The following is a 71,900-nucleotide window of genomic DNA, read 5'->3' as shown; positions in this document are numbered from 1 at the left end:
TAGTAAAATGGTTTAATAAATTATAAAATAGAATATTAAGGTACAATACACTCTAAATGAAGGAATTTTATATAGTCATTATGATCTTAGAGAGTCTCATTATGAAATGAGGTTTTAAAGAATACTTAATGTCATAAAATATATAATCTGAATTTTGTTTTAAAAAAGTTAAAACGTACAAATAGACAAGAAGGTAGACTGAATACTAAACATGTTAACGATGGATTTGTTTTCATTTTACCTTTCTACATTTCCCAAAATCTCTCTCTCTTTTATAGTTAAGTTGAGGAAATGGCAATAAAAACTCTTTTAACATATCCTTGGGTGTTTTTGCTGATCATAAGCCCAGGATTAGTCAACAGTGAGACAGACACATCTGCCAAAAAAAAACTAACACAACTCTCAGCCATGTGAAGAGAGCAGAGTGTCCTGAAAATAGGAGGTGACAACTTTTGGTCTACAGATGGCTCATCCTCATATGGAGCCTTGGGTCCAGTTTGGGAAATCACATTTTTTAAGAACATTGGAACACCGGGGGATGTCCAAAGAAGAACGACCAAGGTCATGAGGAAGATTTATACCATGCATATTTATTCATTTATGAGTTCATCAATTCAACCTACAAATACCTCCTAGGCACTGCAAATGAAAGGGAAGAATTGTATCAAAAGATGGTTGATGTACCTAAGGAACCATATGGGGGACCACAATGGCTGTCTACAATATTTAAAGGCCTGTTGTGTAGAAAAAGGACCTGGGGATATAAAGGTTCAAGCCATCCCAGGAAGGCATAAATAGTCAAACGATTTTCTACAAGGGTGCCAAGACCATTCAATGGGGAAAGGGCAGTCTTTTCTATACATGTTGGTAAAACTGGATATCCCCATGCAAAATAATTGAAGTTTGGCCCTAATTTTACTTTAAAAACTGACTAGAAATGGACCAAAGAGGGACACCTGGGTGGCTCAGTCGGTTGAGCTTCTGACTTCGGCTCAGTTCATGATCTCACAGTTCGTGGGTTTTTAGCCCTGTGTCTGGCTCTGTGCTGACAGCTCAGAGCCTGGAGCCTGCTTCAGATTCTGTGTCTCCTTCTCTCTCTGGCCCTCCCCTGCTCATGCTCTGTCTCTCAAAAATAAATGTTTAAAGAAAAATTTTTTTAACAAAACAAAAAAAAAATGGACCAAAGAACTAAAACCATAAAATTCTTAGAAGAAAAGATGGGGGAAAGCTTCATGACATTGTCTTTGACAATAAGTTTTTGGATATGACAGCAAAAGCACAAGCAACAAAAGACCAAAGACTGGAATTCATCAAAATTAAAAATATTTGTGCACCAAAGGACTCTATCAACCAGAGTTGAAAGGCAACCTATGGAATGGAAGAAAATATTTGCAAATCCTATATCTGATCTTTATGAAGATGATGATAGATAATATAGGTACTTGTACCTCCAAATTTTTCCTGACCAATTTTAAAAGTTAATATCTAGAATATATGTAACTCCAATAACTCAACAACAACAAAAAACACACAACCCAATTTTAAAGAGGGCAAAGGATTTGGAGGGCCTGGGTGGCTCAGTCGGTTAAGTGTCCAACTCTTGATTTCAGCTCAGCTCATGATCTCATGGTCGTGGGATTGAGCCCCATGCTGAACATGGAGCCTGCTAGAGATTCTCTCTCCCTCTCTCACTGCCCCTTTCCCCCACTCGGGCGTGTGCACTTTCTCCTTGTCTCTCTCAAATAAATTAATATTAAAAAAAATAAATGAATAACAAAAGGGCAAAGGACTTGAATTTACATTTCCCCAAAGAAGATATACAATGGCCAATAAGGAAATGAAAAGATGCTCAATATCACTAATCATTAGAGAAATGCAAATCAAAACAACAAAGAAATACCACTCACATCCATTAGGATGATGACTATTAAAAAACAAACAAACAGAAAATAATAAGTGTTGGTGAGGATGTGGAGAAATTAGCACCCTTGTGTATTGCTGGTGGGAATGTAAAATGGTGCAGCCACTGTGGAAGAGAGTACGGCAATGTCTCAAAAAGTTAACATCAATTTTCATATGATCCAGCAACTTGACTTCTGGGTATATACCCAAGAGAATTGAAAGCACAGAGTCTTAAACTTATTCCCAAGTACAGATGAATGGATAAACAAAATGTGGTGTATACTTATAATGGAATATTATTCAGTCTTTAAAAGAAAGGAAATTCTGACTCATGCTTACAACATGGATGAAACTTGAAGACATTAAGCTACGTGAAATAAGCCAGTTGCAAAAGGACAAATATTGTAGGATTTCACTTATATGGGGGTATCTAGAGTAGTCAAATTCATAGGGACAAACAGTAGAATAGTGGTTGCTAGGGCCAAGGGGAGGAGGGAAATGGGGGTTACTGTTTAATGGGCACAGAATTTCAGTTTGGGAAAATGAAAAGTTCTGAAGATACATGTCCGTGATGGTTGCGCAACAATGTGTATGTACTTAATGCAACTGACATGTACACTCACTCATGGTTAAAATGATAAATGATAAATTTTGTTATGTTATGTTACCACAATTCAAAAGCAAAATTTAAATTAAAAAAAATTTGTAGATGGGAATGCAAACAGGTGCAGTCACTCTGGAAAACAGTATGGCAGTTCCTTAAAAAATTAAAAATAGAACTACCCTACGACCCAGCAATTGCACTACTAGGCATTTATCCACAGGATACAGGTGTGCTGTTTCAAAAGGACACATGCACCCCCAAGTTTATAGCAGCACCATCAACAATAGCCAAAGTATGGAGAGAGCCCAAATGTCCATCAACAGATGAATGGATAAAGAAGACGTGGTGTGTGTGTGTGTGTGTGTGTGTGTGTGTGTGTATACTCCATTATAAAATGGAGTATTACTCACCAATCAAAAAGAATGAAATCTTGCCATTTGCAACTACGTGGATGGAACTGGAATGTATTATGCTAAGCAAAATAAGTCAGAGAAAGACAAATATATGATTTCGCTCATTTGTGGCATTTAAGATGCAAAACAGACAAACATAAGGGGAGGGAAGCAAAAATAATATAAAAACAGGGAGGGGGACAAAACATGAGACTCTTAAATACAGAACACAAACTGAGGGTTACTGGAGGGTTGTTGTGTGGGGGGGAATGGAAAAAAACGGGCAATGGGCATTAAGGAGGGCACTTGTTGGGATGAGCAGTGGGTGTTATAAGTAAGTGATGAGTCACAATTCTATTCCTGAAATCGTCATTACACCATATGTTAACTAACTTGGATTTAAATTTTAAAAACTCATAGAGACAGAAAGTAGAATAGTGATTGTTAGGAGCAAGGAGCAGAGAGGAATGGGGAGTTATTATTTAGTGGGGACTGAATTTCAGTTTGGGATGATGAAAAAGTTCTAGAGAGGGTTAGTGGTGATGGTTACACGACAATAAAATGTACTTCATGCCACTGAATTGTACACTTAAAAATGGTTAAAATGGTACATTTTATGTTCTGTACATTTTATCACAATAAAAGTTTATCTCTCTTTTTTTAAAAGTAGGCTCCATGTCCAGCTCAGAGCCCAACGTGGGTCTTGAACTCATGTCCCTGAGATCAAGACTTGAGCTGAGATCAAGAGTCAGACATTTAACCAAGTGAACAAACCAGGTGCCCCCACAATAAAAAATGTTTAATGTGATACTATTTTTAATCTGTCACATGGGCAGTTATTTACTTAAAATATATTACGGAACCCATTGTAAGTGACAACAGAAAAGTGACATTGTCACACACCACTTGTGGGTATATAGTCACATAGGTCTCTTGGAGAGCAATATGGTGGTATGTATCAAATGCCTTAAAAACGACCATACACTTAGAGCTAACTTGAAGCTACTCTTGCTGGCCAAAGATGGGACAGTTTGAACATCAAAAAGAACAACTCCAGTGAATTGAAAACCTTTCGATATTTTTTATAAATCCCTAAGTGGATAATGATATTTAAATAAAAATCATTCATTATCTTGGAGGTTGAAGCAACAACAATAATGAGCAAAAACCCAGTATTCTGACAGTTGATAATCAGGCAGTTATCTTGCCTTTTTGGTAGGAAATGTCTACAAGACAAGCAAATAATTGATAAGGAAGAATACCAATAATCAGAGATAACAAATGCAAAGGAATGTTATAATAAGAAAGTTATCATTTTGCAACGCCAATGAAATGATGGATCTAAGCAATAATCATCAATCTCCATTAAAATCATCAAGTGGGGGAGCCTAGGTGGCTCAGTCAGTTAAGCACCCGACTCCTGATTTCTGCTCAGGTCATGATCTCACCATTTGTGGGAATGAGCTCAGTGCAGAGCCTGCTTGGGATTCTCTCTCTCTCTCGCTCTGCCCTTCCCCCACTCATATGCACAAGCTCTCTCTTTCTCAAAATAAATAAATATTTTAAAAATAATAAAATAAGGAGGAGCCAAGATGGTGGAACAGCATGGAGGTTTTTTGTGTGTCTCACGTCCATGAAATACAGCCAGACCAACACCAAACCATCCTACACACCTAGAAAACTGACTGGACGATTAACACAACAATCTGCACAACCTGAACCACAGAATTCAGCAGGTACGCAGCGCGGAGAAGTAAACTTGGGGAGCAAGAAGGTGCAGGAAGGGAGGTGCTTTTGCGAGTGGAGAGAGGACGGAGACTGGGTGGGGGCAGGGAGAAAACGGGAAAAGCACCCCTTCCCAAAAGCAGCTGGAGAGAAAGTGGAAAATTGGAAACAGCTGTAGGGACTAAACTAAAAAGGGAGAAAGAAGGAAAAAGAGGGTTTAAGTTCCATTAAGACTGTAAACAAGGGGAGCGCAAAGTCTGCAACTCTGCAGCTCGATACCTGGCGGTGCTCTGGTGGGAAGGGCGAATCCCCAGGAACAGGGTGGGGTCCAGGAGGTTCTCAGGCCACATGGGGAAAAGCGGTTCCACTGCTGGAAGGACATTTGGTAGAGACTGTTGAAGCCACCTGGTCCCAGCAGACCCCAGGAAACGGCCACATTCGCTGGTGTTGGAACAAGGTCATTAAGGGTGAAGTCCGGTGCCAGCTGTGTGTTGTGATTTTCCAGAATCCCTGAAAAGCTGCTGCTACACTATCTCGCGAACATTTTCTGGGCGGGCTGGCACCTGGCCACGGTCTCGGGGCACCAGCAGCAGCAGGGTCCAGCGGACGTTCCTGGGTGTAGCCGACATTCGGCCATTGCCCATTCGGCCATTGCTCCGTGAGACCCTCCCGCAGAGGGGCGGAACGGGTCAAAGCCGCAGTCCTTTGGAAGTAAGGGGCCGGGAAAACAGCTGCATCTGAGACAAAACTCAGGAGAGAGGTACTGCCTGGGGCCTGGTCACGGAGAGTGAAAAGGCGGGGAGTGGACGAGAGCCGAAGACAGAGAACCGGTGCGCGATTGCTGATCCGGGAGAACAGACTGGGTGGCTGGGGGCGCCATTTTTTGCCGCTCCCGCGCATGCGCATACGCACCTACGAGCACTGCAACACTCCACCCCAATGGGCTAGCAGCGCCATGTAGTGGAGAGCAGAGGTGTTACACTGAGCCCCGCCCAACTGGGCCAATTTCGCTTTTCAAGAACACAAGTCTCACTGCTGGCTTAGTTTATGGTCTATAAAGAGCTACATAGACTGACTGCTAGGGGAAAATGAAGTAATTTCAGTCCTGCTTCAATCTGGTAGCAGGTCCATCTACTCAATTTTCTTTCTTTTTTTTTTCTTTTACCCTTCTTTTTCTCGAATACAGAAGGAAAAAATTCCTTTTTATTTTCAATTTTTATTAAAAATATTTTTTAGTTTTTATTACTATATTTTTTACTTTCGTGTAAATTTTTTCAAATTCTATTTTACTTCCATCATTTTATTTTAGTCCACTTCAGTGTTTTCACCTTTTCAAATTTTCAAACGATTTCTTTTTTTGTCTTTTTTTTCTCTTTTTTGTTTCTTTTTTCTTGAATGCAGAAAAACTTCATTTTTACTTTCAATTTCTATTAAAAATATTTTTCTCTAAATTTTTTTCCTATATCTTTTGCTTTTACGTAAATTTTTTCAAATTCTATTTTACTTCCATCATTTTATTTTAGTCTACTTCACTGTATTCACCTTGTCAAATTCAAACGATTTCCTTTTTTTCTTTTTCATTTCTTTTCTGTTTCTTGAATGCAAAAAGAGAAAAACTGCATTTTTACTTTCAATTTCTATTTAAAATATTTTTCTTTAAAATTTTTTCCTATATTTTTTGCTTTTATGTAAATTTTTTCAAATTCTATTTTACTTCCATCATTTTATTTTAGTCTACTACAGTGTATTCACTTTTTCAAATTTTCAAACAATTTCCTTTTTCTTCTTTTTTTAATCTTTTTTTCTCTTTTTGAATTCTTTTTTCTTGAATACAGAAAAAGAAAACATTCATATTTATTTTTAATTTTTATTAAAAATATTTTTCTTTAATTTTTTTCTACCATATTCTTTACTTTTGCGTATATTTTTTCAAATCCTATTTTACTCCCATCATCTCATTTTAGTCTACTTCAGTGTATTCATTTTTTCAAATTCTCAAACGATTTCCTTCCCTTCCCCCCTTTTTTTCTCTAATCTGTCAAACCATTTTCAACACCCAGACCAAAACACACCTAAGATCTAGCATCATTTATTTGATTTGTGTGTGTGTGTGTGTGTTTAATTTTTTAATTTTAGTATTTTTTATTTTAATTTATTTTAATTTTAATTTTTCTACCTCATTAATTCCTTTTCTCCCTTCAAAATGACAAAACGAAGGAATTCACCCCAAAAGAAAGAGCATGAAGTTACGACAGCCAGGGATTTAACCAACACAGATACAAGCAAGATGTCTGAACCAGAATTTAGAATCACGACAATAAGAATACTAGCTGGAGTTGAAAATAGATTAGAATCCCTTTTGCAGAGATAAAAGAAGTAAAAAATAGCCAGAATGAATTTAAAAATGTTGTAACTGAGCTGCAATCACAGATGGATGCAGCGGCAGCAACGATGGATGAGGCAGAACAGAGAATCAGTGGTATAGAGGACAAACTTATAGAGAATAATGAAGCAGAAAAAAAAGAGGGAGATGAAGGCAAAAGAGCACGATTTAAGAATTAGAGAAATCAGTGACTCTTTAAAAAGGAACAACATCAGAATCATAGGGGTCCCAGAAGAGGAAGAGAGAGAGAAATAGGGGTAGAAGGGTTATGTGAGCCAATCATAGCAGAAAACTTTCCTAACCTGGGGAAAGACACAGACCTCAAAATCCAGGAAGCACAGAAGACCCCCAGTAGATTCAACAAAAACCAACCTTCAACAAGGCATATCATACTCAAATTCACAAAATACTCAGGCAAGGAGAGAATCATGAAAGCAGCAAGGGTAAAAAAGTCCCTAACCTACAAGGGAAGACAGATCAGGTTTGCAGCAGACCTATCCACAGAAACTTGGCAGGCCAGAAAGGAGTGGCAGGATATATTCAGTGTGCTGAATTAGAAAAATATGCAGCCAAGAATTCTTTATCTAGCAAGGCTGTCATTCAAAATAGAAGGAAAGAGAAAAAGTTTCCCAGACAAACAAAAATTAAAGGAGTTTGTGACCACTAAACCAGCCCTGCAAGAAATTTTAAGAGGGACTCTCTGAGGGGAGAAAAGATGAAAAAAAAAAAATATATATATATATATATAAATAAATACCAAAAGCAACAAAGATTAGAAAGGACCAGAGAATACCACCAGAAACTCCAACTCTACAAGTATCACAATGGCAATAAATTCATATCTTTCAGTGCTCACTCTAAATGTCAATGGACTCAATGCTCTAATCAAAAGACATAGGGTAACAGAATGGATAAGAAAACAAGATCCATCTACATGCTGTTTACAGGAGACCCACTTTAGACCTAAAGACACCTTCAGATTGAAAATAAGGGGATGGAGAATCATCTATCATGCTAATGGTCAACAAAAGAAAGCCGGAGTAGCCATACTTATATCAGACAATCTAGACTTTAAAGTAAAGACTGTATTAAGAGATGCAGAAGGGCATTAATCATAATCAAGAGGTCTATCCTCCAAGAAGACCTAACAATTGTAAACATTCATGCACCAAATGTGAAAGCACCCAAATATATAAATCAATTAATCACAAACATAAAGAAACTCATTGGTAGTAATCCCATAATAGTAGGAGACTTCAACACCCCACTCACAGCAATGGACAGATCATCTAATCAAAAAATCAACAAGGAAACAATGGCTTTGAATGACACACTGGACCAGATGGACTTAACAGATATATTCACAACATTTCATCCTAAAGCAGCAGAATATACATTCTTCTCCAGTGCACATGGAATGTTCTCCAGCATAGACCATATACCAAGACACAAATCAGCCCTAAGTAAGTACAAAAAGATCGAGATCATACCATGCGTATTTTCAGACCACAAAGCTATGAAACTCGAAATCAACCACAAGAAAACATTTGGAAAGGTAACAAATACTTGGAGACTGAAGAACATTCTACTAAAGAATGAATGGGCTAACCAAGAAGATAAAGAGGAAACTAAAAAGTATATGGAAGTCAATGAAAATGTTAACACCACAACCCAAAACCTCTGGGAGGCAGCAAAGGCGGTCATAAGAGGAAAGTATGTAGCAATCCAGGCCTTCCTAAAGAAGGAAGAAAGACCTCAGATACACAATCTAAGCTTACGCCTTAAGGAGCTGGAAAAAGAACAGCCAATAAAACCCAAAAACAGCAGAAGACAGGAAATAATAAAGATTAGAGCAGAAATTAATGTTATCAAAACCAAAAAAAACAAAACAAAAACAAAAACAAAAAACAGTGACACCAGAAACTGGTTGTTTGAAAGAATTAACAAAATTGATAAACCACTAGCCAATTTGATCAAAAAGAAAAAGGAAAGGACCCAAATAAATAAAATCAAGAATGAAAGAGGAGAGATCACAACCAACACAGCAGAAATAAAAACAATAATAAGAGAATATTATGAGCAATTATATGCCAATAAAATGGGCAATCTGGAAGAAATGGACAAATTCCTAGAAACATATACACTACCAAAACTGAAACAGGAATAAATAGAAAATTTGAACAGACCCATAACCAGTAAGGAAATCGAATTAGTAGTCAAAAATTGGCCAAAAAACAAGAGTCCAGGGCCAGATGGCTTTCCAGGGGAATTCTACCAAACATTTAAGGAAGAGTTAACACCTATTCTCTTGAAGCTGTTTCGAAAAATAGAAATGGAAGGAAAACTTCCAAACTCTTTCTATGAAGCCAGCATTACCTTGATTCCAAAACAAGACAGAGACCCCACTAAAAAGGAGAACTATAGACCAATTTCCCTGATGAACATGGATGCAAAAATCCTCAACAAGATATTAGCCAACCGGTTCCAACAATACATTAAGAAAATTATTCACCACGACCAAGTGGGATTTATACCTGGGATGCAGGGCTGGTTCAATATCCGCAAAACAATTAACGTGATTCATCACATCAATAAAAGAAAGGGCAAGAACCATACGATCTTCTCAATAGATGCAGAGAAAGCATTTGACAAAATACAGCATCCTTTCTTGATAAAAACCCTCAAGAAAGTAGGGATAGAAGGAGCATACCTCGAGATCATAAAAGCCATATATGAATGACCCAACTCTAATATCATCCTCAATGGGGAAAAACTGAGAGCTTTCCCCCTAAGGTCAGGAACAAGACAGGGATGTCCATTCTTGCCACTGTTATTCAACATAGTATTGGAAGTCTTACCCTCTGCAATCAGACAATACAAAGAAATAAAAGGCACCCAAATCGGCCAGGAGGAGATCAAACTTTCACTCTTCGAAGATGACATGATACTGTATATGGAAAACCCAAAAGTTTCCACCAAAAAACTACTAGAACTGATCCATGAATTCAGCAAAGTTGCAGGATATAAAATCAACACACAGAAATCGGTTGCATTCCTATACACCAACAATGAAGCGACAGAAAGAGAAATCAAGGAATCGATCCCATTTACAGTTGCATAAAAAAACCATAAAATACCTAGGAATAAATTTAACCAAAGAGGTGAAAAATCTATAGGCTACGCTTTCATAGAAAGCTTATGAAAGAAAATGAAGAAGACATAAAAAAATGGAAAAAGATTCCATGCTCCTGGATAGGAAGAACAAATATTGTTAAAATGTCGATACTACCCAAAACAATCTACATATTCAATGCAATCCCTATCAAAATAACACCAGCATTCTTCACAGAGAATTCTTTAACATTCTTCACAAATCCTAAAATTTGTATGGAACCAGAAAAGACCCCGAATAGCCAAAGCGATCTTGAAAAAGAAAACCAAAGCAGGAGGCATCACAATCCCAGACTTCAAGCTATACTACAAAGTTGTAACCAACAAGACAGTATAGTACTGGCACAAGAACACTCAGATCAATGGAACAGAATAGAGAACGCAGAAATTGACCCACAAACGTATGGTCAACTAATCTTTGACAAATCAGGAAAGACTATCCAAAGGAATAAAGACAGTCTCCAGCAAGTGGTGCTGGGAAGACTGGACAGCAACATGCAGAAGAATGAACCTGGACCACTTTCTTACACCATACACAAAAATAAACTCAAAATGGAGGAAAGACCTAAATGTAAGACAGGAAAGCCATCAAAATCCTCAAGGAGAAAGCAGGCAAAAACCTCTTTGATCTTGGCCGCAGCAATTTCTTACTCAACATGTCTCCAGAGGCAAGGGAAACAAAAGCAGAAATGAACTACTGGGACCTCATCAAAATAAAAAGCCTCTGCACGGCAAAGGAAACAATCAGCAAAACTAAAAGGCAACAGACAGAATGGGAGAAGATATTTGCAAATGACATATCAGATAAAGGGTTAGTGTCCAAAATCTATAAAGAACTTATCAAAGTCAATACCCAAAAAACAAATAATCCAGTGAAGAAATGGGCAAAAGACATGAATAGACACTTCTCCAGAGAAGACATCCAGATGGCCAACTGACACATGAAAAAATGCTCAACATCACTCATCATCAGGGAAATCCAAATCAAAACCACAATGAGATACCACCTCACACCTGTCAGAATGGCTAACATTAACAATTCAGGCAACAACAGATGTTGGCGAGGATGTGGAGAAAGAAGATCTCTTTTGCATTGTTGGTGGGAATGCAAACTGGTGCAGCCACTCTGGAAAACAGTGTGGAGGTTCCTCAAAAAACTAAAAATAGAACTACCCTATGACCCAGCAATTGCACTACTAGGCATTTATCCAAGGGATACCGGTATGCTGTTTCGAAGGGGCACATGCACCCCCATGTTTATAGCAGCACTATCAACAATAGCCACAGTATGGAAAGAGCCCAAATGTCCATCGATGGATGAATGGATGAAGAAGATGTGGTATATATATACAATGGAGTATTACTTGGCAATCAAAAAGAATGAAATCTTGCCATTTGCAACTACGTGGATGGAACTAGAGGGTATTATGCTAAGCGAAACTAGCCAGAGAAAGACAAAAATCATATGACTTCATTCATATGAGGACTTTAAGAGACAAAACAGATGAACATAAGGGAAACAAAAATAAAAACAGGGAGGGAGACAAAACAGAAGAGACTCATAAATATGGAGAACAAACTGAGGGTTACTGGAGGGGTTTTGGGAGGGGGATGGGCTAAATGAGTAAGGGGCACTAAGGAATCTACTCCTGAAATCATTGTTGCACTATATGCTAACTAATTTGGATGTAAACTTTAAAAAATAAAAAATAAAATTAAAAAAATAATAAAAAAATCATCAAGTGGAAGGTTGATGGGAAACTTGATAGCAGATGAAATATGCTGATATCACCTGAGTCCAGTGATCTCTTAATATAAATGGAAGCGAGACAACAGACATTATGTTCTTTCTGATTTGATGCAATAAAGGAAGAACAGCCTATGAAGTATTTAAAAAAAAAAAACCTTTCATATAATCAAGTCTCTAGAGATAATCATTAGTTTAAGGGAAATACTGGGGAGAAAGGAAACATATTAATTAAATGCTACTGCAAAGAACAATTAATTAGCCAAATCCAGATTATGGGAAGATTTATGGGAAAATTGACCCAGATGCTTCAACAAATAAATGGCATGAAAATAAAAGGAGCATCTCAACCACCGGAATAGCTAAAGAAAAAAAGAAAAAAAAGACTAAGAATACCAAGTGTGAGCAAGGACACAGAACAACAGGTTCTCATACATTGCTGGTGGGAATATAAATTGGGAAATCTATAAGGCTAAAACTATGACCTAGCAATTGCCATATATTTACCCAAAGAAATGAGCTCATGTGAGGACAAAAACAGACATACCAAAATGTTTATAGATTTTGTCCATAGTAAACACTGGAAACAAGCTAAATGCCCATCGATAGGAAAATAAGTAAGTAAATGTGCACAATGGAATACGACACACCATATGTTATTTGCAAAACAACATAAATGAATCTCACAGATATGTTGAATGAAAGAAATCAGACACAAGACAGAACATGGTATGTGATTCCATTTACATGAAGTTCAAAAACAGGCAGAACTAACTAGTGATGACAGAACTCAGAGGAATGGTTACCTCTGGAGGAGGGAATAGGTAGGGAATGGGCACAAAGGAAACTATGGGTATGCCCTGTCTTACCTTATGGAAATATTCTATGTCTTGGGGCTCCTGGGTGGCTCAGTAAGTTGGACATCTGACTTTGGCTCAGGTCATGATCTTGTGGTTCACGAATTTGAGCCCCGCGTCAGGCTCTGTGCTGACAGCTCAGATCCTGGAGCCTGCTTCGGATTCTGTGTCTCCCTCTCTCTCTGTTTCTCCCCCTCTCACGCTTTGTCTCTCAAAAATGAATAAATGTTTAAAAAAATTAAAAAAATAAATATTATATGTCTTAACTTGGGTATTGGCTACATAGTTGTGTCTATATGTAAAAAAATCATCATACTTAAAATTAGTGTATTTATGCACTCTGTTAATATTAATTTCTTTAAGCAGTGTTTTTTAAAAGGAGGACAAATTTTAAAAATCCAGTTTAGGATCCCACATTGCATTCAGTTGTGATATCTCTTTGAGACTCTTCCAATCCAAGATCATGTTTCTGTCTTTCATGACCTTGATACTTTTGAAGAGTACTGGTCAGTTAATGTTCTTCAATTTTAGTTTGTCTGGTGTTTTCTCATTAGATTGAAGTCAAGCATTTTGGGCAAGAACAACACAGACATGATGTTGTGTTCTTCTCAGTGTCTCTTATTCTTTCACATTTATACTATAATTGTCTTAAATAGTTCCTCTACATACATTGAGAACCACATCAAATAGTGGTTTTTATTCAACCATCAAACATAATTTGGAAAACTCAAAAGGAGAAGGAAACTCTTGTATTTCCCAATAGTTTTATTCCTTCCTTTGCTCTTTCTTCCTTTCTGATGCTCTGATATTCCTCCTTTTACCATTTCCTTTTTGTTTCTAGAACTTCCTTTAGCCAGTTTTCAGGGTAGACAAATTCTGGAGGCAACTTCTCTTAGTTTTCCTTCCTCTGAAAATGTCTTGATTTGTTGTTCAATCCTGGAGGATATTTTCTATGTCACTGAATATAGAATTCTGGTTCTTTTCTTCCGGGATTTGAAAATGTTACACCACTTCCTTCTGGGCTCCATGGCTTCTGTTGAGAAATATACTGTCATTCAAACTGCTTTCTTCTTATAGGTTAAGGTGTCATTTCTCTCTTGCTACTTTCAAGATTTTTTTCTCTGTCTTTACTTTTTATAAGTGTGAGTATAATGTGTCTTGGCACGCATTTCTTTGGGATTATCTTGTTTCATATTTTCTCAGCTTCTTGAATTGGTCTTTTGCCAAATTTAGGATGTTTTCATCCATCATTTCTTCAAATTCATTTAAATTTCACTCTCCTTCTCCTCTCCTGGGATTCCAATGACACAAATGTTCTATCTTTTGTTATAGTTTCCTAGGTCCCCGTGGGTTTTTTTTTTTTCAGTCTATTTTTCCCTATTGTTCAGATTTGGGAATTTCTATTGTTCTAACTTCCAGTTCACTGATTCTTTCTCCCATAACCTCTATTCTTCTATTAAGGCTATCAACTGAGTTTTAAAATTTTGGTTATTGTATTTTCTGTTCTAACATATGTTTGATTCTTCTTTGATCTTCCATTTCTTTGCTGAGATTTTGTCTTTTTTTATTTGTTCCAAGTATGTTTGTCATTGTTTGTTCAAGCACTTTCATGATGGCTTCAAAGTCTTTGTCAGTTAATTCTAACATCCGTGTCACCTCGGTATCGGTCTCTGTCAACTGTCTTTTCTCGTTCAAGTTGAGATGTTCCTGGTATGAAGGTTCATGGTGTGATAAGTGAGTTCCAGTTGAATTCTGGACATTTTGGATATTATATTATGAAATTCTGAATTTTATTTCTATCTGTTTAGCAGGTCTCCTCTGACACTGCCTCACTGCTTCCTGGTGAGGGTAAAAATCCAGCTTCCTCACTTGGCTTCCGCTGATACTCCGGGAGGAAGAGACAAGAGTGCCTTGCTCAAAATGTGGTTTCCGTTGACATCATGGTGGGGAAGTGTTGTTATCGCTGAGTGGCAGTGAAAGTCCTGACTCTCCACTAGGCCTCCTCTGACACTACCTCAGTGAGGAGATGGAAGGGATCCTCATTATAGACACCAAATGTGGGGCTCTAGACTCCTCATGCAGCCTTTGATGATGGAGGCAGAAGTGGGGCCACAGGTCTTTCTATAGTATTGGGTAGATAAGACCAATTATTCTCTAAAAGTTTTCTGTCTTGCTAGGTTATCCCTTTCCTTGTACTTTGGCTAGAGAGAGCAGACTTCTTAGGTCTTTTTTCTGTGCCCACTGGGTGTTTCTAGGCTGCTGCACCCAGCACCCAGTGCTGGTGCAGGAGACCAAAAGAAAATCCTAGAGTCCCAGGGTCCCTAGCTGGTCTGTCTTGTTCTCTCTACCACTATGGGCCTTGTTATATTTGCTTTATATGTAATGTCCAGGATATTTAGGTGTGTTTAAAGTGGGAGGAATAGGGAAAAGTGTGTCTACTTCATCTTGTCTAGTAGAAACCTAGCATCACTTTATTTTTTTTAATGGTTTATTTATTTTTGAGAGGGCGAGACAGAGCACAAGCAAGGGAAGGGAAGAGAGAGAAGGAGACACAGAATCCAAAGCAGGCTCCAGGGTCTGAGCTGTCAGCACAGAGCCCGATGTGGAGCTCGAACCCACAGACCGCGAGATCATGACCTGAGCCGAAGTCTGATGCTTAACCGTCTGAGCCACCCAGGCACCCCGGGTTCTTTCTTAACTAATTAACTTCAAGAGCAGTATTTTACAAGGATCCTGGGATCCTTTGATGACAAATATGGCCTTCAAAGTTCCCTTATCATAAAGCAGACCTGGAAAGTCCCAGCATGGAGCTGACCATGCTCTAGGTGAAGGATCAGACTGGAACAAGGGATAGCAGGTTGAGGAAGAGGTCCTGTTAAGGAGCCAGGGTCAAACAAAATGGGCCCAAATGCAGAAAGAGGCCAGAGATGCAGGGAGAAAAGCCCGGAAGTTACAAGGCAAGAAGATAGCCCAGATCAAAGCAAGTAGGGGACTGGGTAACTTTGGGAGCTAGTGAGGACCCGGGGGACTCGGGGTGGGGGTAGGGGGTTGTTAAAGGGTCTTTGTGCCCAGGCAACAACTGACCCAGGGAACGCCGTGTGTCAATAGGGAAGAGGCCACTCCTTCCTTGGGGTACACGAAGCTTGCACCAGGTTTCGCAAGTAAAACGAAGGTGAGGAAAGGGCCCTGGTGACTAAGACACTGGCTGTGCCGACAGTGAGAGCCAGCACTGTCCCCCAGTGAGAGCCAGCCTCAGAGGTGATGACACTGTCACAGAGGTTGTTGACCTGAGGCCGGGGCCTGGGCTTAAGTGGGTCTGGAATTTCATACAGCTATTGCATGGTGGCCTGAGATGCTGAGAAGAATTGTCTCTTTTCCCAAAACCAAGACTGGAGCAGAGAACCACAGGGACTAGGTATACTGCATAGCAAGGTCCGTGAGCACAGGGCTTGGAGGCAAGCCTCCTTCCCTCCAGGCCCGCCGAGAGGTAACCCTTGGAACGACCAGAGCCACACCCCCTTCTCCCCACCACCCTGGTCTATATAAAGCTGGAGGGCTGTGGGAGTCGGGAGAGGTCTCCTGGGGAAGCAGAGTGTTTGTGAAAAGAAGTTAGTCCATCCTTCCTCTCCCTGGTGGGGGTGGGGGGAGAGTGGGACTTTTGACTAGTTTCAACGAGGACAAGGATCAATAAAAACCTGTGGGGATGTGCACGATGGGGAGACTGACGTCTCGTTGCTTATTTGGATGTCTGCAGAGCCACCAGGATGCCATGGGGCTGTTGGAGTGATGTGTGGGATGGTCAAGAAAGGGCAGGGGTCACCCCCTCCAACCCCAGGTCCCTGCCAGGTTCTCTGCAGGCAGAGCTGGGGCTGTGGAGAGTTAGATGAGCTGGGAGGGGTTACAGGTTAGCTGGAGGGCCAAAGAGGCAGGCAGCGCTGGGCACAGAGGTGTGAGCGACAGGTGCATCCGGCTGGAAGCCGGCCTGAAGATTCCAGGTCTCAAGGGACTGTCAAGGCCTGCCAAAGTCCCGCGACCTCATGGCAACACCAAGGGCTGGTGGTCTGCTTAGGCAGGAAAAACTGCTGTATCACTGACGTTGTTTAGTGTTATCTGGGTGTAGTGATGATAAACGCAAACTGACTTTGGTCAGTCTTATCATTGCTTTTTAAATTCTCTATGGTATCGGGGCACCTGGGTGCCTCAGACGGTTGAGCATTGGGCTCTTGACTTCGGCTCAGGTCATGATCTCGTGGTTTGTGGGTTTGAGCCCCGAGTCAGGCTCTGAGCCTGGAGCCTTCTTTGGATTCTGTTTCTCCCTTTCTCTCTGCCCCTCCCCCACTTGTGTTCTGTCTCTCTCTCTCTCTCAAAAATAAATAAAAACATTTTTAAAAAAATTTTTTAAAAAGGTTTCATACCTTAAGACTGATTTCCCCCTTGGCTTTATGAGGTATTCCTGATGGATACAACTGTATATATTCAAAGTGCACAAAACGAGACTACTTTAATAAATACACTTGACTAAGATGTCATGGGGACAGACTGAGACATCCTTCAGGCTGTTCATCAGCGGGCTTACCTGCAGAAAAGAGGGCTGACAAGCACTATCGGTAGCAAACAGAAAAACCACACTATTCCTTGTTAAACAGCGAGTTGCAATTCCTCAGGTAAAGCAGCTACACTGGAATTTTTTTTTCTGGGATAAAGCACATATACATTTTCCTGGAGAGAGGTTATACGCTGTCAGCATATTTTCAAAGGGTTCCTGGACCCAAAGAAGATTCAACAGCACGAGGACCTCACCAGGCTGGCCACCGTTACCTCAAGTCACTCTTTCTGATGACGCTTTCTTAGTAGCCTGTGTTCGGCAGACATCTTCCCACCGCTGTGTGGCCTTGCACAAGTTACTAAACTTCTCTGTTCCTAAAGTCCCTGATTTGTAAAGAGGATAACAACCCCACCTGCCTCATAGGGCTCTTCTGAACATGACAGTAGTACGGGAAGTGCTTAGGACAGAAGCTGGTACATAGTAATTGCTACATAAGGCATGGTCGTTCTTATTATTTTTCCTAGTGTTATTTGTTGGACCTTTGGGGGAGCCCAGAGAATTTCTGCATGGATGTCTGGCTCCCTTATAAGTGGCTCAACTAAGTGCTGCCCATTTCCGAGAAGTGTTTTTTCTAGAGCAAAGCCAATACTTACAGCCAAGAACTGAGAAAAGAAAATTAGCCAAAGAGCTGAATCACTTGTCTTACCCAGACAGGGGAAACCCCATGGCTGCCATGCTCAGAACTGAACCAGGTGCCCCAGAACATATCGGCTTACTACACCGGGGAAGGTGGGGAGCTCTCTTCCTGTCCTTTGACTTGACAGTGGCTTACTGTCCCTCCAGTAAGGGGACAGACAACCCAGCCCCCTGTTTCATAATGCCAACTCATGCCCTCTACTGGTCATAAAACAGCACACTGTTCTAGAGAGAAGACTTCGTCATCGCCGCTGCCATTCACTTGCACCCTGGCAGGAACCTAACCTCTCAAAGAGCACGTAGCTGGAAAGCATCCATCACTGAGCTGTCTCCCAGGTGGAAACTTCCTCATGAAAAGGGATGGAAGTAGGAGACAGAAGGTCTGCATTTAATCCTGTACCTGCCTCCTGTGCAACATGTTGGCTATTAATCCAGAGAAGTTGGAAGCCCCCCTGCGGATGGCCTACAGGAGTGATAGGGGTCACGGCCATGCTAAACCCTTCACTTGCAACGCAGACGTTTGAGGTTGGTTGTAAAAGAGCTAGATGAGAGAAGACAAGGAAACTAGCTAATTGAATCTCTTGCAAACATGCATCAGAAAAGCCACCTTTGTGTACAAAGCCAAACCCTGGAACTGGGCCACTTCGCCTGCTGGTTGAAGAGGGAGAGCTCAGGGCAAGGATATTTGCCCTTGGGCAGGAACCACTCTTACTGCAGATGCCAAGCCTGGCTTTCTTCCACCACCCCGGGAAGTCCACGCTCTAGGTGGAAATGCCAGAATGTGCACGTATTTTGGGCATTTCCAATCACCAAAGGTTCTGCTCAGTCCATGAAGTCAGTGCTTCGTGCCTCCTTTGATCAAGCCTCTCCTGGTTATTTCACTTTCTTTTTTGAAAGAATCACCCAGGGGTAAATACAGTATTGAGCAACCAGTGGAAAGAGAAGGCATGGGGGTTTTCTGGTGGTTTGCTCAAGCTGGTTTGTTTGTATTACTTTATCGGCCATGTCTCTAAACTCCACCTTTCTGGAAGTCAACTCATTATGAGCAACCATCTCGCATCCCTGAACCAAAGTAAAATATAAATGTGACGTGGGATCGGGCATTGATGTGGGAACATAAATATGAGTCAACTGCTCTCCTCAGAGGAGCCATCATTGATAGGTGCCTTCGTGATTTCGTGGGAATACCCAGACCTGGGTATTTTGCTCCTGCAAAATCATGGTTGAGGATGTCTTTGAGCAAGTGATCTCAAGTCCCTTATGTGAGGTTCTACAAAATCTAATTTTTCAACCATGTAATGCCAGATGAATGTTTGCTCCCCCAAACAAAACCATTTTTAGCTGCTTTCTTTCTCCGTCTTCAAATGAGGATGAAAACTCACATGGCCTACCTGCCATTTTTATTTTTGCCTTGGGTGCTAGGAAGCTCAGAGTTAACTTTCATGCTCAAACTATTTTATCCACATTTCCTGATAGACTACTTCCCACCATAACCGGCTTCTAGTCTCTCTCTTGAAATTCTTCATTTTCACCATCTTTAAAATTATAAAACCCTTTGTGTCTATATATATATATATATATATATATATACACACACATATATATGTACATATACATGTATACATATGTACATATACATACATATATATGTAGGGAGAGAGAGTGAGAGAGAGTCAGAATAAAATTAATTAGCTAATTAAACCTGACTTTGGGGCTAAGCTCCCATGCCACTTAAAATAGAATTGAACACCTAATGTTCAGTGAGGCTTGGTGACTACTGTTGTTCAGAAAGAATTGGCTCTGGGTGGGGTCTGGGTTAACTGATTTGAATCTGTTTTCTGGGAGCTGATTTGAATTGATTGGCGAGGCTAAGGGACAGTCACTTCCTACACTCTTTTGTTTGAAAGGATTGTGTTTTGCCTCACAGCCCAGGGAGACAGGCAGGTGCAGTGGCTCAAAACAATCTTTTCTGCTCTCGGCAAAGCACTTCCCTCAGCCACACATATCCATGTTCTTATCTTTCAGCCAAACCTTGCTACAACAACCAGCAGAAATCTCAATAGAACAAAAGGTGTCCAAGCCCTGGGAATGAAAAGAGGTCCACTTATTAAAACAATTGTCAACCCACAAAGTTACAGAACAGCTGAAACTTTTGGACTGAGCTCAAGTTTGGCTTCAGGGAGGTGTGGCTGTTTCTGGTTCACGGAATGAGTAAACATGGGACATGTTCCCAAACTTGTCTTGGGGCCGCCTTATGTGCAAAGTCAACCAGTGGAAATTCATTTGAATAAAACCCTCAGCTCATTGGAATCTTATCCATCCCATTCCTAAGCATAGGTGCTCCATTTTTAACATAAAGAGCCAAATTACACGAAGTTACGTTTATGTCTGAGAGGTAACAAAAGGACCAATACCCAGGGAATGTCCTTGATTTAACCCGAGTCCTTACGTGACTGCCTGGACCCACTCAGCAAGCATCATTGCTGTACTAACCTATAGATGCTATCGCATCCTCAGTCACTGGAGGCAAAAGCATTTTCTTTCAGTAGAATTTTAACAAAGTTTCAAAAGCATGTCAAATAGAGTGGGTTTCCCTTTGGTTAAACCAGAAAGGGCAAGGACAACAAAAACCAAAACCAAAAACCTCCCATGTGGCCTGAAGCGTTCAGTTCCTTAAGGAAGTCATTCTGTCCTTCAAGTCACAAAAGTTACATAAAAGTTATCCACTCCGTGTTTGGAGAAGGGCAGACAGGTACTCGTAACGCTGTTCTTCATCCCAGCACAGGACGCATGTGGGTTCCTGTACAGCTCCCGGCAGCCTCTGTCTAATCCACGGTGCCCAGAAGTCACAAGTAGTTCCAACCTCCTACACCAATGTTCACCGGGAACCTACTGTGTGCCAGGCTGGGAAAACATGCACAGGGCGTCGTTGTAGCAGAGGGCACAGTCTAAAGGGACAGACAGACATACAAACAGACTCCTAGCATAACAGGAAAGTGCTACATGACCAAGATGGTCCTGATGTGGTGTGAGCACCAATTGTGTGGGGCGGTCCTCCCGCCCGGCCTGCGTGGAGGGTCAGGAAGGCCTGTTGGAGGCAGAGACTCTGGACTGAGACTTAAACGCAGCACAGCAAAGAGCTGAGGCACGCAGGCTGTGGAGGCAGGCGAGGCAGGTTCAAAGCCTACGTCTACCGCTTTCTAACCATGTGACCTTGGGCGTGTTACTTAGCCTAAGTTTTCATTTCTTCACCCATAAAAAAAAAATAACGGTGCCCACCTCACAGTGCTGCTAGAGGGTGAAACTTCAGAATCCACAAAGGCAGTCGGCACAGTGCCCAGGACACAGGGAGAACCTGTAAACATCAGGTAGTCCTGAATGTGACAAGTATTTATTAAGTACTCACTGTGGGCCAGGCACTGTGCACTTGACTTCGGCTCAGGTCATGATCTCATGGTTCGTGAGTTCATGAGTTCGTGAGTTCGAGCCCTGCATCGGGCTCTGTGCTGACAGCTCAGAGCCTGGAGCCTGCTTCAGATTTTGTCTCCTTCTCTCTAAGCCCCTCCCCCATTCGCACCCTGACTGTCCCTCTTTCTCAAAAGTAAATAAACATTAAAAAAATAATAAAAAGAAAAGAAAAGACTCAATCTGGGGGCACCTGGGTGGCTGAGTCGGTTAAACATCCAACCTCAGCTCAGGTCATGGTCTCGCAGTTTGTGAGTTTGAGCCCTGCATAGGGCTCTGTGCTGTCAGCATGGAGCCTGCATGGGATTCTCTCTATCTCCCTCTCTCTCTGCCCCTCCCCCACTTGCATGCTGTCTTTCTTTCAAAATAAACTTAAAAAGGAAAGAATTAACCTGGACACTGTGGCCAAGAATAAATTATTAGGAGGGGTACAAGGAGCAAAGTGAGGAGACCAGTTGGGAGGCTACTAAAGTCAACCAGGTGAGGGATGGTTGTGGCTGGGACCAAGGTGCAGCAGCGGAGATGATGAGAAGTGGTGAGATTCTAGATATATGTTGAAAGTAGAGCTAACAAGATTTGCTACTGGGTTGATTAGATGTGGGGTATGAGAGAAGGAGGAATAAAGAGTGACCCCAAAGGTTTTGCCTAAGCAACTAAAAGGGTGAAGGCACTTTTAGCTGAGAAGGAGAACATGGTAGGCAGATCAGGGGTGGGGAGGCAAGGAGATCGAATTTGAACACCTCCTTAGGGGCAAGGAGGAAACTACCATCCAGGAGAGTACCATGTCCTCAAAGCCAAGTGAAGGATATGTTAGAGGTAGGAGGGAGGGAGGGATTAATTCTGCCAAATGCTGCCATGGGTCAGCTAAGATGGGGACCAAGAACCGGGCATGGGATTTAAGCAACATGAAAATCATTGGCGACCTTGACAAGAGCACCCCTAAATACTGAAGGTCACAGGTACCGCACCAAGCACGGAAATTCAGGTTCTGTACAAGAGCATGGAAGATGCTGGAAGGAAAAGCAAGCTCCTAACTGCAGCTTCTGCTGCTGTCTTGAGGGTCACAGCAGAAGGCTTCACCCAGACCTGCAACATCGTAGATACTGAGCATCACACTGCTGACACCAACAAGCCCCTCTGTGGGAAAGCAGACAGGTAGCCGTGGGAGTTCAAAAGCAGGATTCCGAGTTCCCAGCCAAGTCACTGGCTCCCAGAACACATACTGAACACCAACCCACCAGCCAACCAAAACCAACCAAAATAGCTCAGAAACAAAGCAAAACAGTAGCGGAGAAGCAGAAGGAGTGACTTCATGAAAGTGTCAGAGATCCGATCCCTGCCACTTCCAGAAAGAAGCAATACGAATCATTATGTAAGTTCCTTAAGGGCAGGGCCTCTCTGCTCCACGACTCCCCCTACGCCTATCACAGAGCAGACGCGCAGTAAATATCTGCTCGCTCACCGGCTGCCACGCATCTTGCACGTTATCTCATTTATAATCCCAACACCCGGCAACACAACATTATGGTGCCAGCAGAAGACATACCAAAAGACCATTCAAGCACATGGGCAGAGCAAGTTCTGGCTAATGAAGCTAACACAGAGGAGGAGAACATACCATCTAATTTGTTCTGAAGTTAGCGACGGTGGTACAGAAGACAGGCAGGAGGCTCTGGAGGGATGATAACACCTATCAAGGGTTGTGCACCTAACATCTGCCAGGCACATTGCCAGGTAGCTCCCCCAACAACGCTCCAAGGTGGATATGATTCCCCATCCTACAGATGAGGAAAACGAGGCTGAGTGAGCCAACATAACTTATCCCAGACCAGGGCACTGAACTCGGGCTGTACATCCGAGTACCTGGAAAAAATATAATAAGACCATTAAAGTGGATGACAAACTGTCACGCGGGAAGAAGTACAATAAAATTAAACCCTTAAGCTTACGCAATTGCGGTGGCCGAACACGGGGAGAAGGCAGTAAGGTGTAAGAACGAGAACACAGATTTTGGAGTAGGATACGTTTGTATTTGGCCCACATTCACCATTTCCTCATTGTAAAACTCAGAGCATTTACCTTTTTTTGAGCTTCAATTTCCTCATCTGTAAAATGAAGTAATGATAATTACTTGGAGGGTGTAGAATTAAATCAAACGAGACGATTTGTGTAATTGCAGATCCGCAATAAATGCTATCTCTGTTCCCTTAACCTACCAGTCAAGGCAATAGGGGAGACAGAATTATTGTTTTTAAAAAAATTTTTAAATATTTATTTATTTTAAAGTTTATTTATTTTGAGAGAGCAAGAGAGAGTGCAAGCAGGAAAGAGGCAGAGAGGGGAAAAGACAGAATCCCAAGTGGGCTCTATGCTATCAGCACAGAGCCCCATGTGGAGCTTGAACGCACAAACCATGATCGTGACCCGAGCTGAGATCGAGTCGGATGCTTAACCAACTGAGCCACCCAGTCACCCCTTTATTTTTTATTTTTGAGAGAGACGGAGAGAGAGAGTGTGAGCAGGGGAGAGGGGCAGAGGCAAAGAGGAAGAGAGAGAGAGAGAGAGAGAGAGAGAGAGAGAGAGAGAGAATCCCAAGCAGGCTCTGTGCTCAGTGCAGAGACAGACAGACGGACGCAGGGCTGGATCCCACAACCCTGGGATAACGACCTGAGCCAAAGCGCAACGCCTGAGCCATCCAAGCACCCAGAGCATTATTGTTTCCATGTAATTACTGTTTCTATGCTTTGCTTCAGTGGTTTTCAAAGTGTTGTCCCTGCTCAGGAGCATCTCCGGGGAACTTGTTAGGAATGCAAATTCTCAGGCCCTGCCCACAACTACTGCATCAGAACCTCTGGGGGTGGGGCCCAGCCATCTGTTTCCGAGAGTCCTCCAAGCGATCCCAGATGCCCTCAAGTTGGAAAAGTTGAGAAACTGCTCTATTTCAGTATCTTCCCAGTCTACAACAGAGCAGTGGAGTAAACTCGAGTAGCCAGGTAACTTGGCGAGATCACAAAGTTGTTCACGGGAGATACCACTCAAATGTGAGTCTTGGGCAGAACAGTGCTCTTACTGGGAATAATCATTACCAATAAAACACAGACTTCTGTCACTTTACAGGTAGAAATATGGGACTCTCTGCATCTGTGAGTCATACTGATGAGATTTGGAGACTTTCTTATAAGGCAGTTTCCCTGTTCATGTTTCTTTTCCCTACCCAAATCCACGCCTGATGGGAAGTACTTTATACATCTTCTGTTCACCCATGGCGAGGACAAATATGTTGACACGTACGCATGCAAGTTAAATAGCCAGGCTCAAAGTAAACGGGCATACATGTTACCAAAGAAACTCCGCTAATGCAAGCACGGGGTGTCATTCCAGGACTAGGGGGCTTAGCATAACTCAACTATGGGAGAAGAGGGACACCCGGGCCTGTGTCACATGGGCCTGCAGTGGGCTCAGTATTGTGGCCATTAAATCCTAGTTCGATGTGTCCCCAGGCAAAAGATAAGGCAGGTTAGGGCTTGGGAGGAACTGCTTTTCCTTCTACTGTGCCATCTTCCCTGAAAGTCCTGGGGGAACTGCCTTTCCAAATATGGCAAATGTAGGTAAAATCACAAATACTGTCCTAGACAGCAGGTTCTGGTAAGCTGGCTTTTGGGGGTGGCCTGATTGTGTAGCATTTGCTGATTTCTGCGATGAAATTCCTCTCACGATGGAAGATTTCAAGTTACTAATAGTTGAACAGCCTGGTTGCAAAGTTCTTAAATATTTGACCATCAGCCCTGGAAGCCCAGCGTGAGCTTGCCTCAGTATACCACGGTGACATCTGCTATTGGGGGGCCCAATTTTGACATGGCGGGTGTCACAGTATTTGATCTACAGTGCTTGTAAATACCTACGATGAATCTTTTGAGGAGGTAATGACACTGAGGGCAATTTTGTGAATCCTGCCCGGTTCTCAGGAGACCAAATCTGCACATGGAATTCTTTCAGTAAAAACAATTCTTTTAACTGGCATCTCATCTCACTGCCCCTTTTTTGACTAGCACTTGCAAAAATAGAATCATCAATATTATATTGACTTATTACATTGAACTGAGTAGAATGTTGATAATAATCTTTAAAAGATTATAAGTAGAGATAAACTCCTTCACTGATAATCTCTTCAAAAAAAATAAGTAATTTTACATATGTTTATATTGAAAAGTTACATAAATATTAAATAAATTGAAATTTTTGACATCATTTAAAATATTCAGGAGGTTTTATTTATCTTAATGTGGCTATTTATTGCTAAAAAGAATTTTCACTGTATTGTCTTGTTGGCTTAAAGAAGCTGAGACAAAATGAATTAAATATTTTGAAGTAAGGTGGTTGGCCCTAATTACACAAAGAACAAGATGTTTCTAGAAAGAAGATCCTGGTTTTATTTTTGGCCTGTGGTCTCAGGAGAAAGTAATATTTTCACTATCAAATTTTTTTTTTTATCAATCTTAAGTTATCCCTGCAATCTTCCAACCTCATAACTAAGACAGTGAGATAAATTGAGCCCAATTGTCTCAACACTATGTCAATTCTAATCTTAAAAATATCTACCTGCGTATTTATAAAATTTATTTTTTGATTCATTTTTTTGCACAGTATATTTAAAGCAGTTTGCTGTTGAAAACACATAGTACTTCAAAGGGCGAGAGTCCCATTTTTGAATTTTTACAAAGCTTAGAAATGCGGAATGTTCTTCGATCAGCCTCTATTTGTGTCCTGTTTAATATTCAGTCTTAATTAACTGGAAAATGGTCCTAAAAATATGAGGTAAGGAAAATAAACTACCTGTTAACTTTTAAAAATGTCAGCAGCAGGCCTCTACCTACAGGTTCCCATGGGATTGGTCTTGGGTGGGACCCAGGCCTCAGAGTTTTTGTTTTTTATTTTTTAATATTTATTTACTCGTTGAGAGAGAGCGAGAGCATGAGCAGGGGAGGGGCAGGAAGAGGGGGAGACACAGAATCTGAAGCAGGCTCCAGGCTCTGAGCAGCCCCATGTGGGGCTCAAACTCACGAGCCACGAGATCACGATCTGAGCGGAAGTTGGATGCTTAACCGGCTGAGCCACCCAGGCACCCCTCAGGCCTCAGAGTTTTTAAAGCTCCTTCTTCTGGAAAGAGCCTAGAAGCTCCTTCTTCTTCCCACGCCTAGAGCCCACCACCCTTGTGTCTGTATGAGAACATATATTATTAAGACCACAATTCTAAAGTTGTTTCATGCGTGACTACCCCCAATAAGAGGCACTCACCAGGGAGACTGGAGCCTCCCGTTAGAACATACCAGGGCTCTGTCTATGATGTGTGCTCAGTAGATGCTTAATGGATGTCTGCTGACCAAATTTCTGTTAACAAAGACCTCCTTTGGGCTTGTCTTCAAATGCCTGGCCACACCGGAAGGATCATAATCATCTGTAGACACTACGTGACAATCATCAGAAGGAAAGGTGGGGAGAAATAGGGAGAAGATCCTCCCAGCCTACAGACACAGAAGGTGCTCCAAGAAGAGTAATGACTCAAAACCCCCTTCCCCTTGTTCCATATGCTCATGCACTTCTGGGAGTTCCCTGGAGACTTCCCCCCATGTGCCCATGGTTGAGTCCTCTCCTGCTCAGCCCTGGTTTCTTCACAGAGCTGTTCCAGGGCACTACCATGGCCATGAAACACCACCATCTCCTGTCATAGCCAAGACCCAGGAGCCCTTGAAATATTAAAGTTGTGAGGTTTGCTGGTGCAAAGAGGAAGAGAATCCCTCTTTGCAGTAATCCCTCTTGGTGCTACACTCCTTTGAGAGGGGAGTCCCTAAACAGTCCAAGGGAGGCTGGGCAGGTGTGCCAATCTGAGAGACCATCGGAGTCCTTGCCCTCTCTCCCCGCCTCGGTCATTCCTAAGGGCTCCTTCCTAGCCATTCATCATCCTTGGCTGTATCACCTTCTTAGAACGAGTTCTCAGGGAGGTTCTATCCTTTATGCAAATAGGGTTCTAGAAAGCCATCCCACTGGGGCTTCAGACCTATCTGAATCCTGGGTTGGATTCTAGATGGTATCACCACCCAAGTCATAGTCAACATATGTCAGTAGAAGCTGTTGACGCCTAGAGGGCAAGAAGGTGCCTCCAGAATCTAAAGATACGAGGCCCCTCCAAGAGGCAAACTAGTCCAATCAACACTTAATAGAAGAGATCAGCCAACTGTAAAAGGGGTCTTCCCAAAGTAGGAGAAGAAAAAGGGGAGAAAACGAGCATTTCTTGAGCCCTGGCAGTTTTCCAGCTATTTCGTATAGTTTGGCATTGAGTGCTCACAACACCTGAGGAGATGGGTATAATCACCCTCACTTTACAGATGAAGAAACAGAAGCTCAGAGAGATCATGTGGCTCAGGTTTTGATCTCAGATGCTTGGCAAGCCCTGATCAATTTTCTGTCCCCATAGTTTGGCCGTTTCCAAAATGTCCAAGTATGCAGACCGGAGTCTGGCTTCTTTCACTTAGCATAAGGCATCTGATATCCATTCATGTTGCTATACATATCTGGAGTCCACTTTTTTTTTTTTTTTAATGGAGAAGTATTACTTCCTTGTATGGATGTGCCACAGTTTATCTATATATTCCTCAATGAAGGATAACTTAGGTTGTTTCCAAGTTTGGGCAATTACAAATAACCGATGTAATCATTCACATACAGGTTTTGTGTGATCATTGTTTTCCTTTCGGGGTGAGTGAGATTTCTGGGTCATACGGTGGATATATGTTAACTTTGTAAGAAACCGCCAAGGTGATTTCTAAAGTGGCTGCAGCATTTTTGCACTGCCACCAGCAAGGTGTAAGTGTTCCAGGTGGCGCCGGGGTGGCTCAGTTGGCTGAGTGTCCCAGCTCAGGTCACGATCTCATGGTTCATGAGTTCGAGCCCCGCACCGGTTCTCTGCTGTTAGTGCAGAGCCTGCTTTGGATCCTCTCCCCCTCTCCCTCTGCCCCTCCCCCACTCATTCTCTCTCTCTCTCTCTCTCTCTCTCTAAAAAATAAATTAAAAAATTAAAAAAAAAAAAAGAGTTCCAGATAATCTGGGTGCCTGGGTGACTCAGTTGTTTGGGCATCCGACTCTTGATTTCGGCTCAGGTCATGATCCCAGGTTTGTGGGATCAAGCCCCGGGTTGGGTCCCACACTCTCTCTCTCCCTCTGCCCTTTCCCTGCTCATGCATGCAGGTGCTCTTTCTCTCTCTCTCTCAAAATAAAATAAAATAAAATAAAATAAAATAAAATAAAATAAATTGAAATGAAATGAAATGAAATGAAATGAAATGAAATGAAATGAAATAAAATGAAAAAGAGTTCCAGGTACTCTGCAACCTAGTCAGCAGTTGATAGAATCAATACTTTTTACTTTATTTTATTTATTTATTTTTTTTAAATTTTTTTTCAACGTTTTTTATTTATTTTTGGGACAGAGAGAGACAGAGCACGAACGGGGGAGGGGCAGAGAGAGAGGGAGACACAGAATCGGAAACAGGCTCCAGGCTCCGAGCCATCAGTCCAGAGCCTGACGCGGGGCTCGAACTCACGGACCGCGAGATCGTGACCTGGCTGAAGTCGGACGCTTAACCGACTGCGCCACCCAGGCGCCCCAATACTTTTTACTTTAGACATTGTAAAAGATGGATAATGATATAACACTGTGGTTTTGATCCGCATTTCATTAATTACTAACAACGTTGAGCAGCTTTTCACATACTTCTCCATGTAACTTGCTATCCATATTTTTTGCCACTCCTGTATCTTCTTTGAAGTACCTGTTCCAGTCTTTTGCCCTTTCTAAATTGTGTTGTTTGCTTTTTTGAGTATTAAGAGTCCTTTATATACAAGTCATTTATCAGTTACGCACTCTGCAATGATTTTTCCCAAGTTTATGACTTGTCTCCCCATTTTCTTAACAATGTCTTTGAAGAAGTCCAATTTACAATTTGTTTTCTTTTACAGATCATACTTTTGGTGTTGTATCTATTCTTAGATACAATTCTTTACTAGCTTGAGATCACAAAGATGTTCTCTTTTTTTTTTCCTGGGAGCTTTATAGTTCTAAGTTTTGCATTTTGGTTTCTGCTCCATTTTAATTTTTGTAGATGGTGGGAAGTGTAGATCAAGGTCAACGATTTGTATGTAGATGTCTGTTTGCCCTGGTACCACTTGTTGAAGACCCTTGTCGATTCTGGTCTAACACTACAGTTTTTCCCCTTGCAAATTTCACCTTTCCCACCACACGTCAATGGGTCATTCATTCATCCGTCCATCCTCATTCACTTCCCCTTGCTTTCTTGATTCCAACCATGCTGGTCTTCTTGTTGTTCCTCTAACATGCCTATGATGGACCAGCCTCAAGGTCTTTGCCATTCCCTTAGTCTGGAATGCTCATCTTCCAAATATCCACACAGCTCACTCCCTCATTTCATACAGGTCTCTGCTCAAATATCGCCTTATTTAAAAGAACTTCCTGAAGACTCTACTTTATTTATTTATTCATTTTAATATTTATTCATTTTTGAGAGAGCATGAGTGGGGGAGGGGCAGAGAGAGAGGGGGACAGAGGATCCAAACTGGAGCACAGCACAGAGCCCGATGCGGGGCTCAAACTCACAAACCGTGAGATCGTGACCTGAGCCAAAGTCCAATCTCAACCGACTGAGCCACCCAGGTGCCCCTGAAGACTCTGTTAAATGGCTCTCCCGATCCTATCTTGCACTTCTTTACCACGCTTCATTTCTTTTCATAGCATGTACCACAACCTGACATATTCTATGTTCAGTTTATGTATTTATTGACTGCATATTCCTCTCCCCAACCACTGTCAGAATGTTGAGCACCACGCAGGAATTTTGTCTGTTTTATTCACAAATAGGTTCCCAGTACCTAGAATAGTTCCTGCACATGGTTGATACTTAATAGGCATTGATCTTCTTGAATAAATCCAAATAAGAAATATTTACTGAGTGCCTGTTGGGCACCAGGGAGAGTGCTAAGCTCTGGAGCTACAATGGGGAGCAAAACAGACATGGTCCCTGCCTTCATGGAGCTCACAGATCAGCAGGAAAGACAGACATTAACGGAATAACGTCAGAAATGAAATGGATAATAGCTTCTGGGCCTTGAGGAGGAGTCCATGGTGCTGGGGAGCTTATAACTTAGCTATAGAGAATTAGTCATGGTGCCTGAGTTGAGTGCTAAGGATTAAAAATGGTTAACAAGGTGAGGAGAGGGGCGGGGCGCCTGGGTGGCTCAGTCGGTTAAGCCTCTGACTTCAGCTCAGGTCATGATCTCGTGATCTGTGAGTTCGAGCCCCACATCGGGCTCTGCGCTGACTGCTCAGAGCCTGGAGCCTGCTTCGGATTCTGTGTCTCCCTCTCTCTTTGCCCCTCCCCTGCCCACACTCTGTCTCTCTCGCTCTCTTAAAAAGAAATAAACATTTAAAAAACAAGGTGAGGAGAGGGGAGAAAGGGCCTTCTAAGCGTCTGGCACTTCATATACAAAGGTCACGCGAGGGGAAGGAGGTTGGCATCTTTGAGGAACTAAAGAAGGGTCGGTGTGCCTGAGGGTGGTGAGTTGGGCAAGGAGAGAGGAAGGCAGGGAAGCTGGGGGTCATACAAGGCAGCCGGTAGGAGGCTGCTCTTTACCTAAGGGCAAAGGGAAGCCATTAGAGGTTGGCTCTACCTTTTTAACCACCTGATATATGGGGAACATAATAGACACTCAATTAAACACACTTGCATGTTGAAAACACACGTATACTTTGCTGATGGTTGTGTAAATTGGTTCAACTTTTCAACAGGGCAATTTCACCACACTGTTCAAAATTACAAAGGTATATACCTTTCCACCCAACAACCCCTTTCTAGGAACTTATCCTACAGACTGACTTGCCCATGTACCAAATGACAGTTGTCCCCGGTTATTCGCTGCAGTGAATAGCAGAAGAATGGAAGCAAACCAGATATCTCTCAAGAGGAGATCACAAAAAAGTTGGGATGTCTCCACACAGTGGACTAAAACCAACCACAAAAAAGAATAATGAAGTTTTTATGCAATTTTTGAAAAAATTCCAAGATTTATTATTAAGGTTTTTTTTTTAATTTTTTAATGTTTGTTTATTATTGAGAGACAAAGAGAGAGAGAGCATGAACATGGAAGGGGCAGAGAGAGGGGAAGACACAGAATATGAAGCAGGCTCCAGGCTCTGAGCCGTCAGCACAGAGTCTGATGCAAGGCTCGAACTCAGAAACTGCGGGATCATGACCTGAGCCGAAGTCAGACACTTAGCCGACTGAGCCACCCAGGTGCCCCTTATTAAGTTTTTAAAAATCAAGGTTTGGGACAAAGTTTATAAATGACTAACATTTATATGATTAAAAAAAACAGGTAAAGGAATAAAATATGTATAGCTTTTCTGTACACAGTATATCTCTGGAAGGGGGTATAAGAAACTGGAATCCTTGCTTGCCTCCAGACCTTGGGTTGGGGAGTGCATCGGAGGGGGACTTTTACCTCATATCTTCTGAATTTTGAAGCATGAAAATATCTTACCTATTCTGTAAGTAAAAAAAAATGCATATGACAATTATTCATTGATTAAATGAAATAGGAAATTAATTTGTTAAACAAATGACTTCCAGCCGGTACTCCCCTGTACTATTAGAGGAAAAAAGATTTAGGGAGTCCTGGTCCCTGCCTCACTCCCGGATTCCTGGCAGGGTCCCCAAGGGGGCCCCACCAACAGGAGTCCTTGGGGCCTTTGGAAAGGGCTGTGGGATGAAAATGTTTATTTCACGCGGCTGGCATTGGAGCCTCCCTCTTTGTCCCTGAAACCATGGTCTTGTGGCCCCACAGAGACACGTCAGTTTGGAGCTTTCTCGAGCTTGTTTAATTAGGTTCTTTGCTGAAAAGCTGCGCCATTAGTCTCTGAAGTGGCAACTGGCCTCCAGAGATGCAATCAATCACCCCTCCACGGGAACTCTTATTAAAAAGCCAGATATTCAGTGCTTTCCTGCATACCAATAAGCATCCAAAAGTATTCGCAGTATCAGAAAAAGCAGCACAAAGTGGGGAAGGCCAGAATGTCTCGAGCTCCCCAACTGCCACAAGCCAAAGAGCTGGTCTGTGAGTTCTGATTAAATTCCAGTGCTTGACAGCACAGGTAATTGTCTTGGGCCGCTCGATTTCATCACCCCAGCTTGATAAGGAAGATGAAAGGGAGACCAACAGGTTCACCTCCAGAAGGAGTTCCCTGTTTCTCTGGGCAGGGGAGCTGGGCTCCAGGTGCCAACAGAGGAAAGCAGCTGTGAGCTCTGCCCTGGAGGCCCCTCAGGCAGGTTAAGACTTGGACCAGACTAGTGGATCGGGAAGGGGAGGAAGAAATGGGAGAGGCAACAGAAAAGAATGAGAACAAGGTAGACTGGGGAGCTTGAACTCCCAGTGTCCGTCTGTGCTATAATGTGGTAATTTCTCTAACAACCCTATGGAGAAAGGATTCCTCTGCCCTACCCCACTCTACAGATGAGGAAACTGAGGCTCAGAAAAGTGTAATAACTTGCCTAGGTTCTCGCAACTAGCAAGTGCCCGGGTCAGAACAGGAGCCCTGGTCTCTCTGATGCCATTCCCTTGCTTTTGGGGGCAATTTTAACATACCAGAAGCACCCATTTTAAAAATCAGAAATATAGTTTATTTTTTTAATGTTTATTTATTTTTGAGAGCGGGGGAGGGGGGCGAGACATGCAGAGAGAGAGAGGGGGACAGAGGATCCAAAGCAGGCTCTGTGCTGACCGCAGAGAGCCCAATGTGGGGCTCAAACTCACAAACTGTGAGATGGTGACCTGAGCCAAAGTCGGACACTTACCGGCTGAGGCACCCAGGCGCCCAGAAATAAACTACCTTTAAAAACCTGTGCTATTTTTCTCTTAAATGCTGCATCCCAATATGATCTTTGGCATCTGCACATTATTTTTATTCCAAAAACAAAGACGAGGAATTCTTCCTTTTTTTTTTTTTTTTTCCCTTCTCAACATGAGCTGAATGGGGGAATCTCAAGCCCTTTTATCAGCCGAAAAGACAAAGGGGGGGGGGCGGTCACTGGCCCGCAGAACAGCATGGCTGGGTTGTACTGTGACCCCTGTGACACATCCCTGACCCATGACTCTCCATCTGTGAGAAAGACAACACCACAGCGGTAGGAAACACAAAGAGAATGTAAAAGACTATCAGAAATGGATAGAGAGCAGGCTCAGAGCCTGACCCACAAAACCACCGCGGCATTTCAGCAAGATCCCTCCTCCTTCATTCTCTGCTCCTCCTCCTGCCTGGGCCATGATCCCACCTCCCCCCAGGCTCCCGAGTCCTCCTCGCCCTGGTATGATGCCAGGACCCTTAAGGGGGGGCCCTGCCATGATGCCAAGGATGGGCCCTCCCTCTCCTGGGATGATGCCAGTGGGACCTGCTTCTGGAATGAGACCATCTAGGGGAGCCCACATGCCAACGACGCCTGGGCCCCCAGTGGTGAGAGCCCCGCCCATCCCATGATGGCGCCCACCCGGCCTGGAATGACCCGACCAGGCAGATAAGCAGAGACGGGAACCTCTTTATATCCATTTTCTATGACTTGTTCTGCTTCACCAGGAGATCATGGTGCTGTGACTCTGGGTGTTTTCTAACAGCATGACAGGGAAGACTTGCTCCCCCTTCCTATCAAGAGAGAGAATAGTTTTGGCAGAGGAGTAGTGGGACCAAAAAAAAAAAGGGGGGGGGGCAATTTTCATTTCTATTGTGAAATGTGAAAATAAAATTGTCAACTGTTTTAGTTAAAAAAAAAAAAAAAAAACAAGGGGCGCCTGGGTGGCTCAGTCGGTTGAGCGTCCGACTTCGGCTCAGGTCATGATCTCGCAGTGTGTGAGTTCGAGCCCCGCGTCGGGCCCTGTGCCGACGGCTCAGAGCCTGGAGCCTGCTTCCGATTCTGTGTCTCCCTCTCTCTCTGCCCCTTCTCTGCTCATGCTCTGTCTCTCTCTGTCTCAAAAATAAATAAAAACATTTTTAAAAAATTAAAAAAAAACAAAAAAAGACAAGGAGGAAATACTCGGAAGCCCCAGAACAGCCAAGAACCCCTCTCTGGAAGCAGGATCCCTCTGCTCCAGTTCCTTGGGCCATTCCAGACAGCAGAAGCTTTCCACGGGGATATTTGGAGTCAAGACCTGGATATTTTCCAAGCTGGGCCTTCCCATAAACTGTGCCTTTTATCTCTTCTGAAGACCAAACCCGGGAAAAACAACCTCATGTTAGCAGTGTGGACTTAGGTTAGACATGAGCAAGAACTTTCTGACAATGAGTGATGGATGTTGGCTCATAAAACAGGTGACCAGGAAAGGCCAGGCTAGCAATAAATTGATCGGCAAGGTGCCAGACATAATCCAGACGCGGGATGGTGGTTGATTTGATTTGTTGGTTATCTCTCACCATCTCCTGAGAATGCCCTGCCACCAGGTCACAGCCCCGCATTCACTTGTGCCTCTGAGCCTTTGCTCCTGCTGATCCTTCCACCTGAAATGCCTTTCCTTCTCCACGACTGCCCCACTTCGGTTTGCCTTTCAACGTCTAGCTCAAGTCCCTGGGTCTGCTTAAAGCTTTCTCTGACCACTCCAGGCCATCTGCCTCTACCCCTTCTTGGAATTCTAGATACTCCGGAACTTAGTCACAACCATCTGCGTGGAGGATAGCTGGTCCCTGCAAAGTCAGGTGGGAGAGAGAGAAAGGATGATGGGAAGCAGAAGCGGCTACTGTCACAGCTGTCCGCCCTGCTGTGAGCCTGCCACGCCGATCACATGGCAACTGCCCATTCTGCTGAGAGCCTGCCGTGCAACCCTCAGACCCTCATTTGTATTCTGTGGGCCCCTTTCCCGGGGAAAGGATGCCCTGAAAGCACACACGCAGATACCCGCCAACTGCATCTCCCGAATGACACCAATTTATAAAGTTGACGCTCTGGGACAAGCCAGTTTTATGCTGATTTAGAGCACAGCCAGTTTCCTCAGCATCCGCTCGCCCCTAATCCAGTGATGTGTCTGTCGCCCCTAGGAGGGATGCGCTCACACATAAAATTTCATTCCATCGTCATAACAATTGCATAGAGCCCGTTTCACAGATGAGAAAACTGAGACTTGGGCAGGGCGAGTGGTTTGCAGCAGCTCGCGTGGCTGGATGATAGCAACACGGGCATTAGAGGCAAACCTCTCAGACTCTGGGCCAGGGTAGCTTTCTCGATACCATGCACGGTACGAATACCCGTGCCCCGCTCCAAATTACTGCGACGTACGCGCAGTGGACATCACCCATATTGTCAGCTGACAGATGACTTAGCCAGTCAATGCCAGTACCGGTTAAAATTGAGACTCTGATCAGGGCACCTGGGTGGCTCAGTCGGTTAAGCGTCTGACTTCATCTCAGATCATGATCTTGCAGTTTGGGAGTTTGAGCCCCGCGTCGGGCTCTGTCCTGTTTTGGATTCTGTGTCTCCTCCTGTCTCTGACCCTCCCATGCTCATGCTCTGTCTCTCAAGAATAAATAAGCAATACAAAATTTCAAAAAACATTTTCAGGTTCTGATCATAACATAGAAGTTCTCCTACTTTTTACTCATGTCTTAGCCTAGCATTTGCAATTCTAATGGCCACGTACCCTATACAGGAGTATCTGGGTCACCTCCATTATCTTCTGAAGTTCACACCAAGAGCAGGAGATAGACCACCTCGGCACACCAAGCTCTGTGTGATGTGCCTTCTGCCATTTAAGCCGAGCTGAGAAACCCCAAAGCTGTCTGTGCCAGTCACCTGGCCCTCTTGGATTATCCCCAACCTGCTCTCCTTCAGGTCCTTCTCTGCCAGACCCTGAGAACTTGGTTCCAGAACACTCTCGTAGGGTTTGCCTCTGGTCTCTGGTCTCCCCAGCACCCGACTCAGGTTTCTCTCATATACTTTGGCTTGGTCTTGCCTCCTGGTACCAGAAAATGGAGGTAGATTAGAAGGGTCTTTATGTAAATTAATTCATGTTTGTAAGGTGCTTAGAACAGTGATTGGCACGTAGTAAGCACAATGTGTTTGTGAGTACAATCATCTTCAACCCCATCGTCATAATCATCATCTGCTACCTGCTTAGTATAATACATCCCAACCACTTAATCCAGCCTTCCCAATCCCTAGGGATAAAGTCCCAGATCCATAGCATAGCTCTGGCGAGGTTGTCCTAGGTCATCCCCTATGACTCTCCCCCTTGTAGTAGGAAACAACTGGTCTTCCCTTAAGCTTACAAATACACCAAGCTCTCTAGACCTTGGCACTGCTATATTCTCCACTGAAGTGCTCTCTGCTTCCTGTCCCCATCACCCTCCAACACCCACCCACCTCCAACAAATTCATCCTTCAATTCTCAGCTGGAATCTTACTTCCCCTTCTTCCTTCCTTGTGCCCATTTCCTGCTCTACCCATCAAGATTAGGCTGAGTCTTAAAAAAGAAAAAAAGAAAAGAAAAGAAAGATTAGGTTGAGTCTTCCTACTACACTATCCTGTAGCGTTGGTGATTATCCTAATGGCATATAATTACTTCTTTAATGTCTGTCTTCTCACTAGACGGTAAGCCTCATGAGAAATGGAGCCATAAGGAGGCACATCTGTATCCTTAGTGCCCAACACAATGCTCTGAATGAGTAGGCGTTCAAAAACCTACTGAACTGTTTTGAACTGAATCAAAATGGGTTGAAATACGTTGACATCGATGCCAGTGAAAAGGATGACTTTAAAGCTTAATATGATAGTATTTATTTACTATATGTGCTGTGACCTATTCAAAACCAGAACCTAGAATCAAATCAATAATAAAAGGATGAAGAATAGAAGAAACAGATGATATCATCAGTGCTTCTTGGTACAACAGCATCTATAACTAGTGCTATCCTAAAAGAAGGCAGTAGTTAAAGCTGAAAGGAAGAGAGGAGGGTCGCAGGCATCAGGGGTCAAATGTCAACAAGCAAGTTACTCATCCCTGCGTGGTCAACTCAGAGGGTGCTGAACTTTGCCCTGTGTGCAAGGATATTGCCTGGCACTATTGGTGATGCCATCTGAGGACTTTTGAGAATGTCCTTGCCAACCCAAACGAATCTGATCACCAAGGAAACCGTAAAGGTAGTAACAGCTCACCTGCCTTCTCATAGGGACAGTTTCTGTCTACCAGGACCTGAGTTCAACTCACTTCCAGTCAATAAGGACCTACCCGGTCCCTCTCTCTGCCCACAACAGCTCACTGAGTAACTTCAATTTCCATGATGAGCACTGGAGCACCTGCCTCACAGGACCCATTAGGGCTTCATCATTCCTCCCAGTTTCCATCACAGAGAGCTTTGTCTCGCCCTGTGGATTAGGGGTAAGAGGCTCTCCTGAAACCTCACTTAATGGAAGTGAGAACCAAATGAGATAATGATCAATGATAGCTCTTTGGAAAAGTTGAAAATTTGGGGCATCTGGGTGGCTCAGTTGGTTAAGCGTCTGACTCTTGGTTTTAGCTCAGGTCATGATCTCACAGTTTTGTGAGTTTGAACCCCCCACATCTGGCTTTGCGCTGGCAGCACAGAGCCTGCTTGGGATTCTCTCTCTCTGCCCCTCCCCTGCTTGAGCTGTCTCTGTCTTTCTCAAAATAAGTAGACTTAAAAGATTTTTTTAAGTTGAAACTTTTACACCCAAGTGTCATGATTTTATTGTTAATAATAGCAATTGTTTCTTGCTCTTCCCAATTAATTTTTTCTTTCTTGTTTTAGAAAAAAAAATAATTGCTGCTCCCTTCTCAGGAGAATGGAGATGTCATTTAGTGAGAACTTTTTTAAAGGGCTATTATTAATTATTATTAATACCCCACAAATTTCAAATTTCTTCTTTCACACATATTTTTTGGATTGGAGATTCCTCTAGGGACTGGATGGCATCATCTACTCCTGATGGAACGCCCGTCTTGGTATGACTCAGTGTGGATGATGAAGTTGAGTGACTGATCATCCTGATATGGACACGTGATTTCCTATAACTGCATTTCTGCCTTCTGCTTCCTTGACCAAGCCCGCTACCTCCAACTTTTCCCTGAGTCCATCCACAGTGGTCATGCAAGGGAGGGTTTCAGCACCCCAGAATCTCCATCAAGCCCCTCTAAAACTGCCTTATATAAACATGCAGTCCATAAAAAGCAGTATGATTATTGCCCAAATGCCACTTCAGACCATCTCTTAGCTGCTCCCTTTGTAACCAGACTGCTGCTCTAAGCCCCTCCTATCTGGGGACTACTGACAATGCATAGCCACCACTACCTGTAGCAACCACCATGTGGCTGGGTAATCCAGTTCACGCTGGCAAAACCGGACTGAGTGTTGGAATCACACAGACCCAGTGTCCATCCTGGCTCTACCATTAACATCTGTGAGAACCCGGACCAGTCCCTCACTTCTCTGAGCCCCAGTGTCCTCATTAGCAAAGGGTAACGACAATGCCTCCTCACTTGGTTACTGCCAGAATTCGAGACAATGTATACCAAGCACCTAGTTCCTTATTAAGTGTCCAGTAAATAAATGGAGAAAGGGTGAATATGGAATAAGTGCAAGAAATGTTCTAGGGACGGTGGTATTCTTAGGGAGTAACCAGTGTTACCCATGGATAGAAGTCAAGAAAGGCTTTGTAAAGGAGCCTTGAAGTAGCCTTGAAAGAGAGGGGAAGTGTTTGGCAGATGGACCAAGGGCAGGGCACAATAGACAGGGGAATAGGGTGAACAAAGGCTGGGATCAGAGCCCAAAACACTGGGCCCATTTGGGCAGGAAACATGATGCGGCTGGATCAGAGTACGAAGAGGGAGGGAGTCCTGGGGTAGGAGACCGGGGCCAAGAAGGACCTGGATAAGCAGGGCCTTGTGGGGTTGCATTGTTAAGTTGTAGAGGATATAGTTTGGTCCACAACATAGCCAGATGCTTGTCAGTAACAGCTTTGTCGGGATAAGTTAATTACAATAGTGATTGGAAAATGTAAACTTGAATATCACGTATTCAAACTCCAAGACATAACGGTCTTTGAGCTAATGGAGATCTTTACACCTCTGAGAAGAGGTTGCTAATCAGAGAAGATGGCAGAACAATGAGAATACTGGGGAATAATGATGAGGCTGGTTTAGAAGAACGGAGTCCCCCAGATGCCTCTTTCCATACTGGTGTATCCATTTCACGAGTATGGTGCTGTGAATTCCGATACCATCTGGTCCCAGAGGCTTGGTTGGCAGGTCAGGTCTCAAGTCAAGTCACAAGTCATAAAAAACAACCTTGGAGATTCTCTCTATCCAACCCTTACTGTGTTCTTACCACACACAAGGCATTGCTTTTGGCCTTGGGGGCACAAAGACGAAGAGGACACAGTCAGTCTCTGTCCCCAGGAACACAGCCTCAGGGCTCACTCCAGACTGGTATCCACAGGGAGTGCTAAAAGCTGGGGAGAGGTCAGCTGAGGGTGGGCCAGGCTCTGGAAAACCCTAAGGTAGGTAACCACACTCTCGGAGGAGGAGAGGAGCATGGGACCTAGGGACTCCTTTTCTCCACTATCTCAATGCCTAAAGGGTTTTCCTGTTACTATATTTGACCCATGATTCACCTTGTCTGTTCTGGGGTGGCTGTCTTTTAAATAAACAAACATGGGGGTTTTCCCCATGAAGGAAAATGTGACACATTCGGAAAAATAGAAGGAAGAAGAAAAACTACCCACAACTGCACTATCACGGCTCACATTTTGATGGCTCTCTCTCCAGGTTCCTTTTCTCTCCACAGGCAAGTTTGCCTGATGGTTTCCTTGTCAAATGGGCACATTGTACATGCAATTTTGTATACTGCTTTCTCTTGGGAGCATCATATCATAGTTGTTTAGGTGTTTTTCTTTTCATTAAAAATTATTGGGGCACCTGGGTGGCTCACCCAGTTGAGCATCTAACTCTTGATTTTGGCTCAGGTCATGATCCCAGGTCATGGGATCAAGCCCCATGTCAGGCTCTGCACTGAGCATGGAGCCTGCTTAAGATTTTCTCTCTCCCCCTCTTCATCTCTCCCCAGTTCATGCACCTGCTCTCTCTCTTTCTAAAATTAAAAGACAAGTTATTTTGGGAGCCTAGCTGGCTTAGTCGGTAAAGCATGTGACTCTTGATCTCAAGGTTGTGAGTTCAAGCCTCATGTTGGGTATAGAGCTTACTTAAAAAATTTTATTTTTAATTATCATCCTTTAAGAGCCTCATGACATTGTTCACATGGCTACATCGGAGACCACTTGGACGTGTTCCTGGTTTCTCTCCTCAGATTTCTCTTCTCAGTTATGATGGAAGTTTTAAGGGAAATATTAAAATGAGTTTGTCCTCCCTGATCAGTGAAATAACATGCAGAGGGAAGTCAGTCTGCAAGCCCAAATTGATCCCAGACAACCACCAGTGCAGGGAGATGATATACAATTAACAAGCACACCAGCTACACGTATTGAGTGCTAGCTGTGTACCAGGCTCTAGCTAAGCATGTTACATTGGATCCTCACCACTACACTGGGAGACAGCTATTATTTTTATCTCTACTACACAAATGACAAAATTTAGGCTTAGCAAGGTTAAGTAATTTCCCCAAAGTCACACAGCTATTAGCCAATCCCCTAACAGTATCATACCTCTTTTTCTGGGTTGTGATGGCCATATACAAGTCAGAGGGACACCTCTGTTCAGTGCTTTCAGCCACAGAAAACACCAAGAAGACTCCAGGGCTTTCCAATCCTTTTCATTCCTTGCCACACTTAAAAAATGACAACATAGGGACACCTGGGTGGCTCAGTTGGTTAAACGTCTGACATCAGCTCAGGTTGTGTTCTCGCAGTTCCTGAGTTCAAGCCCCGCATTGGGCTCTGTGCTGACAGCTCGGAGCCTGGAGCCTGCTTCAGACTCTGTCTCTCTCTCTCTCTCTCTCTCTCTCTCTCTGCCCCTCCCCAACTCGTGCTCTCTCTGTCTCAAAAATAAATAAACATTAAAAAAAATTTTTTTAACTATTTTTTTTTCTCCTTCCCTTCCCCCATGGTGTTCTGTTAAGTTTCTCGAGAGGGAGGGAGGCAAACCGTAAGAGACTCTTAAATACAGAGAATAAACTGAGGGTGGATGGAGGGGTGGGGGAGAGGGGAAAATGGGTGATGGGCATGGAGGAGGGCACTTGTTGGGATGAGCACTGGGTGTTGTATGTAAGCGATGAATCACGGAAATCTAATCCCAAAACCAAGAGCACACTTTACACACCGTATGTTAGCCAATTTGACAATAAATTATATTTTAAAAAATTTGTTTGAAGTGACACCATAAGTAGGGCACACTGGGATGATGGGTTGAGGTTACTTTAAGCAGAAGTGACAAGCTGAGGGCACGCCAGTTAAAAACTCAGCTAAACTACTTGTAGACCAAAGTCGTTTCCCCAAGTCCTTTTGTGCCTCTGAGATTTTGAAGAGGGGATGAGAATATAATTTTTTAAAAGTATAACTTAACAGAGATAGGTTATCATCTCTTTGTGCCTTTGGAGGAACAGCCTTCAACCTCTAGAAAGGACCTAACTTGGGACTTGTATGTTTTTGAGATATGACCTTGGACAAATGTCATAGCCTCTCTTGGACCCAAAGAGTTCTCTGAAGAAAAGTGAGAACCGCCCCACAGGATCACAAGCTGAGCGCAGGAGGTCGAAGAAGGCATCAGGAGAGGCGCAATAGGGAAATTCAACTTCAGATACACTAAAGGGAGAGGACGGTTCGATTCCTTTCAACTGAAACTAATCAAGAAGGTGAGAATTTTCTAGAAATTAGTGATAGTTTAACTGGTTAACTTCCAGATACGTTGAGATTTATTTGGTTTCCCCCTGGCATTTGATTTCTTGTTGGCAGTCTTATTGAGACAGAATTCACACACCATACAACTCCTTCATTTAAAGTGTACAATTTAAAGTGTATACACCATACAACTCCCACATCAGGCTCTGCGCTGGGTATGCAGCCTGCTTAGGATTCTCTCTCTCCTCTCTCTCTCTGCCCCTCTCCCCTGCTCACCCTCCCCCACCCCAAGAGAAACATTAAAGAAATAAAGTGTACAGTTCATTGGCTTTTAACACATTCACAGAGTTGTACACCATCACCCCAATCTCATGCTAAACTGTTTACATCACTCCAAGAAGAAACCCCATACCAATCAGCAGTCACTCCCATTCCAACCAAGCCCTGCTGCCCTCGACCCTAGGCTAATCTACCTCTTCTCTCCACAGATTTGCCTATTACAGATAGTTCACATAAATGGAATCATGCAATATATCATTGTCTTTGGCAACTCGTTTCTTACACTTAGCAGTGTTTTCAAGGTTCATCCATGCTGCAGGGCATATCAGACTTCACTTTTTAAATTATCATTATCAAACAATATTCTACCGTATGACTACGCTATGCTTTATTCATCCGTTCATCAGTTGATGGACATTGGGTCGCTTGCTTGTTTGTTTGTTGGTCAGCTATTATAAATGGAGTCAGCAACATTTGTGTATAAGTTTTTTTGTGTGAACATGAGGCATTCCCCTTGGGTATATACATAGAATTGCTGGGTCATATGGTAACTCTACACTTAACATTTTGAGAAACTTCCAAACTGTTTTCCAAAGCAGCTGTGCCATCTTCATTCCCGCCAGCAGTGTATAAGGGTCGTAAGCTCCTCCAGAGGTGGTTGGTGACATAGCCAAGTACGCAAGGGAAAGACGGAGCGTCCTGAGGCAGGGACAGCATGAAACCAACATTGCAGCAAAGATGAGGGAAAGGACAAGAATGTTCATTCCTGAGGGCTGGAGCCTGAGGCTGACCTGGCAAGTTGGCCCCTTGGACAATTCCTCTTCTCTCTCCCATTCAAGAATTTGAAAGATTTATGGGAGTAGAAAGGTGACAATGTCAGGAAAAAAAAAAAAAAAAGTTCTCAAAGTGACTCACCATGTTCCAGCCACACTTGTTAGCAACAAATGTTTTCTATGTGTGTGTATTGGAAAATTTTAGGGAAAAAAAACTTGTTAAATTTGAGTTATGAAAGAGGTTTCTAGATTCCTATGGTTCATCATGGGTGCCTAAAACTAAATCTCTCCACACATTTCCGGAAACCATACAGATCGGTAGGGGGAGCGAATGAAATCATTCATAATCTGGGGCGCCTGGGTGACTCAGTGGGTTAAATATCCGACTCTTGATTTCGGCTCAGGTCATGATCTCACAGTTTGTGAGTTCAAGCCCCACATCAGGCTTTGCACTGAGAGCGTGGAGCCCGCTTGGGGTTCTTTCCCTACCCACCCCCCCCCCAAGCTCTTTCCCCCTGCCCTGCTTGCACTTTCTTTCTCTCTCTCTCTCTCAAAATAAATTTAAAAAATAATAAAATAATAAACCACCCATAATCCAACTCAGATGGAGATAAATGGAATTTTGATACATAAGAGGCACTCAGTGTCTGAATTAATTAATGAATAATGAATGAATGGCAACAACTTCAGGGGAGATGAAGCCATGAAGGACAATTAACATGATAGAGGACGGGTCCACATTCCAGTAATTCTGATATGCTGGCCTTAGGGGCCAAAGTCAATAGGAATATGTAACCGGGATCCAGATCAAAGCCCTAAATTTAGGGTCTGACGACTCTATGCTGTGACAGAAGGGGAGAGACCTGACTAAACCATGCTTACAAAACAGTTCTCAAACTTTTTACCCTCAGGCTCCTTTACATCCTCAGTAATTACTAAGGACCCCACAGTTTTTGTGACTGTGGGTTATATGTTGGTGTTTATTGTTTTAGAGAAATGATAAGCCTATTATATATTAACATTTATGAAAAAAAATTTTTTTTTAATTACAGAGGACTGGCATTACTTTACAGTTTTGAAAATCTCTTGGAGGCAGCTGCTTCAACACTTGGCCTGTCAAAATGTTGTCTTGGTTGAAGTACATGAAGAAAATCCAGCTTCCCACAGCTGTGTATTTGGAAAACAGAGGCATTTTTAATTTTGTTCAGATATTCTTTTTTTTTTTTAATTTTTTTTTTAATGTTTATTTATTTTTGAGACACAGAGAGACAGAGCATGAGCGGGGGAGGGGCAGAGAGAGAGGGAGACACAGAATCTGAAACAGGCTTCAGGCTCTGAGCTGTCAGCACAGAGCCCGATGGGGGGCTCGAACTCACGGACCGTGAGATCATGACCTGAGCCGAAGTCAGACACTTAACCGACCAAGCCACCCAGGTGCCCCCAGATATTCTTTCTGATACTACGCCAAAACTTGACAAGTGGTCATTTCTTAAAAGTTATGGGGCGCCTGGGTGGCGCAGTCGGTTAAGCGTCCGACTTCAGCCAGGTCACGATCTCGCGGTCCGTGAGTTCGAGCCCCGCGTCGGGCTCTGGGCTGATGGCTCGGAGCCTGGAGCCTGTTTCCGATTCTGTGTCTCCCTCTCTCTCTGCCCCTCCCCCGTTCATGCTCTGTCTCTCTCTGTCCCAAAAATAAAAATAAAAAACGTTGAAAAAAAAAAATTTAAAAAAAAAAAAGTTAGTTGCACTCAGGGTGCCTGGGTGTCGAGCCCCCCATCAGGCTCTGTGCTGACAGCTCAGAGCCTGGAGCCTGCTTGGGATTCTGTCTGTCTGTCTGTCTCCCTCTGCCCCTCCCTGCTCGTGCTGTCTCTCAAAAATAAATAAGCATTAAAAAAATTTTTTTTTAAAAGTCAGTTGCACTGTAGAAATCGAAACCATATCCACGGGCTTTATGCAGACGGTTTTACATTAACACCCATTGGCCTGTGACGGACAAGCTCAATTTTGGCCACTGGCAACCAATCTTGTCGGCTGGTGTCCTTGAAATGACAGGCTCGCCTCATTGACTTTTGAGAACATGTCTTCCAAAAAAAGGAAGTCTGAAAAATCAATTGGTCAGTCACTGTTCCAACAAAAAATAAAAAATGGGTGTTCCATGAATAAAGCACTTCTTTTTGCTCAGACCTGGAATAATCGTGTGCTTTTCCTCCAGACCGCATCCTTACGTATGCGGGACGAGTGCCTCATGTGTGCTATTCATCTCACCACACAGAATATTTTCACAAGTGCACTCAAGGGTTGAGATTTAACAAAATTAATAATTTTTGCTGTTTCATCAGCGACAGTCATGAGGAAGCTGGCGGTGATAATCCCGATCTGGATTCATGCTTAGGCACCAGCAGCTTTGCCCATCGCTGCTTTCGTCCCATCCGTGCAAAAGTTCACAGAGTGGGAAAGACAAAGTCTTAGTATTACTACGAAAGTAGTTTTGACTTTGAGAATCCCACAAAAGGGTTTGGGGGATTCCCAGGAGGCCACGGACCATACTTGACCATCGCTGTTCTAGATGTAACCTGAATGAAGCAGAATATAAGGAGGATTTTCACCTCCCTTCTTCTTGATCCCATGTCTTTCTTAATTTGGCCCAAGACTGCATTCATTTTTCAAGGAGCCAGTGTCATCTGGATTGCACTCAGCAGTTAACATGAAATAAATCTTGGAAGATGTGATGCTAGGGGGGAGCAGGGAATATCTTCATAGAAATAATGCCTGAGCTCAGTCTTGATAGAGAAAAGATGTTTTTCAGGTGAATAAGGTGAGGCAAGAAGGGCACTGCGGGCAGGAGACTGTGGGCAAATACACATGGAATGAAAAGGCTGGAGTGCTGGGAGAGCAAGGGATCCATCTGTAAAGTGCAAGGGTGCCTGAGAACGTCATGGACAGGGTCAGAGGGAGGTCAGCACTGGGGGTAAGAAAACCACGTCAATTTGGGAACGGCAGTATGTGGGACTGGTGATTAGAGGTGCCTGCTTTTCGGGTCCCTGGGTGGCTCAGTTGGTTAAGTGTCTGGCTCTTGACTTCAGCTCACGTCATGACCTCACAGTTCCTGAGTCCGAGCCCCACATCGGGCTCTGCACTGACAGCACGGAGCCTGCTTGGGATTCTCTCTCTCCACCCCCACCCCCGCCCCTCCCCTACCCGTGTGCTCTGTTTCTTTCTCTCTCAAAATAAATAAACAAACTTAAAAATTTAAAAAAAAAACAACAACAACAGATGCCTGCTTTGGGTTAGCACCTGAAATCGACAGGCACGGGGGTGGGCGGGCTTACCCAATCTCAAGGGTGTGAGCCGTAGTCAGTCTCAGGGGTCTAACGAAACCCCTCTTGTGCACTCATTGCTCAAAGCCCAGAGAGAATGAGGTACCTCCCCAGACACTGGTGGGAAGAGATCCACGGTCTCCAGAGATGCCATGTCTCCATGCTATTGGCAGCGAGAGCAGTCAGGAGGTGGAGCTAGAGGTAGCTCTCAACCTCTTAAGGCCTGATTCCTGAACTTCTGGTCTTTCCCTTGAACTGCAATCACCCATCCCATTGTTAACAAGGTCATTCCCTCAACCGAACAGCACCAAGTTCCTCCCAGTCATTCAACAAAGGTAGTTTGCTTTGTTTGCCCCGAGTGCTCATATTAATCCCCACCCCCTAGGGAAGCAAGACGGACAGAGGGACAGGTTCGTTTCAGGAAGCTGGGAGGAAGTTTGGGTCTCAACTCCTGACAATCTTTGCTTCGTGAGAAATCTTTTCTCTGCCTCCAGACAAACTTCCTTGAGGATGTCCGTGGGAGGCACTCATGCCAGCCCCTCATGCAGCGGCGGTAAATGCTCCCACCTCCAAATCAGCTCCTGAGCGCCCGTGATAGGTATCGCCACCCCTCCCACACATACGACCAGTACTTGGCCAAGAAATAATCACCACCTCCCCGCCTCCCCATTATTAGAAAGCAATAAAAATCTAAGCATAAGAGACCTCCGTTTGCCCAGTACTATCATTCGTTCATTGAACAAATATGCGTAACTTACCACCTGGGCAGCAGGCATACAGCTGGCCGGGAGGATTCCGCCACGGGCTGGTGGCTGGTGTGTGCTCCCTGCCCTCAAGGGCTTTGCCCTCTGGTAGGAGAGAGAATTCCATGAAGAGGAAGACTATCTCTTTGGTCCATGATGTCTCAACCACATGACACAGCATGGGAGCTCCTGAGCATGGGGTTCTGTTTTGTGCCTTTGCTTAAACTGCCTCAGCCTGGAATGCCCCTACCCCCTCACCCCCTGACCCCCCCCCCACCTCCTCACCCCCCCCACCCCCGCCAGTAAGCAAAGACCACCCACCTACGTCCCTCTTCTCTGACAGCGGGGTTCCCATCTGTAGTAGATCCCAACTGGAAGAGGAGAGAAGCCTCAACTTTAATTCAAGTTCTGAAATTTTATTTTTACCTTCAACTGCATCTTTCAATCAATGAAATGGCACTGTTTTATGATTGAACGGTAACCGCAACTTCGGGTTTAACCTAAGACTGGCCCCTAAATTTTGAGGCCTAGGCCAGTTTTCATCCAGAGACAGGGGAAGCATGGAAACCTCCAGGGAAAAATACACATACAAGGAAATAATGAGAGAGGGAATAAAAGAATCTGCATTGTGAGAACATTCTAGAAGCCGCATTTACTCAACCTCCCGGTGACCCCTATCTGTCCAGACCTTGGACCGTGCCTTCCTGCCTAGCACAGGGCTGTGCACAAAGCAGGTGCTCGGTTAAGATGGGGGTAGGCACGGCCGGGGTGGGGGGGGGGGGGAGCTGGGGGGGATAAAACCAGACAGGGCAGGGTAGGCTTGGTACGAAGGAGGAACTGCTGGTGGCAAAGCTGCCCCAGGCATCAGCTTCCAGATGTGACCGTCCCTCCAGGAGAACCGATGTCCTTTAACAGCAGCAGCCTTGTGTTGCTCACGGAGACCTCGGAACTTCACAATACAAATGCACTCCGGTCAAGCCGCAAACAGGCATCAGCCCAAGGGCAGACAGCAGGTACCAGGCGCCCTCCCGCTGGCGCTGAGCTTGTACAGTGGGCACAGGGCGACATGCAGACCCACCTCAGAGGAGGGTCGTGACTGGGTGAACCGAAGATGGGAGAAGGAGGCCACAGGACCGGCCGCCCACCTGCGCGCACCATCCTAACTGACCACCTCTGGGATGTGCGGCCGCCGCAGGTGAGGAACGTGCAGACAACAGTGAGGGGCCGTTCCCGGTCCCAGCACTATGGAGTGACACAGCTGGGACCTAACTCTGATCTGTCTGGCTCTGGAGCTCACACTACCTGTGCCTCTGGGACAAGCCTTCATGTCCTTCTTCCTTCTGCTTGGCGGCTGCCCTGTAAAGCCTTGGTTGTGTGCATTTAAGAGCCGGGGCCCTGGGTAATTTCAGGCCTACCCAAACACAGCATCCGCGCAGGGATCACAGGGGTGGAAGTCTGAGGGCAGAAGACGGGAAGGCTAGTGAGGACAAGAGGCTCTCCCGGGCAGCCCACCGTGCCCCCACTCCCAACTTCGCGCTGCCTCCCTGCCCTGCCACGTTCATCCCATCCTGTATCTTGCTTCCTCTACCTGCACTTCCTGGGTGTGTGTCGTCAGTTGACCTGCTCAGCGGGTGGAAAGCGGCCAACCCCTTGTTAGCCGACCCATCCCCTTGACAGGCCAGCCCCTGGCCAGCTGGGCACCCACTGTCTGCCACCTGGGGGAGTTGGCACAACTGGATCAAGCACCAACTAGTGAACTGAAGGCCACGGGACCACCGCCATGGAGCCAGTCGAGGGCAAGGGACACTCATCCTCTCCCAAACCCTGGCCAGACTTCACTCACACAGCTCCTGCGGGCGAAAGGCCTGGGATACAACCAACCTCACTCCTGTGATCAAGACACACCCCTGCTGACCAAGGATGGGCCCCCTGATTTCAGAGGGCTGAACCACAGGCGGAGGAGGCCGGCTCGGGTGTGGCACTGGCCTGAAACTCCTCGGCTTTCCTCACCCTGCTCTCATCACCTGCTGTCTGGCAGTGGGACCAGCGTCTGGTCATCCCCTCTGAAGAACGATCCCCTCCTGGGCAGCTTTCTATAGGCCTGACTCTAAGTCCTCGATACTTAGTATGACAGCACACGGTAGGGACAGCATGCATTTAGGGAATGAATGAACATAACATTCAAGACACTGGAGCTTTCAAAAACGGATATATTTACTTCCTTATTTGCTGCTCAGTCAAGCGCATACTGATGTATCCGAGTCACTTGAAGATGTAAAACGAAGCAGGGTCACAAACATGCTAGCTCGTCCCTCTGCTGAGAGTCCTTGGGCGATACTCAGGTCCCAACGTGGCTTCTCTGCTCTGGCCTGGCCTCTCAGTCCTTCCTGGCCGCCTTCCCTCCCTCTGCTGCTCCCCTCTCCCTCCCAAACCTGTGGTGTTTCGTAGATTCAACACACCTGGCCTAGCCGCCAGGTGACCTGGAAAGGGGGCTCAACCTGTCCGTGCTTCCATCTCCCCATCTGCGAAGCAAGGCTCCCTAACTGGTAACGAGCCACGGCAGGCAGCCAGCTCCCCGAGCCAGCTTCCGTGTGAAGCACCTGGCTCATGTCAGAGCTCAGGACTCCATACTGCAGCCCTGGCAGGTAGGCGTGGGCGTTCCTCCACTGGAGATGGGGAAACCAAGGCTGAACTAGGCCAAGTATGTTTCCCAAGAGCAACGTCTGTGGAACTGGGATGCGTTCCATGTGTTCCAACTGGGAACAGCCTGTCTCTCCACGGATTTCAGGCTCGCCATAACCCACAGGAATGCTTGCTCCCCACCTCCCTCCCGTCCTCCCTGCCTCCCTTCTTCCTTCCGAGACGGTGGCAAAGCAGGGCCACTGGGGCAGGTCACAGGTTCACAGGAGCCTGCACGCTTCAGTGTCTCCCGTCGCTGCCTTGCCATTCTTCCTTGTTCCGTGCAGCCTGCGTGTCACCACTTCAGGGACACTAGAAACTCCGTGAGGACAAGGACCAGGACTTCAAGGAAGGACAGGGCCAGGAGGAGTAGCCGCTTGGCAGATGGCTAGGCCCGGTGGGCCCATGAGGGTTCAGGGACAACAAGCAGGGCAGGACAAGCCCGCAAACAACTAAGGCCCATAGAGGAGTGTGCCAGAGAGATGTGTGAGCACCGTGGGAGCAGAGGAAGGGGCGGCACAGGATGGCCTCCTCAGGGGGACATTTAGTGGCGCCACTGTGCACCAGGTCCTGCAGTCGGTGCTTCAGCCTCATCGTATTTCATCCTGACAGAGGAGGAGTCTGAGCTCAAGGGCAACGCCCTTGACAAGCCGCAGAACTGAGATTCGAACCCAGACCCGACTGATTCTAAAACCCACGCCCTGTCCTCTGCACGTCTGCCATCGGAGGGGATGCCCCCTCTGAGTCTCGAAGGACAACATCCAGAAAAAATGAACCACGTTCAAAGCAAAGCGACGAAGCACATTCTCCCCAAATCTCACATTGTAACCGGCAGGAAAGGCAAACATCGAGGATGCTGGGGACACAGGATGTGGCAGAAGGAGCCATCTGAGCAAACGTCAGCTTCTGCCGCCCCGCATTCCCTGCTCTCAGCCAGCAAGGCCAATGGATGTTTCAGAACTGCCGCCGCTGATTAGTTCCAGGAGACGGTCTCTCAACTTCAGTGTCTTTAGGACAGCTTCGTTCTTCAGGCCCCAGAGTCTCAGTTTTGTTTTTTATACTGTGAGACAGAGAGATCATTAGAAGTGGGTGAGGGAGAACCCGGGAAATCCCGAGACCCATCTGGGCCTCAGCCGCCTCCCGCAGGGGCTTCTCGGAGGAGGGGGCACCGCAGGCACCAGACGGTGAAATCCCTAGTTGGCACCTGGACCGCCTTTCCTCTCTAATGGAAGAAGAAGCTGGCAGCGGTGGCGGGGGGTGGGGGGGCACATAAGAAAGACACTGGAACATTAGAAGTGAACGTGCGGCAGGTCCATCCTAATCTTTAAGCGGAGTCTTGTTCAAAGAAAAGAAAATCTCAGTCGGTTTAGCATCTGACTTCGGCTCAGGTCATGATCTCACGGTTGGTGAGTTCGAGCCCCACATCAGGCTCACTGCTGTCAGCGCAGAGCCCGCTTCAGATCCTCTGTTCCCCTCTCTTTCTGCTCCAGTTCATGCTCTCTCGCAAAAATAAATAAATATTTAAAAAAAAAAAATCAGGCGGGGGGCACCTGGATGGCTCAGTCAGTTAAGCGCCCAACTTTGGCTCAGGTCATGATCTCGCGGTTCGGGGGTTCAAACCCCGTGTCGGGCTCTGTGCTGACAGCTCAGAGCCTGGAGCCTGCTTCAGATTCTTTACCTCCCTCTCTCTCTCTGCTTCTCCCCCACTCACTCTCTGTCTCTGTGTCTCTCTCAAAAATAAATAAACATTAAAAAAATTTTTTTTTTAATCTCAGCTAGAGAAGGACCCTCAGAAGCCATCTAGTCCAATCACTGAGTTTCCAAACAGAATCCTGGACCCTGGATCTCGAGACTGTGATTTAGAAGGAAGGGGGGGTTGTTCTAACACCAATGTGTAAGGACCAGCAAGTTAATCTGTATTTCTGACTCCCCTCCCTCTACCACAATCGACACTTGGATGTTTCCTCAATGGCCCTGCCTCAGTGTGAGCACCCCGGACACAGGGAACTCACTGTTCCCCAAGAAAGCTTTCACGTCTGAGGCATCACAAAGACCTTTCTCTTCCTTCTTCCTGCCCCACCATCGCAGCTTATTCAGCACTGTCTGCCTTTAGGGATTGAGAACACCCCACTCCTTGCAGAAAACAGATGCAACCAGCAAGGCACCTGTCATCACCTCTGGGCTTCTGGAGGAGGGGAGCGGCCGGCGGGGAGGGGTTCAACCGTGGGGCAGGGGCGACCCCTGGTGGTCACAGAGATTACAGCTATCAACGTGCAGGCTGGGCAGGTAGAGCAGGGAGCCAGGCACTTACTTTGTTCATGATCCAGTCAGCATCTTCGATGGCTCTTTTAATAATCTGCTGGATTCTCTCAGGACTGTCTTCATCTGAATGAACCCGGAAACTCTGGAAGTTGAAGCATAAAAAAAGATGACGAGGCAAAATTCACAGGACCAGCATCTTCAGAGCACCAGTCACAGGCCAGACCCGCTGCGGCCCCTTTCCACTCATATCGCTCTTACCCCTCCGTAGACCGTTATGACGATCCCACCCAGAGATGAGGAAACAGAGGCTCAGACACCCCAACTTGCCACCATGCAATGGCGCCAGCATTTAAATCCTGGTCTATTCAGCTACACAGCATGTCCTCTGGCCAGCAGAGCAATTACAAAATGGAAGACTGGCCCCCAAGTTACCCCCAATTAAGCTGGGCCAAAGGTTATCAGGCAGCACGGGCCCAAGGGAAACTTCCATCCCTCGGTTTCCTTTGCTCCTCCCAGGAAGCCGCTTTCACCAGGCTCCACAATAGCCAGGCTTCCCCTGGCCCGTGCTGCAAGGCCAAGCAGAGGGAAGGGCAGCGGTGAGGGTGACTGGAAGATCCAGCCAGGCCCGATGCAGAGCAATGCAGGGCTGCTGTTTGCTCCCGGCCACGTGTTCACCCTTGAGACGGAACGGGAGGCTCAAGTTCATTGGTGTGGCACTCAGGGCCCTCCACAAAGAACTGGTACCCTCTCTGCCCGGTCACCCTCGACCCCACACATCCTCCGATTGGTCTTTAGGAGCATCTCAAACGCTCGCCCCTGGGAAGTCCTCCGTGGCGCCCTCAGACAGACAGCTGCGCCCTCCTCCATGTTTCCACAGTCTGTCTGTTGCTACCTCTATTTTTTCTATGCTTTCCACATGCTATTTGCATTCAGTTTAGTTCTGAACTTTTTATTTAGAAATCATTTCTAACCCACAGAAAAGCTGCAAGAATACAAATGAATTCCCTACCAGAATCACCAATTGTGAACATCTCCCCACATTTGCTTTATCATGCTCTTTTTTTATGGGTTTGTGCTCCATTTGAGGCGGGGGGGGGGGGAGCATTTAAAAGTTGCAGACATCATGCCCCGAGCCCCTAAACACTTCAGTGTGTTTCAACAAGGAGATTCTCTCTTATATAACCGTGGGAGTCAAATCCAAAAAATTCAACATTGATATTATACTACTCTCTCATCAATAGCCCAAATTCCAATCTCACGAATTTCTCTGATAACGTCCTTTTGAATCATTGTGTTTTTTGTTTTGTTTTGTTTTTTTTCTGGCCCAGAATCCAATCCACTCATTACATTGAGCGGTCGTGTCTCTTTCGTCCCCTTGAAAGCACAGCTCTCCTTGTGTTTCATGACACTGACACATTGGTTGGATGAGCAGAGGCCAGTTGTGTGCGAAATGGCCCGTCCGTTATGGATTCGCCTGACGTTTTCTCCTGAGTAAAGTCAGGCTGTGCATTATTGGCAGGAATGCCCGTCAACATGATGTCGTGTCCCATATTTTATTTTAAGTATCCATTTGAGCTGCCTTATTTGAGCCCTGGTACAGAGCTGAGGCGCTGGATGATACATCTTCTGTTTTTTGAGCGAAAATCAGACAGAGGGGCTGGGCTGTGGTTTTTGGTGGCTCTTACCAGACTGCCGCCCCTCCCCCTCACTGCCACCCGAGAGACTATCCCTGCACCCTGCTCCCTGCCCCCAGCCCTGAGATGGGTCCCCTATTATGGGAACCCCCCCATCCCAAGCCCAGTACATACTGCTCCCACCTGCCTGACCGCATGTCTGTAATGCTCCTGGATGCCCTTGGTGGGCAGCTGTCGGCAACAGCGCAGCAGGTATCTGTAGAGCTGCAGTGGCCTCTGGACCAGCTCTGCCCCTGGGAGTGGGGCCATCTTCCAGACCCTCGGTCCCTGGAAGACACAGAAAGCATCGCTTCTAAGGCATCAAGCCGGTACTTGGCCCTGACCCCCCACGTTCCACGGCTCTGTGAAGCGGGTTTGATACAACGTGGAGGCCAGGTCGCCTTCGTGCCATGCTCCACAGAGCCCAGACCCCAAGCTCGGGCTGGGCATTCCGTCCTGCAGAAGTCTCAGCCCGGAGCAGGCCCGCAGGGACCAGAGGGGAGATGCACAGCCTCATCCTGGTGCCTTCTTTCTGGAAGCCAACTTCCGCTGGTGGGGGACGAGGTGCCACGGACGGGCAGGGTAGGGGTGACAAGCAGGAAGACCCCGCACTGCAAGACTGAGAAACGAACTGACTACAGGCAACAGAGGGGAGAACGTCCAGAGGTCTGAGCCTCGCCACTCAAAGTGTGGTCCTGGACCAGTAGCATCGACGTCACCCGGGAGCTTGCCCAGACCTGCTAGGCTCCTGCCTCGACCTCTACCACAGCATCTCACCCTGAAGGTGTCCCTGCCTTCAGCCTGTCACTCTCCAGTCTCCTCCAACCTGATGCCAGAATGTGCTCTGGAACCAGGGTCCTGGGCTCATCTCGCAGTCAGCCCCATGGAACTTCTCCCAGCTCCCCCAAATCGGCACCCTCTTGGTGCCTTTGCACCTGCCGTCACTTTCGCGTCAAGCTCCCCTCCCCTCCTCCTCCATGCGAGGAACTCGTGTCCATCCTTCTAGGTCCAGCTCAGTGTCCCTTCCTCTGGGAAGCCCTTCCTGACTGTCCCGGCCTGAGGGGCTGCAGTGCCCTGCTCTAGAGCTGTTACAGTGCTGTCCACACGGCTGAGGATTCATCTGCTGCCAAGCCTGTGCAGCCTAGCCCAGGCCCCGGGGCTTCGTGCCCTGCTTGTCGAACTGGACTGAATGGAAACTGTTATCTCCTCTGTACAGATCTCCCCTCTCCGAGAGGGAAGCTCACTATGTTCCAAACGAAGGAGCTGAAAGACCAAGATTAAGTGACTGCCCTTAGTTTCAAAGTAACATGGAAAGAAGAGAGACAACTCCCTCCCCTTCAAAAAAAAAAAAAAAGAGAGAGAACCAGAATACTAAATCTATCACAGGTTCTTAAACTAAGAAAGGGAATTCATTAAGTACCTAGTTTCAGAGGCTCCTTCATTCCACTTCCAGCATATTATCTTCCCGGCAACAATAACCACCTGTCTCCACAGCTAAGTTTGCCAATGCCCCCTGCACCTCTGGGCTTCTGCCATGACACCAGGATGGACAGGTGCTTGTCTGCACCCACCCTTACTCCCTTTTGCCAGCGGCCCCAATGTGTGACTGGCCATCCACCCCTCCCCAGGCCTCTGCACCCAGGCCTGGACAGGGCTCCACTCCAGGCCCGACCAATCAGAGCCCTGCATCCACATGTGGGCACATGATGGAAGCTGGCCCAGTCAGAGTGAATCTTACCACCTCTGCAGGGGTGAGTGGAAAGGCCTCCTTTTTTTCCCTCCAGACTTGCTGCGGGAAGCATTCGCTCTTGCCTCCTCTTGAAGCCACACGGCAGCAGGCTGAGCGGAAATGCCAAGTCTGAAGAATTCATTTGAACCCTAAGACCATCCACCTGAAGGCAGTCCCACCTCTAGACTTTTCAAGGATCTGAGCTGGGGCACCTGAGTCGTTCAGCGGGTTAAGCGTCAGACTTCGGCTCAGGCCATGATCTCACGGTTTGGGAGTTGGAGCCCCGCATCGGGCTCCGCGCTGGCAGTGCGGAGCCTGTGTGGGATTCTCGGTCTCCCTCTCTCTCCCCCTCCCCACTCACTCTCTCTCTCTCTAAATAAATGAACTTAAAAAGAAAAAAAAAAAGGGTCCGAGCCAACTGATCCCCTTTACCAAAGCAGCTTGGGTTTATTGTTTTGTTACCTGGCACCCAGAGCCCTAACTGATGGACAGATCCCACCCTCCCAAATCCTGCTCCCCTGATGAGCTCTGATGGTTCCAGCTCTAAGGAAGAGTGCGAACGGTGCAAGGCCCCTAAGATCCTCCTGCCATGAATATCAACCCGCCAGTCTGACTAGTTGCACATAAAAGTCTCCAAAAAACAGGGGAACCCCACACAGTGGGGGCAAAGACCTTCGAGGGCCACCACGGAGGACATAACGCCAAAGTGCCCACCTGATGGGCAGACTCCACTGGCAGGCTTCCCCCAACTATATAAAGTGCTAATCAAATATTGTAAAATGCTAGTCGTGGAACAGATGGTTACCATCTGCAGTCTTCCAGATTAACATTTGGAAAGAGCACAACTTTGTTTCAGTAGTTAAAAACCCCAGCAATACTTAGAAACCAACCCAGCAAGTATGGGCGGGAGATTATTTTCAGCTCAATTATAATACTTAGTCATTCTCAGTAATAAGTAGCAGAGAATGCATGTGTGGGTCCACTCAGAAGAGTTCAACTAAAAATGTTTTAATTTAATTTAAAGCGTGGGTTGGCTATTAAGGGGCAATGAACTCCAGAGCATCGCCGCTAAAACTCTAGTCAAACCCTGGGGCCCCAAACAGCTGCTTGGCACATCCTGCTCTTTGCTCTTGACCTCGGCCTCTCCTAGGCTCCCTGCCTCTGTGACGGTACCTCGGTCTTCCCAGGCAACCAACCCAAAACCAGCACTGAGCCAACCTAGCCTCGTCTTCCTGCCTCAATCCCATGCCACGGTCTCTAAATCTTATCCAAATCCACCTCTGAATGCCCCCTCCAATCTGCTCCCTCCTCTGTTCCCACTGCATAATCCATGCTTCAGACTGTTATCAGAGCTCCCGTGGGCAACTGCCAGAATTCCCAGCAGGCCTCCCTATCTTCCAATCTATTCACCACTTGACAGCCAGTGAATCTTCCCAAAACATGACTCTCAACATGGCATGTTCCGGCCCGAAAACCCTTGATCTGATATCCACCCCTGCCCCTGCCGCTCATGACAACTTTCCCAAAATGTATGGCAAATGTGAAATTATTTTCAGCAGCATGTGGACCGATACCTTTTTATTGTGATGATTTTATATTTGTTTTCATGTGTAATGACCAAAAAATACCATAATGTCATTGGTTTTGTGGCTTAAGACAGTTTAAAAAAGGAATGGGCACAAAACTGATTTTATTCGTTAATTTTTACTTTTTAGCTTTTTTTTTTTTAATGTTCATTTATTTTTGAGAGAGAAATCATGCAAGCTGATTTATTTTGAGAGAGAGAAAGAGAGACAGAGGATCCGAAGCAGGCCCCGCACTGTCAGTGCGGAGCCCGACATGCAACTCAAACTCGCGAACCGTGAGGTCATGACCTGAGCTGAAATCAAGAGTCAGATGTTTAACCAACTGAGCCACCCAGACACCCCGCAACACTATTTTAAAATTATCAAGCAAGTCAGAAGGCAGTTGCAATGTGGATATGGCAAAAATCATGAAAGTGGGGGTGGCTGGGTGGCTCAGTCTATTAAGCATCCAGCTCTTGATTTCAGCTCAGGTCATGACCTCTCTATTTGGGAGATGGAACTCCAACACTGGGCTCCATGCTGTGAGCGAGAAGCCTGCTTGGGATTCCCTCTCCCTCTCTCTCTGCCCCTCTCTTTCTCTCACAACAAATAAACTTAAAAAAAAAAAAAAATCATGAAAGTGCTACTGAAGTTTGGAAAGCACTGGCCTATGGAACAAAATCCATACTCCTTCCCATGGCCTCCAAGGCCCCTTTTGATCTGGCCCCTGCCCACCCCTTCATCACATTTCCTATCACTCACTGCAGCGTCTAGGCAAATTGAGCTCTGGGTGGCACATTCCACGACAGCCTGTGTCGTGTTCACGTGTTACAGCCTTTGCACCGTGACAGAATGCTTGGCATTTAGTAGGTGCACTGGGGTTCCCCAGAGACACAGAACCAATAGAATATAGAGAGAGAATATATACAGATATATTCATATATGTATATTATTTATAAGGAATTGGCTCACGTGATTATTGTCCCAGGCTGATGGCCATCAGCCAGGAGAATCCTCTCTCACTCAGGGGAGGGTCAGTCTATTGTTCTATTCTGGACTTCAAGTGCTCCGATGAGGCCTACCTACATTAGGGAGGGCAATCTGCTTTACTCAGTCTGGTGATTTAAACGTTAATCTCATCCAAAAACACCCTCACAAACACACCCAGAATAATGTTTGGCTAACCAACTGGGCACCCCATGGCCCGGTCAACTTGACACATAAACATAACCATGACAGTAGATGTTCCATATTCACGTGTTGAATGAATTCTCCTACTCTTGCGTACCATCTGCTCCCTGCGGGTCTCCGGATCCTTCAACACTCAGCTCTAAGGTTTGGCACCTCCCCGCGGAAGCCTTCATTGACCCAGCATCCTTGCTACCATGTTCAATGGGAGACCTGTGGGTACCTCAAACAGCCCTCATCACCCCACCTCACTCTAGTTCAGTCTTCATCATCTGCTACTTGGATAACCGGAAGGGTATTTACCAGCCCTCGGCCCCCTTTCAGCCACCCTCCACATGGCGGCCACAGTGCCTTGTCTAACGCTTAACTTAAAATCTTCCCACAGCTGGACGCGCCATGATTCTGATTATCGGTTATTCATTTTCGTAGGTACGACGACAATGTGTTGTGTGGGAGAACGTCCTCATTCTCAGCAAGTGGAAGGAAGCATCCAGACGCGTGTCATCATGTCTGCAACTTACTTTCACACGGTTCCCCAGAAGACAACACAAAACGAGAAAAGGTAGGGTGAGAAAGGAAAAGCAAATGTGGCAAAACGTTAAGATTGCGTTCAGGTGGCAGCGATAAGGGTGGACGGTGCGCTCTTGTTTCGACTTCTCTGTATTTTGAAATTCTTTGAAACAAAAAGTTATTTTAGAAAAACTCTTCCACAGCTTTCCCCTTACCTAGGGGATAAAGTCTTAAACTTGTTAGGCTGACACCAATTCCGGAAGCCTTCTTACCCGCCCAGGTTCATCCCCCATCACTCCTCCACCTGCCAGGCACCTTGACACACCCCCGTAGTTCCTTTAGTGCTGACAACAAATAATAATAAGAAGCACATACAGTTATTCCTACGACAGCCTTACTGAACATGCATCACGTGATAGAGACTATTCTAAACCATGCACGCGAATTCACTTAATTTTCACAACAATCCTACAAGAAGGTACCATTATGCTCTCCTTTTACAGATACAGAAACAGAGGCAAAAAGAAGGTTAAGAAATTTGTCCAAGGTCACACACAGCTATGAGTGCAGAAGCCAGGATTTCCACCCGGGGAGGTCTGGCTCCAGGGTCCATGTGGGTGTTACTCTTCCTAAGCTCAGCTTCCCTCCCTTCCCCCCCACCTGCCCCACCAATTTCCTTTTAGGGGATGACTTCCTCCCATTGAGTCTGGTCTGCTGAGACTGTTGTCCATGGCTACATCTCTCCTGGCCACAAGGAGAGCATTAGACCCAGGCGAGGCCAACTGAGTGCTCCCCACCTCTGGAGATGGGTTCTTGAACAGGGTTAGACAGAGCCTGAAAATGAGTTCATGCATCCCAGCAATGGTGTGCCCTGATCAGCCGCTTCCTGTTCTGAACTGTCCTTGTGGCTCCTGCCTCCTGGCCTTCCAGGAACGTCGAGATGCCTGCCCAGTTCTCCAGCCTTCTCCCTTGATTGTGTGAGTCCCTAACACTCTTCCAGGAAATTTCTTTTGGGTTAGGTCTTCCAATCCCCTCTCACGCCCACACAGACTCTCTGCTCCCTTATCTGTTTGCCCACAGCCTGTTGTGGTGGCTCAGGTCACCAGGTATCGCCCGGGGCTCCGAGTGTTTGTCTCCCCACCCTCCCCAACCAGATCAAACTCGCCCGGCACAAACTCTTGTGCCGGCATGGTACCAAGCACACCCCCCCACCAATGCTTGCTGACTGAGCAACCTCGGCATCTCCAGGCCCCCGGTACTCCTACCCATCACCTCCAGCAGCAACACCCCCCCCTTCCCCACCCATCTGTGCCAAGCCTTTCCGGTCCCCTCAGCTTCCCTCCAACTCACTTGCAGGCAGCTTCTGCCTCCTGCCTCATTCAGTCTGGAGAGGCCACCAGGTAAGAATATCCTCAAATCCTTTCCCCCAAGAAATTCATCCTTGCCTGAGAGCTGACCAATGTGCTAAGCGTGGTGCTAGACATTTTTACAACAACCCTCTGAGAAAAAACATTATCATCCCATTGTGCAGATGTGGAAACTGAGGCTGATCGTGAATATACACCTAGGAAATGGTGGGGCCGAGATGTGGACTCTGCCCCTAACTCCAGTGCTCCAACCTCCCTGAAGAGGTTCTGTTTTGTTGTTAATGTTTATTTTCTGAGAGAGAAATTCAGAGCATGAGCAGGGGAGGGGCAGAGTGAGAGGGAAACACAGAATCCAAAGCAGGCCCCAGGCTCGGAGCTGTCAGCATAGAGCCTGACGTGGGGCTCGAACCCACAACCATGAGATCATAACCTGAGCTGAAGCCAGACGCTTAACCAACTGAGCCACACAGGTACCCCTAACCTCCCTGAGTTCTTAAAGGAAAGGGGCCCTTCCTTTCCCTTGGCTCTTCTAGGCTCTTGGAGCCTCCCTCCTGGATTAACCCAACACCCTTCTGACATGTCTCTTCTTCATTCCCTCCCTATACTCAGCCAGAACGGAGCAACTAACAACAAAAATCTCATCTATGAGTGTCTTGCTTAATATCCTCTAATGGCACCCACAGAACAAAGTCTAAGCTCATCAGTATGTGTGTGTAGGGTGGTGGTGTTGGGGGGGGGGGTGTTCAAGGCTTTCCCCAGTCAACTGCCAATCTCTATCCCATCTGCAACCAAATTCCCCATGCCCTCTACTCTCTTCCTGGAGGGGCTTTGTTACAGAGTGCCTGGCACGCAGTGGTCACGCAACAGAAGGGTGTCAGGTCGAATCCTCCCTCCCCCGCGACAACCTTCAGTCAACTTTTCCGCACCCTGAAGACTGAGGTGGAACAGTGAAAACACGGGCCCCAGATCATGGCAAGACTGACGTGAGGATTAAGTAAGACAGCACACATGCTGTCACTAAACAGGAGGCCCTCTTCCCCGGCCCTTCTCCGCCCCTGGGAAAGCAGAAGGGAAAACAATATGTTATGATGCCGTTCGAGGCTTCTACCCAAGATAAAAGTGGCCTGCTGAAGGAAGCTGGTCGTGCAAACTGAGACTGGCAGAGGCTTATGGATTTCATTGATTTTAGTTACCTCTGCCGACATCAGGGAGAGAGAGAGAGAAAAAAAAAAAAAAACCATCTTTTTTTCTCTTTGAAATCAAACTGAAGAGCAGGTGAAATGTATTTAGCTTTTTCCCAAATCAGAACCGAGTTCTGGTTATTCATCCTGTAGCCTTCAATGAATTAAGGGTTATAAAAATACCTAAGGTGGCATGGCTTGACTGATGGGAGGTGCTCGGTAAAAGGTGTTAACTGAACGAGCAGAACAATCATCCAAAGTAGGGAGTCTTTCAAAACCAGAGCTCTGAAGGCAACCTTTTCCCATCCAGGGTAAAAAAAAATCTCTTCTCCACATCCCTGGCAGGGAGTCATCCAGCTTTTCTCCCTTACGCTCCCTCGTGGCAGGGAGCTCATGACCTCCCAAGTCCAAGCTCCCCATTTCCATTCTGCCAGAGTTGTCACGAAGTCCCTTTGGGTCTGAGCTAAAATCTGCTCTGTAAACTTCTAGTCATTGGTCTGAGCTCTGCCCTTTGGGGTTCAAGTCTCCCTAACTGGCCCCCAAGTCCAGTCTGTCACTGTTCAGCCAATTACCCCAGCCCTGTAGCCATTCTTTTCCAAGATACCCACCCTGAAGGTTCTAGCCTCTCCCAATGCTTCCCCTTCCCACTCAGCCTCCTCTGGACACACACACACCCTCATTACTGATCTCGCTCTTAGATATACTGTCCAGTGGAAAAGCTGCGGTTTCCCTGTGTTCTGGCCAGCTCTGTTCTGACCACCTGGGGCTCAGGTGGCAATGTCACCTCCTTTACTTAGGAGTTCAAGGCATGCTGCTGACTGCATTCTCTGCTCAGGCCCCCATATGCCCCTGGCATTCAGCTCAGAGGAACCTTTTTTCCATGAACTGTTTTTAAATTCCCACCTTGTATTCTATTAGTTCAGTCCAGAGTCGTCATCTGCCACAATCTCTGGGGTACATGATCCTGTCTGTTATCCAACTCAACTCAATTGGGCACAATAAAGGCACAGAAACAATCACACATACCAGGCACAAATGGGGGACACAGAGAGAGACTTTAGCCCCAGTGAGCTGTGTCAGTCACCCATACAGTGTCATTCAGAGCATCCAGCATGTGTGTGGCTCTGGACTCGGGCCTGGGACCAGAGATGAACAGCCCGACATGGTACCTAGTTGTCCTACCTCAAGCTCTCTGCACAGCTGATGACACGTCTTACTACCTACCATTCAGGGAGTGATCAATATGTGTGAGGTAGGTGTTGGGAGCTTTACATGTGTGATCTTACGGGGTACATATCATTAGCCCCATTTTATAGATGATGAAACTGGGGCTCTGAGAGGTTAAGCAACTTGCCAGAGACCACACAGCTATTAATTAGATGGTAAGGTCAGGAATCAAACCTATGTCTGTTTGATTCCAAAGCCCATGCCCCTTCATGCTTCTAACACCAGCTATGTCCATATCTGAGCCATCCACAAAACGCTGCCCAGGTCAGGGCTAAGGACCCCACAGAGAACCCTCCTGGGGCTCATTCAGGACTAGGTCTGCATTCATGAAAGCACTTGACCGTGCTATTACTCACTACTTATTTTTTCAACCTTCTTCATATAACTTTGCTCTGTGCTTTTCTGAAACCCAAGGACACCATCTATAGCTTCCTGCGGCACAAAGATGAAAAAAAAAAAAAAGTCACAAGGCTGATGTCAATTACACAGACAAAGAAAAGGGGCAACTAAGGAAATGCTAAAAAAGCTCTTAGGAAACCCAAAGGAGAATATAACAGAATAAAGGAAAAGAGTGAAAAATAAAGCCACAAAGGGAATTTCCTGGGAGCCAAGTGGTATCATTGGTACAGAGGCTGAGAAACAGGCCTATGGCCTCATTTAACCCCACTGTCGGTTTCGCTACCCTGTGCCCTGACAAAGGGCACCTAAAAATAAGTGGGGGAAAGTCATATATTTAAAAAAAGAAAAGAATGGAACTACAGAAAATGACCAGAAATTATGCCCTATTGGGCACTGATACAAGGCTAAATTAAGCCTGCACAGGCCATTGTTTAAATATGCAATTATTTCTCTGGATGGGGAAAGTCGCAATTACAGAAGCAGAGTGGTTCTGCTCCCCCACCACAGGGGCTTTGCCTTGCACACACGCATTCTCCCGAGCTAGAAACGGGGCAGCAGTCCTTGCTCCTCTAGTCCCTTTCCAACGTGGTCGAGGCTCTCAAGACCCACCCTCTGTTCCCCTCACCCTCCCGGTCCTCAGTGCCTCCCCCACTCCTTCAAGGTCCTGCACCTGGGCAGTACCTTGGCTCTCAGCTTTGGAACAATGCCTTGCTCAGACTATTCAAATCTCTCTCTCCAGTCCAACCGAAGGATACTTCCTAAACACACACACACACACACACACACACACACACACACACACATGTCGTTCCCTTGCTCCGAAACCTCTGCAGAGTGTTCTTTACCCACGACCTTCCGACATCTGGTTCCAACTTCTCTCATCAAGCTCATCTCCTGCTGTCCTTCCCACACTCCCTGCGTTCTAGCCACACGCTGAACTGCGGGGCGAAGTTCACGGGCTTTGGGATCAGGCAGTCTGCGTGCAAATCCCGGCTCCATCACTTGCCAGTTGTGGGACCTGGGCAAGTTTCTCAGCTTCCACCCTGGAGGCAGTGGCACATCTGCCAATGGGGCAACTGGCAGTATTTCCTACACGGAATCGTTGTAAGGATTAAATAACTCCTAAACCACCTGGCACAGTCCCCGGCACATACAACGCGCTTAGTAACTATTGGTAATAGCATCTCTGAAATGTGCTGTGCTCGTCAACACCTCTCTTCCCCCTTCACCTGCCTCAAGAATTCCTCTTTACCCTTACAGATTCAGCTCTCATGTCACCCCTCAAGGCTCACACCCCATGCTGCCCATACTCCTCTAATAAGGTCTCACACTTATCTCGGTGTGATGGAAGAGAGGGTTTTGATGACAAACAACCCTGATTTAGGAGCCTACCTCTGTCATTCACGAGCCGAGTGATCCTGCACAACTTGTTTGACTTCTCTATATTCTGCGGCCTCCTCTGTAAACTGAAGAACAAGATGTGTACCTCGTGGGGAGGAGGGGGTTGTAAAGATCACTTGAGCTGACGTCAGTGCCCAGCACGGTAGTGCCACATATTCTCAGGTGCTTGAACATCATACCCTTTCCTACTCTAGCTGCCTATTTGTTCCTTGCTGACTGTAAGCTCCTGGAGGACACAGACTGTATTACAGGAGTCATCCCTCCACGGTTAACGGTGCCCACGACATACCAGAAGCTCAAAACATGGGTGTTGATTGATCTCCGTTTACCAGGGAGGAAACTAAAGCCAGGACAGGGCTGTCCTGAAATCACAGAGCCAGCAGGTGGCAGAGCCAGGTCTCAAACTCAGGCCCTGAATCCCTGGCTCTGGATCCTCAGCTCATTCTCCCACACCTGCTGTCTCAAAGGCCAGCGAACCACCCTGAACATCCTATTTTTTGAGCTCAACCCCCCTGAGCCTTTAGCAGTTGAAAGTGGACCGGGTGAGCTATCCCGGCCAAAGCAAACTGGAAAAATCAGACAAAAGGCAAACATGCCGGTGTCGGAGCAGAGCAAGCAGCAACCTGCAGTGAGTCATTGTGATGTTAGGCTGCCCTGTGGCCATGGCCTCCCCCACGCAGGCCACAACGCATCACCGTGGTTTGAGGGCGAGAGAAGGAAACGATTATCCATCTGCCAGGTCAGGGCACTCCATACGGGCTACTGAATCTACAACTCAGTTGCTCCCATTTTACAGAGGAGGAACACTGAGGCTCAGGCTCACACAGAACTAGATGAGAGCACAGCTGGGCTTCGTACCCAGGTCTCCACCCTCCTAACAAGCTCCTACCCACATACAGGGCTTATCTCGGAGGATGGCTGAGCCGAAGGCTCTGGATTTATCCTTCTCCTCTCATGCTCTCCCTCCCTCCGGCCTTCCCTTACCCAACCACTCCCAGCATTTATGTTGCTCCCCCGCAAATGAATCCAGGTCTCACTTAAGACTTCCCTGACCACTGTGCAGTCCCGGCTATCCTTCTTCACGGCACTCTTTACCACCTGACATATATTTCATTGTATCCCCCCACTGGAATGTAAACTCCAGAAAGCAGGGCGTCCATTTATTTTGTTCATGACCGTGTCCCTAGTATAGTAAAGTGCCTGATACATAGGAAGCACGCGTGGGCAAGTACTGAAATAGTCACTGAGCACCAGCAAGGTGCTAGGTACTGGGGTTCCAGAAACAAACAGAAGACCCTGAACCCACGGAACTTACACATTAACGTCAAATGAAAACTAATTCTTCAATTATAACTAATTACTACGAGATGGAATTCAGGTCCCTGAAAGATGGGCTCATGGGATCTCTCACCCAGTCAAGGGTCAAAAGTTTCTTGAGACAAGGACATTAAATCTGAGGTCTCAAGGAGGAGTAGGAGTTGGCAATGGGGTGGTGAAGGCAGACAGCAGTTTGAATGAAGGTCTGAGGGAGAAAGGCACTGCCAGGCCCAAAGGAGCCCAGGGACTAAGGCAAGGGGGAGAGCAGGAACAAACAGAATGCTGTCCAGGAAGGCTGGGTCAGATCCAGAAAGGCCTGGTAGGAGGGGAGGAGTTAAGATTAATTCTAAGGTTGGGGTGACTGGGTGGCTCAGTCAGTTGAGCCTCCAACTTCGGCTCACGTCATGATCTCACGGTCTGTGAGTTCAAGCCCCGCATCGGGCTCTGTGCTGACAGCTCGGAGCCTGGAGCCTGCTTCAGATTCTCTGTCTCCCTCTCTCTCTGGCCCTCCCCCGTTCATGCTCTGTCTCTCTCTGTCTCAAAAATAAATAAACATTAAAAAAAAATTTTTAAGACTAATTCTATCAACTGATGAATGGATAAATAAAATATTCATACAACGGAATATTATTTTGTAGTAAAAAAAGAAATGAACTGATACAAGCTACAATATGGGCAAACCTAGAAAACATCGCTCTGTGAAAGAAGCCAACCACGGAAGACCAAATATTATACGAGCCCACTTACACAAAGTGTGCAGAACGTGCAAATCCACAGAGACGGCAAGTCGATGAGGGGTTGCCTAGGGCTGGGGGAAATGGGAGATTGAAAGTGACAGCTAAAGGAGAGGTTTCTTTTGGGGACAATGAATATGTTCTGAAATTGATTATGGCATGGATGCACAGCTCTTGAATATGCTAAAAGGCATTCAATTGTGCACTTTAAACGAGTTGTATGCTATGTAAAAACAAAACAAAAACAAAAATAGTCCTGAGGACCAAGGGGTTTTGGCCTCCGCGTGACTTGATGTGTTATGCAGAAGCATCCATCAAAACCTGAAGGTTATTGCAGGCAAGCAAAGCTCCCGGGGAGCTTGATGGGGGCAGACGGACTGCGAAGCCCTCCCCCCACCCCGCCCCCCTCTTTGAAAAGTGGGCGCCTGGCTGGCTCTGTCAGTGGACCATGCCACTCCTGATCTCGGGGCTGTCAGTTCGACCCCCACGTTGGGTGTAGAGATTAGAAATAAAACCTTTACGAAAAATAGCCCAGCCGAGGCTGAGCGCGGACGTGTGTGCCAGAGAGTGAGCGTTTCGCACAGGCGCCCGGAGTCCCCTGGGCTCCCTGTGGCCCCACGACCCTCCCCGAGTCCTGGGGCCTTCTCCCCTCCTCCGAGCCGCCCGCCAGGCCTGCGACGGGCCCGGCGCCTCCGCGAGCCGCGCGCCAGGACACCCGGCCCTCCGCGGCCACGACCGACGACGCGGAGCGAAAGGGGACCGCGCAGGTCCCCGCGGGTCGGCCACAGGCCGAGCAAAGCCGAGGACGCCCGAGGCCTCCCATCCCCAGCCCGCCCCGCCGCGCCGGGCGGCTCCGGCCCGCGCGCGCGCGCGCGCCCGCCCGCCCGCGTCTCGTCTCCCGCCCTCCGCCGGCGCCGCTCGGCTCACCCGCCTCCACTGGGCAACGTCAACCCCGGACGCGGCGGACGCGGCGGCCCCAAGTGCGCCTGCGCCCCGAGCCCGGCGCGGCCCCGCCCCCGCCCGTCGGCTGTTCGCGGAGCGCCCTCTGCCGGCCGGCAGGAGGGGCTGGGGTCTGTTCGTGAGGAAACCCTACAGGCAAGACCCGCTGGGTGCCCCTTCCCTGATCCGACCCCGCCCAGTGGAAAAAAAAAAAGCTGCCTCGCTAACAGCCTTGAACACCCACTCTTCCTTCTGGCTGTTGCTGCCTCGGATATAAGCCCCGAAGGCAGGCTCTCCCCCATATTCCTGAACATGGATCACTGCTAAAACATTAGGGGTGTTCAAGATTTGCGAGGAGGCTTGCTGGAGGACTTTCCCTAAACCCCTCGTGTTGATGACGGGCATTGTATTTGTAAGGGAATCTGCGTTTTGAGTCATTTCATCAAATTACAGTCCCATAACACCTGTCAAAAGAATAAATATGACAGTAATAGGCATGCTTCCTTTCAGACCCATCTGTAATTATAATTGAGGAAAAGAATACAGAATTTAAACTCAGCTACTGCCGGTATCATTCTTTGAAAATGAAATAATGCTGTTTTATTAAATAGGCTCTCCCTGCTCGCTAATGTTTAAAGCTAAAGTGCTTCTCTGAATTGATTTAAATACAAGTGTTATATCCTGAAAGAAAGAAAGATGAGTCTTTATCTTAAGACAAACCCCCTGTTCAATGATGCTGCTGATCTCTAAGCTGTCTGAAAGAGAGTTGGGTTGTTAGCGGATGATATTGCTTCTGTACACGTCTCCCTTCTCTAGGGCTTTTTAAACCCATTTGTAATGAAAAGGCTGATTTCCTTACACAGACTGACTCCGTGTGTAGCTGATTTAACAGGACAACTTTTTTTTTTTCTTCTTCTTCTTCTTTCTTCTTTTTTGAGAGGAAAATATTGCTCCCGGGTGGCATCTGAGAATCTGTTTTTCTCCTTTTAGAAGAAGAGAAGCAGGGGATATTTCTTCACAGGAGTAGTGGGGTTTTTTTTGTTTTTTGGGTTTTTTTGGTTTGGTTTTTGACGTTAGGCTTTTTCTCTCTTGTTTTTTGCTAACTCCCTTTCGAGTGTTTCCTCTCTCCCGTTTGTTTTTCCTCTTCACCTAATACACTGGCCTTCACCTAACACACAAATTGTGTGGGTGTTCCTCCCCTGAAATATTCAGACAATTGCCTCCATCCTTCCATTCGTTTTCAATATTTAGCCTTGGACCCAATATAGCTGAAAGATGATTGTACACCCTCATAAATCCGCCCTCAGAGTTACGCAGAGTCAGGGGCGCATCATAAGTGAAGACCCAATCAATAAATCATTAGGCTTTTAAAGCCCTTATTAGGAACAATCTGCTGTATCACCATCCATTCCTGTTTTCAGCCTCAGTATCACTTAATATTTTGAAGAAATTTCACAGTCCGTTCTTTGGCCCCATCTCTCTTTTGTTCCTAGATCGCTGTGTTCCTGCAGCTGAAACATTGTTCTAATACCTAGATCTCATAAAATATTTAAGATACAAGCTGTTCACTTTACCTCCAAAAGACACCACCTTCAGAATCACGATTTTACAGTTCACAAAAATGCCTTATAAACATCCAAACGACAAGAAAAAAAAAAAAAAACATAATCCGAAGTAAGATAGGCTTGGACAATGATTTCCGATTTTTTTCCCCAATGTTTGTCCAAGTCATAATGGAAAACCTCGTTTTTAAAAAAAAATAATTGGATTATAATACTTCAGACTTGACAGCAACGTTAGATTCTTCACAGAGTCAGTAGTAAAATAACTAAAGTCCAAACTCACTAAAATGACACCAGGCCCATAATCTAATGAAATCCCAACTATTCTTACTATGTCGCTTTCCTTTACGTTGACATGTTAGCAGATGAACACCCTCACGTCAGACAGTGCAGGATATTTTACAGATAAATGGAATTGAAAGACTTCCTTGAGAAATTTGTCACCCAAGTGTTGGCTGTCCAGGGGACATGTTCTCACAGGGGAGTTTATCGACTTTCCCAAGAAATACATCCCCACATTCTCTTGATTCCTGACATTATGTCATTTAACCTGACAACTACAGGTTTGTAACCAATATTTGTAGGAAAAGATACAAGTCCTGATGCTTCTTCCAGTTTGAACCTGTTTTTAGATTTCAAAGAGAAATGATACATTTGCATCGTCTGGTTAAATCAGGTTATTGTCTCAAAGGTTGACCATGTAAATAATTCAAATTAATTCATCACTGTACAATAGATTTAATAAGCATAATAAACACTTTGAAGAAAACACTTAGGACCCTCGGTCTGCCCTTGCTCTCACTCCCATTATCTCAGATTTCCCTGTGAACGGAATGAGTGGTACCGTGTTGTTCCCTTCTATTCAAAATATGCAAAGTTGCTATTTACCAGTTTGCAATTTGCATGTCTCAAATCCTGCCAGAGCACAGGGTGAGGGGCATGGGGTGACTGGTGAATGTGCCAAAAGGGGACCCCAGGGTGAAAACGGAAAGCCCAATGAATACATCTTCTCCACCCAGGCTGGTGTAAAACATAACCCCCACCGACTACTGAAGGTTTGTTTTTAAGACAATAAAAATATTGGGTATAAAGGTTATGTGAAATCTCAGACACCTCGTGTCTTTTTTCTTTAGTTGCTGGCTTAAAGAAGAGGATGAGCCAGGATTTCAAGATTGTTTTTATAAAAAGGAACACAAGAGAGAAAAGAGAATAATTGTGACTATTTACAACATACACTAGGAGAGTAATTTACAGCCTAGGCTTTCGCCTTCCTGGACCTCTATCCATCTTATATTACTTTCTGCCGCTTCCTAAATCTAAACTTGCTGACTGCTACATATCATTCAATATCTCTTGGTGTGTTCTGTGGTAATATATTTACAGTGGCCACACGTGAGACCACATTGATGATCAGATGTTTGTCATCTCTGAATATGAATCTGCATGTGAATAAGAGGGCCACAGATAAGAGTTAAGGCCACATTTAATAGAAATAGAGACTGGGTGCGGGGGAGGGGGGAATGCCTGGGTGGTTCAGTCGTTAAAGCATCCGACTTTGGCTCAGGTCATGATCTCGCGGTTCATGGGTTCGAAACCCCCCCATCGGGCTCTGTGCTGACAGCTCTACCCCAGCTTCGGATTCTGTGTCTCCCTCTCTCTCTCTTCCCCTCCCCTGCTTGCACTCTGTCTCTTTTTCTCAAAAATAAATAAACATTAAAAAAAAGAGAGGAAGAAGAAATGGAGAGTGGAAGATATAATGAACTTTATTGAATAGGATTATTTGGGAAGAGGAGGGACGGAGAGGTGTAGAGGAAAAGGTAGGCGAGAAAAGAAGAGAGAAACACAGGACAGTGGAGAATGAGAAAAGGTAGAAGGGAGTCATTGGATCGATGCTGTTCTGAAGAGAAAGGCTTGATAAAGTTAAGCAGGGCACCGTTAATTAAGAAAAACCGTTACTCATTTTGGCCAGGAAATAGGGTGTTCTGGTCAATCAAATATGTGGTTAATAGTTACCTTCCACTTCAACCAACGTTTATTGAGACTCCACCATGTGCAAAATTCTGTGCCAAGCTCTGGGTCCCCGTAGAGGCCTCTGGACCTCCTCTCTCCCACTGCCCCTCTTCTTCCCTTCTCTGTTTCTTACTGGGGGCAGATCTGATCTTGTCACTGGCTGCCTCGGACCTCTCAATGGCCTCTCTATATTCTCTGCATAGATGTGCCAACCTCCTTATCATGTTCTACAGGACCCTGCAGGGTCTGGCCTCTTAGGCTTCGCTTCATGGCCCCGGTCCCCTGCTGCAGCCACGACGGCCTTTTTTTTTTTTTTTTAAGTTTATTTTTTTATTTTGAGAGAGAGCAAGGGTGGGAGGGGCAGAGAGAGCAAGAGAGAAAATCCCAAGCAGGCTCCTCGCTGTCAGCGCACAGCCTGAGGCGGGGCTCAGTCTCACAAACCGTGAGATCATGACCTGAGCCAAAACCAAGAATCAGACGCTTATTCAACTGAGCCACCCAGGTGCCCCCACAGTGACCTTTCTGACCCTCAAATGCGCCATGTTCCTTTCTGCTTCTTTTTTAGATCCCAACTCACAGGTGTCATTCTCAACCTTCATGATGCCCCTACTCCCATTTGGCACTGGGACAGACAACACTTCCCCCCCTAAA

At 45.8% G+C, this 71,900-nt stretch overlaps 1 protein-coding gene, 1 non-coding gene and 1 pseudogene across 3 annotated transcripts; 2 read left to right on the top strand and 1 right to left on the bottom strand.

The window, feature by feature from the left end:
* The first annotated feature begins 33,656 nt into the window (after nt 1-33,656).
* On the top strand, nt 33,657-34,127 carry LOC102972805 (annotated as a pseudogene).
* A 6,597-nt stretch (nt 34,128-40,724) lies between these two features.
* Nucleotides 40,725-40,797, top strand: TRNAK-CUU. Its single transcript has one exon. It is a non-coding gene; the product is annotated as a tRNA-Lys (tRNA).
* Nucleotides 40,798-49,702: 8,905 nt separating this feature from the next.
* On the bottom strand, nt 49,703-67,703 carry LYRM9 (LYR motif containing 9). 2 transcript variants are annotated; one of them, XM_042967445.1, is made up of 4 exons: nt 67,666-67,703; nt 54,265-54,408; nt 52,497-52,589; nt 49,703-51,245 (listed from the first exon to the last, which is right to left on the bottom strand). In XM_042967445.1, exons 2-4 carry the CDS (start codon nt 54,388-54,390, stop codon nt 51,228-51,230), a joined length of 237 nt encoding a protein of 78 aa, XP_042823379.1. In that variant the 5' UTR covers nt 54,391-54,408; nt 67,666-67,703; the 3' UTR covers nt 49,703-51,227. The 2 variants fall into 2 exon arrangements, with proteins under 2 accessions (XP_042823379.1, XP_042823380.1); XM_042967446.1 differs by lacking the exon at nt 67,666-67,703 and adding an exon at nt 66,752-66,859.
* Nucleotides 67,704-71,900: the final 4,197 nt, after the last annotated feature.

The sequence above is a fragment of the Panthera tigris genome, chromosome E1 (assembly GCF_018350195.1).
Source record: "Panthera tigris isolate Pti1 chromosome E1, P.tigris_Pti1_mat1.1, whole genome shotgun sequence".
Lineage (NCBI taxonomy): Eukaryota > Metazoa > Chordata > Mammalia > Carnivora > Felidae > Panthera > Panthera tigris.
This window is presented reverse-complemented; position numbering and strand designations above follow the sequence as displayed.

Coding starts and splice junctions, on each gene's coding strand:
- LYRM9 (XM_042967445.1), bottom strand. CDS start 54,390: ATGGCCCCACTCCCAGGGGCAGAGCTGGTCCAGAGGCCACTGCAGCTC. Junction 52,590..54,264: donor ACAGACATGCGGTCAGGCAG/GTGGGAGCAGTA, acceptor TTCAACTTCCAG/AGTTTCCGGGTTCATTCAGA.